Source organism: Chenopodium quinoa, unplaced genomic scaffold (assembly GCF_001683475.1).
Source record: "Chenopodium quinoa cultivar QQ74 unplaced genomic scaffold, ASM168347v1, whole genome shotgun sequence".
Lineage (NCBI taxonomy): Eukaryota > Viridiplantae > Streptophyta > Magnoliopsida > Caryophyllales > Amaranthaceae > Chenopodium > Chenopodium quinoa.
In genome coordinates, this window is record NW_018742963.1 from 1,466,459 (window position 1) to 1,535,910 (window position 69,452).

At 32.4% G+C, this 69,452-nt stretch overlaps 5 protein-coding genes and 1 long non-coding RNA gene across 6 annotated transcripts; 4 read left to right on the plus strand and 2 right to left on the minus strand.

The window, feature by feature from the left end:
* Positions 1–4,450: 4,450 nt before the first annotated feature.
* LOC110728836 lies at positions 4,451–8,997 on the plus strand. Its single transcript, XR_002512780.1, has 2 exons — positions 4,451–6,797; positions 7,150–8,997. It is a non-coding gene; the product is annotated as an uncharacterized LOC110728836 (long non-coding RNA).
* An 8-nt stretch (positions 8,998–9,005) lies between these two features.
* LOC110728882 lies at positions 9,006–9,871 on the minus strand. The gene is made up of 2 exons (XM_021908551.1): positions 9,733–9,871; positions 9,006–9,595 (listed from the first exon to the last, which is right to left on the minus strand). Exons 1-2 carry the CDS (start codon positions 9,869–9,871, stop codon positions 9,006–9,008), a joined length of 729 nt encoding a protein of 242 aa, XP_021764243.1.
* A 7,719-nt stretch (positions 9,872–17,590) lies between these two features.
* LOC110728837 (GDSL esterase/lipase At5g45670-like) lies at positions 17,591–23,867 on the plus strand. The gene is made up of 5 exons (XM_021908503.1): positions 17,591–17,949; positions 18,894–19,018; positions 20,304–20,549; positions 22,217–22,472; positions 23,464–23,867. The coding sequence occupies exons 1-5, from the start codon at positions 17,709–17,711 to the stop codon at positions 23,685–23,687; spliced, it is 1,092 nt and encodes a 363-aa protein (XP_021764195.1). The 5' UTR covers positions 17,591–17,708; the 3' UTR covers positions 23,688–23,867.
* A 6,799-nt stretch (positions 23,868–30,666) lies between these two features.
* On the plus strand, positions 30,667–37,140 carry LOC110728840 (GDSL esterase/lipase At5g45670-like). The gene is made up of 5 exons (XM_021908507.1): positions 30,667–31,148; positions 33,278–33,402; positions 35,576–35,821; positions 36,012–36,249; positions 36,767–37,140. The coding sequence occupies exons 1-5, from the start codon at positions 30,911–30,913 to the stop codon at positions 36,985–36,987; spliced, it is 1,068 nt and encodes a 355-aa protein (XP_021764199.1). The 5' UTR covers positions 30,667–30,910; the 3' UTR covers positions 36,988–37,140.
* A 7,242-nt stretch (positions 37,141–44,382) lies between these two features.
* LOC110728841 lies at positions 44,383–45,830 on the minus strand. The gene is made up of 2 exons (XM_021908508.1): positions 44,925–45,830; positions 44,383–44,757 (listed from the first exon to the last, which is right to left on the minus strand). Exons 1-2 carry the CDS (start codon positions 45,556–45,558, stop codon positions 44,717–44,719), a joined length of 675 nt encoding a protein of 224 aa, XP_021764200.1. The 5' UTR covers positions 45,559–45,830; the 3' UTR covers positions 44,383–44,716.
* A 3,602-nt stretch (positions 45,831–49,432) lies between these two features.
* On the plus strand, positions 49,433–55,267 carry LOC110728838 (GDSL esterase/lipase At4g18970-like). Its single transcript, XM_021908504.1, has 5 exons — positions 49,433–49,770; positions 50,846–50,970; positions 53,851–54,084; positions 54,506–54,740; positions 54,837–55,267. The coding sequence occupies exons 1-5, from the start codon at positions 49,527–49,529 to the stop codon at positions 55,109–55,111; spliced, it is 1,113 nt and encodes a 370-aa protein (XP_021764196.1). The 5' UTR covers positions 49,433–49,526; the 3' UTR covers positions 55,112–55,267.
* The last annotated feature ends 14,185 nt before the right edge of the window (positions 55,268–69,452 follow it).

Genomic DNA, 69,452 nt, shown 5'->3' on the forward strand with positions numbered 1-69,452 from the left:
CTTGATTAGCCTCTCTACCTATAGCAATGTCAAATTGTAAGTTCCTAATCACGATCAATTTGCAATTGAAGACTTACATTTCCGTCACAAATGAATATATGGAGAGTTGGGAGGGATAGGATCCACCAACAAACGAAGAATAGTTTCCGAGTCAACCATGACTTGTACTTAGTAGCGATGCCCCCCATTCCAGGCTATGGTAAGGCCTCGCATAACAGCTAGTGGTTCGTTCTTCCTTGGTGCTCAAGCAAATGCCACAGTTAGTCACAAAGCTTTCGTATAGCTCCCCTCTATAACCTCGTATTAAGGCCCCCGCACGTGCTGGATCTGGATCACCTCTTAAAGTTTCGTCTGTATTAAGTCTCACCCAATTCTCACGTGGAGCTTGCTAGCGAACCATCACTTTAGTCCGCTTTCTCTATTGTGAAATAGATCCCATGATATTATTCTCATAAGGCTGCAGATATCCCCAACTCTAGCCATTATGAAGCAGCCTTGATAAATTGGAATCCTAACCTCTGTTTCAAAACATCTCTCGTTTCGCCAACGCCAAAGCCACCAACATGTTGTTGCAAAAACCAATGACCAATTATTGTCACCCTTAGCATTCGTTTCACCCAAGTTGTCCATGATCCAAGCTTGAAAGGGAGTGCTATTCCAAGCTCCATCTCCTAGGACACCAATTTTGCGCCACACCATTCGTGCTGCTGGGCATTCTCATACGTAGTATATGGTTTATATCTTCTTCAGCATAGACACATATAAAACATCGAGGATCTATAAGCCAAATGTCTTAAAAAACGATTAGAATTAGTCATGAGTTTATCCTTGTAAGCAAGCCATAAAAAAAGCCTTATCCGTTGTGGGGTTTGGAGTTTCCAAATGTTACCCCAGGGCACATTAGAAGTATTCTCATCCATTAAATTTGTCCTAATAATGCCGAGAGCAGACTTAATAGAAAATCTTATATGTGGAGAGCCATTCCACACATTGTTATCAACCGCATCTTCCTCTTCTATGATCAGTTCATGGGCTTGAATTTCCTTAAGGGCTGAGACAAGGAGATAATATGCGAAATACTCTAACTTCCAACTAGTATGGCCTTCCCACATATCACTTAAAGTACATTTTAATGAAGCTTGAGGAGGGGGAGCAGTAACTAAATCAATGAGAAGAGTTTTAGTAGCCCACCTTTGATACCAAAATGATGTCGCCCTTCCATTTCCTACAGCAATGCCAATCCCTTTCCGTAGGATGTCAATATTTTCTACTATGCCTCTCCAAGCATTGGACGCATCTGGTTTATGCTTGAACATTTCCACGTCGCAACGACCCTTGCATTATTTATGACAAATTACCCGAGCCCAAAGAGAATTTGGTTCAACTAAAACTCACCATCCGAGCTTCGAAAGGAATGCGGCGTTGACTTGCCTCATCGACCGTAGTCCTAGACTACCTTCTTCCTTCGAAGAAGCTACTGTGTTCCAGGCTACTAAGTGCATTCTTCGCTTTTCATCCGTACTTCCCCAAAGAAAGCCTCATGCTTTGCTATCAATTCTATCACAGATACCTCGTGGGATACAGATAGCTTGCATAGCGTAATATGGAATTGAAGAAAGAGAGGACTGAAAAAGCATAGCCTTCCTTGCCATTGATAGAACCTTCGATCTCCAACCTATGAGTTTATCATTCACCCTAACCAATAAAATTTGGTAATTTTCCTTGGTTACCTTACCATTAATTGTAGGTACACCAAGGTATTTACCAAAATCATCTATAGATTCCATACCAAGCTCTGCGCATGTATCATCTCTGACATCATAATTCGTGTTATTAGAGAAATAGACACGACTATTCTCTACACTTACCTTGCTTCCAAATGCCAAGAAAAACATATCCAAACAAAGCTTCACACTACAAGAAATAGGTTGATTTTCGACAGACTTTATCCGTTCAAAATAGGTGTTTCTGATGGAATTCTGTAGGAAACAGATTGTCGTAAACACTTTTGTCAGAAATTACGATGTTTTCGACGGATTTCAGTCAATAACACTTTTTCCAACGGATAAAAAAATCGTCCGACGAACAACCGTCCGACGGAAAATATCTATCGGATGAATACTCTTCCGACAAATATTCTATCGGAAAAGCGTAAAAAAAAATTAAAAAAAAAAACCACACCACAACCATTACTCAGCTCCACCTCCAACCTCTACCCACATCAGCCTGACCCTCCCCTCACTACGCCACCCTACATCAGCCTGCCCCCCACCACCACCCACTACGCTACCCCCACTCCTGTAAACCTAGAACCGCCACCACCACCCTAACCCTAACTCTAACCCGATTCAGACCCACCACCATCGCCACAACCACCAGCCTTACCCTAACCCGATTCAGACCCACAACTCACACCCTAACACTAACTCGATTTTACCACTACCCTAATCATAACTCGATTTAGACCCACCACCACCATCTTAGGCTAACCCGATTTAGACCCACCACCGCCACCCATACCCTAAACCGATTTCTCCACCACCAACCTACCCCTAACCTGATTTCTTCATCAACAACCTACCCAGACCCTAATCCCCACCAAATTAATTCTAGCCGCCACCCACCACCACCATAAAAAATCGGAAAAAAAAAACAAGAAATAAAAAAAAATCTAAATTAAAAAAAAAAAAAAAAGATTCATACCTTAATTCCACCATACAAACCCTTGAAATTGTGTTTATAAGGCCAAATTTGGTAGAGTTTTCATGGTCGAATTTGACCAGAAAAACCTTTGAATTTGATCGTAAAAAGGGAAGGCCAAGAAGATAGGAGAAGAAAAAGAGAGAGAGAAAGATAAAAGAAGAAGAGAAAGGGAGGACGAAGAAGGGAGGAAATTAGAGGAGAAGAGAGAGAAAGAGAGGACAGAGAAGGGTGGAGAAGAGAGGAAATTGGGAGAAAAAGGGAGGACCGAGAAAGAGAGAGAAGGAACGAGAGAAAAAAAGATAATGGAGAAATGAAGGGGGCAGCTGAAATAGTCGGGCTTTGGGTTTATCTTCTTTTTTAAAAAAAAAAACGAAAAAAGAGAATTCCGTAGGATTGATTAAATTCTGTCGGAAATTTCCGATGGAATTTAATTCCATAGGAAATTTCCGATAGAATTAAATTCCGTCAAAATATATGTACTTTCCGTCGAGATATTTCCGAAGGCTTTTATCCGTAGGAAATTTCCGATGAAATATTCGGTCGAAAATTAATTTTCTACGGATTTTCCATTGAAATTGTTTGAAATCCATCGGAAATTTCCAACGGATTTTTATTCCGTAGAAAATTTTGTAATTTGCAACGAATTTACTTTTCTTTCGGAATAATTCCGTCGAAAATCAGCCTATTCCGTAGGTCCTCCCACGCCAGCCCTCGCTGGAATCCAACTACCAAGCCTACATTTTCTATCAATAAGATGTGTAAGTCGCTCCATACATATGACATAAATATATGGAGACAAAGGGTCCTGTTGGCGAATTTTTCACGATGGAGAGAAGTACTCCGGTTGCTCACCATTCCACAAAATACTCAATTTGGTCAAGCTAATACACATCATTATGAGATCAATAACATGTTGAGGCATCCGGAGTTCAAGCAAAGATTCTCAAATAAATGACCATCGTAGTCTATCATAAGCTTTCTCCAAGTCAATCTTGACAACCATAATACCCTTTCGAGCTTGCTTTCTTCTCATTGTCTGAAGCATGTCTTGGACAATAATCATGTTATCTGTAATTCGCCTCTTCGGAACAAAGCTACATTGAGTTGGAGAGATGGGAGTAGGCAACAACGACTTTAGTCTGTTTACAAGCACTTTAGTCATAATTTTGCAAGTGATGTTGCATAGCCTAATGGGCCTAAATTGGTTTGCCTTTTGAGGAGCTTCTACCTTCGGTATCAAGACTAGGAAGGCTTCAGTAAAGTCTTTAGGAAAGGCACAACCCTCCAAAATATCAAGCGTCGCTCTAATAACACTCGGATACACCAAACTCCAAAATTTTTGGTAGAATAGTGGCTGAAACCCGTCTGGCCTAAGCGCCTTGTACGGGTCCGTTTGCATATATGCAGCCTGGATCTCACAACTCGCAAAAGGTCTAGTCAACGTTTCCCAATCATCCTTTTTGATATGAGGAAAATAATCCAACAATGCGCTAGAAGAATTATGCACACTTGAAATATTTCAAGTATCCTCAGCGAACATCCCCTGTAATAATCAATCACTAATTTTTTTCACCTTACTCGGATCCATTTCCCACATACCATCCAAATTATAGAGAGTTTTGATACGACTTCTCCGCCTTTTGATAATTTTTGATAAGTGAGAATAGCGGGTATTACGGTCTCCATCACAAATGGCTGCCATCGTTGATTTTTGAAACCATGAAAGCTCTTCCTGCTGCAGCACTTCATTCAGCTGCGCTTTTTTAAATTTTCTTCTAGCTTTAAAATATGCATAGGATCCTCATTAGATAAAGCCTTCTGAATACCTTCAATGTGCACCCATAGCTCTGATTTTTTCCGAATTATGTTATGGAATTTTTCTTTATTCCAGACAGCGAGCTCCTTGGCAAAAGTCTTCAAATAGGGGATTAAAGGCTCACTGTTCTTCTAGCTTGAAGACACAAAATTCATAAGTAAATCGTGTTAATCCACGCCGCTCAAAATCTAAAGGGTTTAATTCCATAGGAATTGGTGTAAACACATTAGTATTAATCAACACCGGGAAATGACCGGAGGTGATCTTTGGAAGATTACGCACCGCGCCTTTTTCAAATCGTAATCTCCAATATTCTCCAAATATCTCCACAATTCTTTTCTAAAAGTTGAATTGGGGCTTGCATAAATGGCAGAAAACATCCAGGGTTCCTCCTCCTTTTTCTTGATTTCCACAGTAATATATCGAGTGTGATTGTCTAGAATCGTGACTTGAACAATTTTCTCTCTCCGAAGTAGCCAAATTCCACCACGAAATCCTTGAGCATCTACTCTCAATTGGCCTGGAAAACCAATTCTGTCACATAATTTTTGCGCTTGATCTCCACTTATATGAGTTTCAACCAAAAGCTAAAATCATTGGGTCATATATCTAATTAGCTCGCAAATTGTGACTAATTTATTTCCTACCCTTTGAACATTCCAAACCATGATTTTTTAATGACATATTAAACATTGAGAAGTTTGGGTACCGGTCATAAATATTCAAAGGAATATTAGGTACAAAATTCATGAACGCTTCTCTCAACGCTCTCATCGATCCCGCTATGCCTATTGGGAGTCCTATTGTCACCAACATTTCTGGAAGATTGTGTTGCGGTGGCAGACACGTGCTCACTTGGAGTTCGACTCTGTTCAATACGGGGTGAATTTTGGCCACTGTTGGACCATCAATCGGGTAGTCCATTAATGCTTCATATGAAGGGGGAACTCGAGTTACCAGTGAGTTCGAAACTTGACGAGGATTCATATTCAGTAGCAATGGTATTTTTAGAAATCTTTCATAGAGCTTAAGGGGTACGAGAAACAATCGAATACTCTACTCCTTTTTCGCTTAGATTATCTGAGTGTGGAAAACCAAAAGATTGCTCCAAATCTTTTGACTTAGGCTTCGTGATTTCCGGCTCAATATTTTCCTTATTAAATTTGGTAACCATAATTTGCGCGTGACTCAGAGAGGCAGAGATTCTGGAATTAGCTTCCACTTTATCTTTTCCTTCCTTATTTCCATCAAAATTCTTCTTCAAAAGGTCCGAGGCCCTAGTAATATTCTATTCCAAAGAGATACCCAAATTAAATGGTGATTTACCTCCTAATTCAGCCTCTATCTCATTACTTTCGTTATTTCCTAAATAAATTTCCTTCTGTCCATCAGCACTATCCTCGCCTAAATTTATGGCACCCTTGACAATATTGTCACTTTCATTGACTAAACTTTCCTTAATAATAGTCGTATGATTTAGATCCAATATTTCATCCTCTGTTTCCATATCTTGATCCAAGTTTAAAATTTCGAACCTTGACCCATGGTTAGCACCCTCTTTGTTCACCTCGTTACCAACACAACTACTCTCACCTGTTTTTTGGTTAACTTCCTTTCCATTCTTTTTCCTCGTAGTGACTGGGCCTTCCCCTTTAGACTTTGGTTCATTTGAGTCTTTATTTGGAGCATCTCCTTTGTTTCCAGAAACATATTTCCTTGTGGTTCATTGGACAAGCATCCATGATCCAAACTGATCATTTTCCTTCGGCCTTGACTTAGGTAGTTGCGGCTGCACTAGAGCATCTACTCTTCGTAGAGTTCTTCCTCCATCTTCATCTAGAACAATATCCAGAAAGAAATCACTCTCCTTAATTATGACCAAGATGACCACATTTAAAACATATTTGCTTCAAAGCTTCATATTGGATGCGCTAAGCAGTGGCGAAGCCACGTTAGGACAAGGGGGATAGCTGTCCCCCCATTTAAAAAAAAAAAATCAGCTTTATTTAAAAAAATAAAAAAAAAGAATGTTGAAACAAAGCAAACACGTGACTTGTGAGAAAACAAAACAAAACACAAAACACCAAACCCACAAAGTTTCTAGGCTTGTCCCCCACTAAAGCCAAGAGTTCTCGATTTTCTATTCCGACCTCTGGCAGTCGAGACCAGACCTCCGGCGAGGCGGCAACAAGACCTCCGACGGGCAATGACCAGACCTTTGGTAGTTCGGTTGTTCCTGCTTCCTTCACTTTCCCAAAATCCCCAATTCAATTTTAAAGTAAGTTCTAACCATAAACCCCTAATTTAATTAAAATCAGAATTATTTTTTTTTTAATTGTTTATGTTATTTTCTATTGAGTTGTCTAATTGTCTTGTTCCATTAATCTATTGTTGATTTGTTCAATGTCAAGTACTTGAGTAGTTGAGTTATTATGTGAAATTTTTTGAAATTTTAAGTTAATTGCGTATTTGTGTTTCTCTGTTTTGTGTCTAATTTTTGTTGTTTAATTGGGTTAGAAATTTGGAGTGTTAAAAATTTGAATACTTGGTTGAATAATTGTGTTTTAATAGTTATGGTAATTGATAAATTGAATAGGTGATTAATTAGTTTATTTTGTCCAATTTATTAGGACATGTCACAACTCAATCTTCGACAATTTATGTCTAAAAGAATAAAATCCCTAGATATACCCCCTTCATTTAGTTCTCCCCAAACTCAGGAAGATGATATGGAAATTGGTGGTTCAAATGCTAGTAATGTAGTACCAGAGGCGGAGGCGGAGGCAAAGGATGAAGATTTGGTATATGATGTGGACTTCTTCATCATGATCCCGGAAAAAGAATGAATATCATGGATTATCCCCCTAATCAAAGAAATGAGGTAAGAAGAGGTTACATTCTCAAACAACCTTGTCAACCAAAAACCCATGATTTTCCTAAAAGACAAGTGTTTGGATTGCGTCGTTTTAGTGTCAATTGGTTATTAAAGCTTTGTCTCTTAAAGATGCAATTTTGTCTTTACTTGTGGAACACTCATTAAGTCCATCTATGACAAGAGGACAAGGGTATGATGGGGCTAGCAACATGAAGGGTGAAGTAAATAGTCTTAAGACTTTGATTATGAATGATACTCCAAGAGCCTACTACAATCATTGTTTTGCTCACCAACTTCAACTAACATTAGTAGCTGTTGCTAAAAAAATGATTGTTGTGGTTGGCCTTTTGAGGTACTTTCAAACTTGTTGAATGTGATTGGAGTGTCAAGTAAGAGAAGAGAAATGATTCATGAAACTCAAGCTCAAGAGGTTGCTCAAGCATTGGATTTGGAGGAAATTGCTCAAGAGGCCCAGGGACACTCGTTGGGGATCTCATTACAAGTCCCTTATAAATATCATCCGCTTGTTTCCTACAATTATTAAGGTGCTTGTGCGCATTGGGAAGCATGGTGCATCAGAAGATAAGTTCAAAGCTCAAATTGTTTTAGGACAATTAGAGTAATTTGATTTTATTTTTGTGGCGCACTGGATGATGTTGTCCATTTTTGGGTATACTAATGATTTGTGTGTTGCTTTGCAAAGAAAGGAGCAAGATATTGTACATGCCATGGAACTTGTTAAATTAACAAAAAATGTGTTACAAAAAATGAGGGAGTAAGGGTGGGAGACTCTCTTAAACAAGGCTATTTTATTCTGCACTAAACATGGCATTGATGTTTCTAATATGGATGCTCCTTATGTTCCTCAAGGAAGATCAAGGCGTTTTGTTGAAGAAGCAACAAATCTACATTATTATCAAGTTGGAATTTTTTTAGGAGTGATTGATTTGCATCTTCAAGAGCTTGATAATCGATTTAACGAGAGAAGAATGGAGTTACTTACATGCAGGGCTTGCCTAAGTCCTAAAGATAACTTCTCATCTTTTGACAAAGAAAAGGTACCCAAACTTGCTTCTTTTTATCCCGAAGAATTTTCAACTTTTGATTTGATGACTCTTGAAAATCAACTTGATGTATTCATGGAAAATATGCTAAATGATGAAAGATTTCATAATTTGCATGATCTTACCTCTCTTTCCATGATGCTTGTTAAAACTAAGAGGCATAAGAGTTATCCTCTTATAAATTGGCTTATCAAGTTGATGTTGCTTCTTCCCGTTGCTACGACAAGTGTTGAAAGAGTGTTTTCCGCAATGACTTATGTTAAGAGTAAGTTGCGAAATAGAATGGGTGATCAACTTATGAATGATTGTTTGGTAGCTTTTATTGAGAAGGAAGTGTTCCTACAAGTTACTGATGAAGACATCATTGATCACTTTCATGAAGACTCGAAGAATGCAATTGTAACTTTAATTTAAAGTTTATGTAATCTTTTTTTTTTTCATTTTTTTTGGATTGTATGACTATGTTGTTTGGATTTTTGAGTTGTAAAACTTTGACTATTAAATTATCTATGAGCTTAAGTAATTATTTTTTTTTCCAACAATTTTGTTAAATCATGCGTTGTCCATTTGTCCCCCCATGTTCAAATTTCTGGCTCCGCCATTGGCGCCAAACTTTGCCATTTAGCTTAAATTTTGAAAGCAATGATTTTGTGAAATCAACTTCAATACTGAATCTAACGAATTGACACCTACTCATAGATTCAATATTTTTATCAATACTAATAACTCTACCAAATTTGGACCCAATCTTATGCAGGAATTGCTTGACAAAGTATTCAACCGATAGATGAGGAATGTGAACCCATGCCGTTAAAAATTTGATAGGGGCATCATCGGCTACAAAATTAGGTATCCATTTCCTGATTGTGAGGTAGCTATCACCAATAATCCAAGGCCCTTGAGTCAGCACATGATGGTGGTCTTCCATATTCGTGAATCGAACAATATAGTAGTCAAATCCCACATCAATTAGGGATATATCCCCTTTCAAGCTCCATTTGATCCTTAAACGCTTAATAAAAACCTTATAGTTGAGTTTCTTATCAAATAGTTTGATGATAAGGGTATTTTGCCAAGGCCTCCTTAATCTCTTTTTCTCCTCTTTGGTAAGGAGAAAATTAGGGCAAACTTCATCATCTGAGTCACAATCCAATAGAATATCATCATATTAGAATATCATTCTTCCTCTACCTGATCCTTATTGTGGCTAGCATTAGCCATTCTTCCTCCATTTCAAACCATATGGCTATATGTGACATGATGCACTTGCGGACGAGGTTGCACAATTGGTTGAGATTCAACCATCATCTCCTCTAGCTCAGAGATCATTTCAACATCCATACTATACTCCTTCGACTTCCCTTCTGGGGAATTCTCTGGGGTTCTCTTGATTTTTTTATTTGAACGACGCATTAGATTAGTATCTTCCGTATAGAGTTCTTTCGCTCTCCATTAGCTTTTGCCTTGCCTTAGACTATATGACTTGTATGATAAATTTGGATTACTTTAATGGAAAAAATAAGATTATTTTTTATGAATAAAATAAAGTTACTCATACAAATGAATAAAAATTGTTTTTATAAAACAATGTAGCCACACTCAAGACTTACCGTTTTTATGTAAGCATTAAGGATGACGACATTTAATAGATATATGTTTATCTTATTCATTTCACTTAAGTCGAAAATAGAACTAAGTAGATTAGGAGATGATAGTATTAGAGATATTAAGAGATTTCATTTATCTCCTCTCCTCGTATGTTGATTATTATATGATATTGACGAAATCATATATTTTTGTTGTTTAAGAATTAAGAAGGTTTTGACCTGGTGATAAAGATTGAGAGCTTATATATGACAATATATGTCACAAATTCAAATTATCTCTCCCTAATTTTTAACTTTTAATGTCCTCGTGGGGCATTTGTATACACAAAAATTGTTATTATTGACATATATACCATAATGATTTCCTATATATTTTACTAACTATATTATGCTTTAATACTCCTTTTTAATACTATAACCAGTTAGTGCCCAAGCGATGTTCGGATTTCAAAATTAATACTTAGTTATATAAATTGTAAGTTAGTCAATATAAATTGGTTATCAATTGTTAAAAAATTACTCATGATATAAAATTTTAATTGTATGGTGTAAATTGATATGTCATAAACGCCTTTGGAAAATATAAAATAGATTAATTATTTCTTGAATAAAATAAATATGACTTACAAAAATGTGGGTTTAGGAGGACCAATTACCTTAAAAAAAATCCACTTTACCAATGGTATGTATATGATTAAGAAAAACTTTTGCGTGAGACTAGACTTACTGTGAGTTCAATATATTTGACAATAATATCCTAATATCTGTAAATTATATTCTAATATATGACATTAATATTCTAATATCTGACAACTACAAATCTTCCAGTATTCTATGCCCAACTAAAAGATAGACTATGTGGCAAAGTAGATTTAAGAGGTGGTGCTTCACTCTATCCATCATTTCTAAGAATTGTTTAAAATTACTACCCCTATTATGAGCATGTTAATGTCATTCTTATGTAAGTTTAATTAAGAATGTTATTTAACCTAAATGATATCATATAACTTGGGTTCATAGAACATCACCAATTAAAACTGACATATAGGAAAGCACCAAACTTTATTGTGATTGGGTGCATAGAACAGCAATATCACCATTCTTAAATTGATTTTGTCCAATGACATACTACTATAGATATTTTTAGATCCCCACATGTCCAGCACCTTCAAAAATAACCTTCATAATGATATCGCTCTCAATACCACACCCAAGGTATATTATACTTCCTATAATAACTTAATAAATACGCATATATCTTAAAGAAAAAGGAGTACATACTGCGTACTATTTATTGGTTTTTTATTTTTATTTTTTTATTTTTTTATTTATTATTTTTTTTTTTAAAGTGAAATATGTCAAGCTTATATATATTCTGAGATATAAACAAGCAAAGGGATCTTTCAAAAAAAGAAAAAAAAAACAAGCAAAGGGACATACATGTACCCATCTAGGACTATTTCAACGCAATTTAATCATGCAATCAACGGTGCCTTAGCTTGCAATGTACAACCGTTTTTTTTTTTTGTTTTTTTTGTATTTTTTTATTTTTTTTTTTATTTTTTACTTATATAACTAAATTCTTGTTCATCATCACCACCATAAACATGTCCAATAATTCAGCCTTGATACATAATAAATTGTTTTACATGCCTTACAACAAATGTTGTGTTTTACTTATTTAATTTAACCATGCATGAGTCAAATTCTTTATCGATTCCATTGTTTTTAGCTCTTTTAATTCGAATGAGCAAATGTTACATAAGACATTTTGCTCATATCAACCATAGCAAATTTATTTTAGTTCGAATAATCAAATTTGACCTTGTTAAGTACAATAGGTTGTATGACGCATGAGCTGCTATATTGATAAGATCAACGTGGAAAAAGAAGCCAGCTTTATCCAGCGAAATCCAATTACAGCTCAATTAAAGTGCACATTTAGTTGCCAATTATAGACGATAAATCATCATCAATTTCATGCATACCATGTTACTCTATAGTTTATAGTCGGCTGATGCAATAAATACGACTGAATGGATCCAACTATTAGATATATGGAGGATAGGAGATTACTTATTACAAACAACTTTACACACAAGCTTTGAAATCAAGAAATCAAGACCCTACCCAAAAAAAATGTAGTTGTAGAATACTTTCTTTGCTTCGAAAGTCCACAGTTATACCTTTTTTTGTCGAGTTTTTAATTTTGTAAGTTATTATGACAAATAATAATTGTATGATGGGCTATATATGCAGAATGTGGACTTTGTTGAATTTTGTGAAATTGAGGACAACAATATATACTTCGTTTCAATTTTATTAAATGTGTTGATCATTCTCTTAAAATTTGTCATATTTTTCTGTCATTTGAGTTGTTCTTTTAAATTTATCTTATATTATAATGATATACTCAAAATTTATCAACTGTAACGTTTCAAAATTGAAACTATTCATATTATTTGACCGTCTTTTATCAATTTGATCTGATTGTCTTGATACACTTTTTAAACATCAAATTTTATACGAAGTACATAATTTTTACGAATAAAGAGAATTAAAGAAATTAATAATATATAATGTGCATCAATAAGCATGAAACTTTAGAAATTGCATTTAAAAAGTAATGGAGGAAGTATAAGGGTTTAAGTGTTCAACACTATACTCTCGATTTCACCAAATTCGATTTCACCAATTTTCTCACTCTTTTATTACCTCACCCCCGATCAAAGGCTTTTATACCTTTTAATAACACTACTATATAATTACAAATATTAATAGTCAAAGTTGTACATTAACATATGTGTTGATCAAGGTGTTGTGATTATTATGAAATAGAAAGAGTAAATTCTATTATAACAGAGAAAACAAAAAGAGAACAGACGTAGAACCAGTCAAAGCTAGAATAATCTTTATGGGAGGCCTAAGTTATAACAAAGTCATTCTACCTATGAATAGTGGCCAACAATTTCATTTAAGGTGCTAGGGTAGTAGCTTTTTGACTCGTAATTGAGTCTTTGTGTACATATAAGACTATAAGAGAGGGTGGAGGCTACTAATTGATGGGTTGACTACTTGTGTACTAACTTGCTTGTGATAATCAACTGAGGTCATGCGGACCAAAACAAACTTTTAAGCTACTTTTCCTTTCTAATATCATTAATCAATCTACTTAAGGTACTCTCTCACAATTTTAGATTCTATAACCTTTTTCCATTTTCAAACACCTTTTCTTTTATCTCGTCAACATTATTGAGGTTCAGAGACACATTAAATATCTAACCACGCACTAAGCCTATATAATTAGCATTTAACCTATATGTATGTACCTTTTCCTCAAAAAAAAAAAAAAAAAAAAAAAAAGAAAAAAAAAAAGAGTTGTTCAACCCTAATTTATATTAAGATGAATATTGTTTGAGTAGTCTGTCCAAATTGATGCATATGGATCATTACAAAACAAGAAAAAAAAAAGACAACATAAACTTGTAAATTACTGTTCTATATATCTTCAAAAATATATAGAACATAAACTTGTAAATTATTGTTCTATATATCTTCAAAAATACAATATAAACTTGTAAATTACTGTTCTATGTAAAAATGACACATAATGCATGATCAAACACAAAATCACCTTCAAGTGTAATAAGTAATTTTAGTAGCTTGTGAAGGATTTTATTAGATCAAACACTTTCTAATCAACAAATCCAATACTTTTGGGAGGGGGAGGAATTCGTACGGGGAGAAGACTATGTATTTTTATGATGATGTTTTGGAAATCGAATGGTACGCCTAATATAACAAACCTATATTCTCAATCAACCCTATTCAATGTCTGAAAGAGAAAATGGAATCTAAGGTAAATGCCATATGAAATTAATTTGTCGTTCAATGCCAATTTTACATGTTTATCTTCATTGGATAATTAGGGTGATGCTTCATATGAATTTATTGTGTCTACGAGTTTGACTCAAATTACAAGCGGATACAAGGTTTATAAAATCTTATACAGCTGTTTTATAAGGCTAATACTCGTAAACAAATTTATGTATGGAATATCTATATATTTATTTCATAATGACAAATAATGTTTCATTCGATATATATAAATTTACGAGTATAATACAAGTATAACGACAAATTTACGAGTATAATAAAAGTGGTACGTAGTTTATGTTTCATTTAGTTTACAAGATATAGTAAAAAAAAAAAAAAGGTTTTATTTATTTTACATAAATACTACTGTATTAACTAGGTAGATCATTCAAATTTGACAAAATACGAGTGACTACATCCTACACATTGTACAAGATAATCATTTTTGTATTTGTTTATCCATGTCTAACTTATCATCCATTTCCAATCCAATAAGTTTTATTTTTCCGATCCCTTTGATCATTATATTTTTGTCACTTAACTAATAATCATTCCTCAATATAGGTTTTTGTTTAATTTTTATTTTTTTTTAAATTAAAGCAAAGGAAAATAGGGATGTCTTAGTAATGTGACTAATGTCTGGCCACGTTTAGTATTTTAACATCCCATACAATTTCCATGTATAATTGAGTAAAAATATAGTGGCTTTTGTATTTTAAATAATTTCATTATTTTATTAATTATTCAAAAAAAATAGCTACTGTTAATTATATTTGACTAAAGCGTAATATTAGAGTTTTACCAAAGAAGAAATAGTCAAAGGAGCAGGCAATTTTGGTGACAAAACTGGCTATACGGTGTAATGGAGAGGACCATTGTGAGGAGCAGACAATATTGGTTGACTTTGTCTCTAACTTTTAAGGGTTGAAGATGGTGGCACAGTTGTTGAATTAAGTTTACGTTATTAATTCATTAGTAATTGTTTTTCCTTTTTTTTTTTTTTTTTTTTTTAATGAAGAAACTATTTAATTATTTTAGATAAAAGGTATGCGTGGAAGTTAGGTTTGTCTTCTTTAAAAATTGTATCCTAACTTAATTATTAAATAAACATAAGTAGAAAATTTACTATATAGGAAAAAAAAAAAAAAAAAAAAAAATCTGTATTTAGGTGTATAATTGTATATCAAATCCGTGTGATAGCCTAATGTTAGCGTCTCTAAATACATGTTGTAACCAAAAGGATTTAAAATGGAGCAAGAGTTTTCAAATATCTTCTATGATTACGTGAATCTTTTTATCACACATTATATGTAACCTATCCTCTTCAATGAATGTATGTTTAACGACATGTTCCTAGCAATGCAAGGCTAATAAAAGATTGTAAGATCTATTATCTATTTTAATTGTGTGTATGTTGTTCTAGATTTTCTAGGATGCGCTCATGAAATGCAATTGTTGTAGATGGTTGATACCTACTCCTTGGAGAATTGTCAATTGTGATGAGGCTTTCTCCACCCCAAATTTTAAACTTCATCAGTTCTCCAAATATTTCAATAAGTTTATGCATCTTGATGCACATTTTCAACTTTAATTAACTATTTATAATTATGCAAGATAAGGGTAAAAATTGCTATAAGGTATATATATCGAGACAAATTTAATAAAACCTTAAGTAACTATGTTGATATGTAAATCACAATATTTGATTAGAGAGGAGTGTATAACTAGAGATAAAAGAGGACGCCTACAGATCCAACACTAGTCTCTACGATGATTTTTGTTAACATTAAGGCTACGAATATATTCACATAAGATCAAAATTCATAACAACTTTTATCATTATACACAATTAAAATTTGATGAAAGGTGAAAACAGCAGGCCATTTATTGGGATTACTCGCAAACTAAGCAAAAGAACAAGTACCCGAATGTTACATGTTATCCACTGTAATGCAAGTACTAACAACATGCTAAGATGATTGTTAAAGCGGAAAAGACGACACTCAATACAACAATTATAATGTGTCCTCTGCAACAATATTATTACCAAGGTTGTAGAGGAACAATCTGCGCTTGGTCTGTGGTTTAAGCTCAAGAGTATGTATTTGATGAAACCTTTAACAAACATATTGCGCTTATAACAATAACTATGAATTTGCGAATGCAAGAAGCAAAAACTATGAAAATCCAAATCACCACAATTTTCATCATTTGTAACTAATCAACCTAGTTTATTATAATTCTTGATTGTTGATAAGGACAAACTTTGGGAGGCATCCTAATAGATTTGGGTTCAATAATATGGTGGCGGGGGTCGTGCAAGGTTGTGGATAGTAATACAAGAGACTAGGTGTTAGGGATAGGGAGAGAGTCAAGGAGGAGAGAATAGCCCACGCATAAGCCCAAGTGAGGTTCCATTCCAAAACCATATGGCGCTAGAAGGAGTAGCTCAATTAGGTTATAAACTAGTGGTTCTTTATTTGATTTTTCTATGTGGGACAACAACTCACACTTGTAACCTAACAATATTCCCCTCAAGTGTGAGTTCAGAATACTCCCCCTTAAGTGGAAACCATGCACCCAAACTCTCAGAGCACTCCTAGTGAGAAGCTTGTATGGAGGAAAATAGGGTCTAGACAAAAACCTCTGAAGAGATTGCCAGTAGATAGGTCTTGGCCTCACAGACCCTGCACAACGGCGTCTAAGAAACGGGTACGAGAGGCCCAGCCGAACCATCGGCTCTGATACCATTGTTAGGGATCGAGGGAGAGTCAAGGAGAGAATAGCCCACACATAAGCCCAAGTGAGGTTCCATTACTAAACCATATGGCGATACAAGGAGTAGCTCACTTAGGTTATAAAATAATGGTTCTTTATTTAATTTTTATATGTGGGACAATAACTCACACTTAACACTAAGCACCATTCGCCTATGGGTAGGAACCAGATTCGAGCCGAGGGAATTTTTTTTATTTTTTTTAAAGGTTGTGCTATCATATAGAATTGAGTAATTCACCCCGTGACTCAAAGTACTTCCACGAACTTGGAGAATATACGAGTATACAAATTAATTTTAGGAATGGGAATGTATGTAACTCTTAATAATATTATCATTACTTAATCACATTAGCTAATACTGCGTAATATATTTACCAATTTTATGTTGTATATTTACATATATGTAATAAAAAATCGTTTTTATTGATTAAAACTTATTTAGGCTGAAATCTATGCAGCTATTAGTCAAAACACCAATCTCTTCTATCATCTGTGCAACAACGTTTACGTGACGTTCAGTAGTGAGTCAATACGATCCATCGAATGGTATAAAACTTGCTGCAGCAAGCATGGTGCTATTCCATGCAGTACTAATAATTGTATGTACCATGCAGTAAATTTAACCACTAGTTTTACGTTGAAATGTTAAAATTTGTCAACGCATGGGTATTCCAATCTTCATCAAATAATTACCAAGCCAATATTATTTCATGCAGTTCTGATCATATCTTATAATTCAGTAATATGTACATTTTTTTTATAGTTGTCACACCACTCACACCTTTGTCCGCGTAAATTTAATGCACCTAATAACTAACTTCATTAACTTTATTTCTTCTTTCTTCTTCTATATATACTTTACTCCTTTGTTTCATTTTTGTCACACAATATTATTATTCACCACATTTCTTCTACATTACTCTATCATAATATATAGTTTTTCCCAATTGTATAACACTTTTGTTTTGTCAATTGGGGAAATTTTAGCTATGGAGTCGAAGAAATTGTGGTCATTTTGCTTAGTAATATTTGTTACAAATTTTATGGGAAGGGTAAACGGAGACCCTCAAGTGCCTTGTTACTTTGTATTTGGAGATTCATTGGTTGATAATGGCAATAACAATAATATTGCTTCTTTGGCTAGAGCTAATTACATGCCTTATGGTATTGATTTTCCCGCTGGACCGACCGGAAGGTTTAGTAACGGAAAAACTACGGTTGACGTTATTGGTAAGCTTTTGATTTCCTAATCGAGTTAGATTTTACTACACTCTTTAAATTTACTAAATGTGGGTAAACAAATAACCACTATGTTAATAAAAATTTCCCCGTCAAAAATTTTGGCTATTCATAAAAGTGTCAAAGTTTGAATTATATTCTAAAATGCATAACCGATTCTGCTTATTAATTAATTTACTTTGTCAATGTCTTTTTTTGACCTATTGTGGTTAAAATCATGAGATTGTTGATCAAGGCTTTTGACAACCAATATTAAGTGAGATTTTAATAGTCTTAAATGTAATGCACCCTTGATTTTTGTCTACATTGAAATTAAATCAAGCATTGAAGAATTTATGTACAACTAAATATGTATTATTTTGCGGTTGTATGATTTCTCAATATAAGTTTAGAGTGAGTGATAACTATTAAGTGGGCCTTTCAATTTAATAACTTGTTTTTAGCACAAGCAAGGGTTCCACAGCCTTACGGATGCTTGACTAATTAATACTACTCCGTAACATCTTAGGTGTCATTTTCTAACACTTTAACACTTTAGATTATAAATTTATATATTCATTAGCAAATAAATTTCGGTATATAATTTATGCAAACTTGTCTCCTAATTGGGCTATGATTTTATAATAAAATAAAAGATAAAAGTAGAAAGGGCTATATCTTTAATAAATAATAAAAGAAGACAAATCGAATAATTAAGCATTAATAATAAATATTAATTACATCTTTCAAAAAAAAAAAAATATTAATAACATCGATTGAGACGTAATTTGTAATAAATTTTTTAAATAATATTCCACAATGAACTCCATATCATTTTAGAAAATACGAAGATATGATTTATTAATTAATGTAAAAGTTCAAAATTAAGCAATTATCGTTTGGATTTAAAACATACTTCGTATTAATTAGTGTGAGAATGATGATTATTGATGCAGCTGAACAATTGGGATTTGATGATTATCCTCAACCATATGCCCAAGCTAATGGTCAGGATGTATTGAGAGGAGTTAATTATGCATCTGCTGCTGCTGGGATTAGAGACGAAACAGGCCAGCAATTGGTATGTCTCTCATTTGGATGTTTTGTCATTAGATTTAAATATTACGAGTAATAATTTCGAAAAAAAATTTAATTTAAGTACTACGAAGTAAGAACTATACTTTTTATTAAGTTATGACGATTATATTACTAGCTTAAATTACACTATTATTAGATATTTTATTATGTTCGAATAGCACTTCGATCTGTGTATGATTTACACTTTTATCATATGAAGATTTATTTTTATTTGTTATCTAATACTCATTCCTCATTATGTTTCTATTTACCTTTTTTTTTGAGAGATTTATAAGAAAATGAACAAATAATAAGAGGTGAAGGTACTAGACTACTAGTAAGTTAAAGAGGAACATTATTGATTAGCAAGAAAACTTGTGACCTTATCATATTGCACTTTTATAAAAAAAAAACACACTTATTCCCTTAATGTTAGGGCATTGAGAAGATTGTAAACTGTCGGCAATGTAATTGAATATACTTGTCTGTCCAATCCTCATTAAAAGTTGTGGATAATATATAATAATTTGAAAATATTGTCAATTTTCTTAAAAAAATGTCTATACTACTTAATAGGAATTTTAGTAGGAATTTTCAGTGATTTTGTATTGAGGATTTATTTATAATTTAATGTTATAGTAATCATTTAATCAATCACTGAAATTCAAGAGCCGTAAATATATTCAATAATCATATTCACGGAGATTACTACGTACATCTATCCAGTATCCACTTATTTAGTAGACAGTCTATCCACGTGAAATTCATAATTAATAAAATTTCTATATGAAATAATTAATTTAATATAATGTGAAATTTTAATATCAATCCTCAACTCCTATGTATAAATAATTATGGCATATAATAATTTTCACTACTCTTGAAATTAATTCTTCACACAATGGTAGATCTAAAAAAATATTAATATTAAATGACAATGTGTACAAATTTATGTATTGTCCATATGATATTTATAAATACTAGTCATACTTATATAAAATATATATATATATATATATATATATATATATATATATATATATATATATATATATATATATATATATATTTTGGTGCAAAGCTAGTCGTACTTATATGAATGTTTCTTTATATTATGTTCAAATTTAGTTGTCACACTTCTGAAAATCTATGTTAAATACACTATTAATGTCACAATGAACGTCGTGTATATATATATATATATATATATATATATCACGACCACTACTTCGAATCTCGGATAAGTTTACGACAAGTAATGAGTACAATGTGGAATGAAAAAATTGCAGGGAGCAAGGATAAGTTTCAGAGGACAAGTAGCAAATTACCAGAACACAGTATCACAAGTCGTACAAATACTAGGAGATGAAGATCAGGCAGCCAGTTATCTGAGCAGATGCATTTACTCAGTGGGACTTGGTAGCAACGATTATCTAAACAACTATTTCATGCCTAATTACTATCAAACTAGCCGCCAATATAACCCTCAACAGTATGCTGATGTTCTTATTCAAGAGTACTCTCAGCATATTAGGGTTAGTACTCTTCTTTTATTTCCCTTTTCTTTTTCCATTTTATTTTTTTAGTTATTTATGTTTTAGATAATAATAATAATAATTAATTGTTGATGTTTAAAAAATCGGGTTGAAAATGACAACATATCTTTTCTCATGTGGGGGTCGTGAGTGGTAGATGTGCCCTTATATTTATGATCATGTAAAATTTTCCTACTATTTATTTGTATTTTCTGCGATCTCTGATTACAAATTACAATCAAACTTCTTTAACTCTAACTATTTTAATTGTGAGTAAGAAGGAGGGGGAAAAAAAAAACCAAAGAGAAGAAGTAATTTGAATTTTTTTTTTTTTAAATTTTTTGCTAAAGCTTTGAAAAGGGAATTTTTATACGATAAGTCTAATATACTTCATGCACCTTTGTTTGCTTAATTTTAGAGGGTAGGCCTATCAATTATTGGCGTGACTTTTTTCACCAAAAATCATGACGTGACATGATAAATTAAATGCAAATCTTTTTATTGGACTGGAAATTAAATGCATGCAAATCTACTTGAATGAATTAACAATGACGGGCACTACCAAAAAAAAAAAAGAAAAGAAAAGGCTAGATAATATGAATGTCACGTGATCCTTACTTATAGTTTTGATTTGATATGAACTAACAAATTTCTGATTAAGACTTTATTCGCTTTAAAAACTTTTTTTTAATATTATCCTCCCTCTTTGGGGTTTATTAAAAATAAACTTTTTTTTTTATAATTTTATGAAAATTAAATTCAAATAAATCTATTATATAATTGTAGAGTCAATTTTGCAACACTTCAACATAATCCTCTAAATTCCCAATACTCAAATTCTATGCATTTCACTTAAAAAAATAATAATAATAAAAATCCTACCTATTCCAATAATTTTTTTTTTATTTTTTTTTTATCGGACTTCAATAACTACCAACATTTCACTTTATGTTATTTTCTTTCGCATATAATATATCCCGTGTATTAGCACGGATATGCTCTAGTTTAAGTAATTTAACACAAGTTAAGGCAAAGTTGAGATGAAATTAGATGGAAGTTGGATTGACACACTCATAAATTTTGATACACTTAAAAATAATTAAGATGATACTTATAATTTAAGATAAAAATTAGTTTTATTAAATTAATTGGGCCTAAAGCTAAGTCTGTTCCAAATTTAAATGGGCCCCAATGTATTATGAAGTTTATGTTTTTTATCTGTTTGTGTTCAATAACAAAACCACAAAATTGAGTGAGTTGATCTTGTATGCAGTCAATACTATTAAAAAATAATAACCAAATAAATGTACCTAATTTGTCAATTGTCATGACTATTAATACATACCTAGATTTTTAATATTGTTCTCTCTTTTATTTTTATTTAATTTTATATTTTTTATTTTTTTGCTTTAGAAAATATAATTGAACTACAATTTTAGGGTATGGATGCAAGTAGATTAGTTAGTTTGATACTAAAAAATGGGACCAAATCTTTTTTGCATCATTGCTCTTGTAACTCTCTCTACATATAATAAAGTGTACGAAGTATATGATTAGAAAAGAGGTAGATATAGAGTAAATAATAACTAGTTTGCTAGGCTTGTTTTGAAGTTTTAGTTTTTTTGTGTAGCTTAATTATTAAAGTTAAACTATGGAATTGATTGCAGTCATTATACAACTATGGGGCAAGGAAGTTTGCATTGATAGGAATAGGACAAATTGGGTGCAGCCCAAATGAGTTGGCCCAAAGAAGCCAAGATGGAAGTACCTGTGATGAAACTATTAACTCGGCTAATCGGATCTTCAATAATGGGCTTAGATCATTGGTCCAACAACTCAACAATGAACTCTCTGATGCTCGATTGGTGTACATCAATGTTTATGACATGTTCCAAAACTTGATTGACAACCCTTCTGCTTATGGTACGTTTTTATTACCTTCTTTAAATTCACACTCTCTTGTCGCCTTGTCGCTTTTTAGTTGCAGTACTGTAATACTGTTTTTAATAAGTCGTTCTTCTTTAGTTGATCAAAGTCACAAATGATACGGTTTAGTTTGAGATCAAGTCTCGTCTATATTGTTTTTATAACTCTCTTTATATACTCCGTAAGTGATTAATTTTAAAAATCTATCTATTTTTACCTTAAAATTGATCTCACAAAGTCACAATAACTCCTCTTATCTATGTTATAATCAAAATGGTCGATGTCAGTGAATGTGTTTATAAAATAAGTAGCCAAGGAAAATTAAATTAATTGTTGGACAGAATAATTTATTCTTTCTTTTTAAAAAAGAATATAATGTTAAATTATATGCCTTGTCCAATCTTACTATTTGATTCACATTGTAGATGAAAAATTTGAAATAAGTTATACTACGGCCTGTACACTTCACCTTAAAAAAATAATATTAAGTAAAAATAATTTCAGTTCAATAAAAATAATTTCAGTTCAGTAAAAATAAGTTCAGTTCAGTTAAGTTAAAATAAGTTTAGTTCAGTAAAATTCAATAACTGTAAAGAAGAAATATAATAGAAAATCAGTTAAAAATAATTTTAGTTTAGCAAAAATAATTTCAGTTTAGTAAAATTAATTTAAGTACAGTAAAAATAATTTAAGTTCAGCAAAAATAATTTCAGTTTAATAAAAATAATTTCAGTTCAGCAAAAATAAGGTGAAGTGAACGGGGCCTATGTACATAATTTTAGAACAGTCGAAAGTATTATTTCTATAGTTTTTTTTTTTATTTTTTATTTTTTGTATATATATATATAAAATCATTTTAGGACAGGTTTCTACATGAAAAATATTAATTTCGAGCTATTAAAAGATTAAATTTGCAATAGATCAAATTACTCCCATTAACCCATTATAATATATATTGATCAAACATTATTTAATTTTGATAATGCAGGGTTTAGAGTAACAAATGCAGGGTGTTGTGGAGTAGGAAGGAACAATGGACAAATTACATGTTTGCCCTTACAAACACCATGCCCCAACAGAAATGAATATGTATTTTGGGATGCATTTCATCCAGGGGAGGCTGCTAATGTCATTATTGGAAGAAGGTCATACAGGGCACAAACATCATCTGATGCTTACCCCTTTGACATCGAGAGGCTAGCACAAATTTAGTTAATTATATCTACTAATTATAATTATAATTATAATTAATCAAGCACAATGTGTTATTATCAACAAAATTAAACAATATATTTGTACTTAGAGGAGGCTAAATTATATGTTTGAATTTTCAAATGGCTGAGGAGTACAAGGGTTCCTCGATTATTCATCGAAGAAAAGTTTTCGTTATTATATTTTTTGTGTTTTTATTTCTTTCAATTTGTTATTTATATAATCATATAGATTATTAAAATTTGTATTTCTTAAGTTTTGTACAATACAAAACTTATTGGTTAGAATCATGTAATTTATATGATTGAGCTTAATGTATCATGAAATGAAGGATTTTAAGTAAGTTTACTTTTTGGAGAAATTATATATCAAGTGCATATTGATACAATCTACTTTACCTTTCTTTTGTTATAAGGTCTCTGTTTTTGTTGACGTAATCAGAGGTTAAAAATTCAATTTTTTTTATCTTTAAAGCTTGGTTTTGAACCCTGGTAAAAAATAAGCTCACGTTCAATTATTATATTATTTTGAAACTTGAGAGCAATAATTAAAAATTTTGATGTCTAAAATAAGACACAAGAGCTATCTTAACATTCACTAGGTTGATAAGGCAAATGATGTGAAGAAGGCTGATTTATCACAATCTAAAGTTTTTATTATACCATTTTGCCAAATTCTAGGTTATTCAGTGCACCTATATTCAAGGATTGTATATATTATTATATTGTAATGATGATTTATATAACTAAATATAATCACGGCCAATAAATCACATTGGTTTAAAAGCTAGCAATTTAGTGACACGTTGACATAACATTAATCATTGATGACAAATTGCTATTGGTATAAAAGTTAACAAATTGCGACATTTAACCCTACTTTTTTTTTTTTAAGTAGTAACTTATCAATCTTATTATGACCTTACATGCCCCTTTCATGCCCCACTAAGATTATTGACAATAATTACAAAAACTTTGTATAAACAAACAAAATTCTAAAAATAAGGATATAAAAAAGAATTCCTATGATATAATGTCTAAAGTAGTTGAAATTGCATTGGCTTGTAATAAATTGTAAGTTAATGAAATGGAATCAATTGTATAGGTATAAATTTTATATTTTAAAAAATAAAAACTACGAGTAATCCCGAATCACCTAATCAAAGTTTATTTATAGTCTTGAATTTTCCTATATTTCTCTAATTTCCTATTTTTCTTTAAAAATAAAAATTAATTTAACATTTTTTTTTAAGAAAAGAAAAACCATATGTTAAAGTTCCAAATTAAGAAAATTCATGTGTACGTTACGTGCTTACAGGTTAATCGTCCATCACTCATCTCGCTAGTATACCAATATGTCGTCACTTGCTAATTTTTATAAAAATATATCGCCGATGATAACTTTTATTCCAATATCCCACAAAATTGATGCTAACTTTTATGCCATTGATTGGCTTAGCTTATACAAATACAAATTATAATTAGTTTACAATTTTTATAGAGATTATTGAAAAACAAAACAAACTAATTGATCTAAAATATTAATTGGTTTACCATATTTAATCTCATTAATTTGTACCACTCCCTTTGACACTAAATTTATTGGTCCATCCGATGACTTTTACTGTATTTTTTTAATCGATCTTATGTTTAATTAAATAATATTAAAAGGTAAATTTGCCAAAATGGAAATCACATTTCTCTTCTTTCCCTTTTTTTTTTTTTTTTTTTTTTTTAATTTTTTTTTTTTTAATTTTTTTTTTTCATTTGCAACGAACACCATTTACCGTAACAATCTCCATTTGACATCCTCGATTGCTTCCCCTTCCTTATCCCTAACATCTTTAGAATGATCATTACAGTTTTGAGCATTCTAACCACAATTAATATGCTAAAATCAAACATTACTAACTCTTTTTAATTGCTATTTTTTTTTCACACAATCTCATTGCCTTGGATATTATATATGTTAGGGTTAGTGAGTGCGCAACGGAAATAAATTAAAGAGGTAGAAATTGTGTAGTATAATTAAGAGAAAATAAAGGCAAGACAAATAGTAAAGGAGTGATGCGGTGTCGAAACGCACACAAATTAATAATAATTACCCTAAAACTACTAATTTGTAATTAGCGGAAGTAGGGGTCGATCCCACGAAGAATGTGCTTGCAAATAACTATGAATAAGATCCAAAACACTTAACTAAGACTCAAAACAATAAAAGAAATGATTGGGGGGAGTTTAAGGATAAGGAACAACTAACAACTAAATCTAACTAGGAACTTTCACTAACAGGAACAAGAACAGAAAAGGAACTTGAGATACTCAGCAACTATACATAGAAATCCACCATGCAAACGTATAATCCCGAACATAATACTTAACCCTTTAGAAAAGCTTGACTTATAGAATAAGTTCCTCTGTTTCCACTTATTAATGGTTAGATCCCGTACGACTTTCACTAACGAACCCTAACCAACAGATAACCCCTATACTACGAGCAAGGAATTTAACCTGATGACAGCTTAGGAACTAGGAAAACATCAAGCCAAGACAACCACAACACTCCGGAACTTACGTGATTTAGCCTCGATCGAGAATTACTTTTCAATCAATAGAGTGGAACTTCCTCTTCTACAATTGTTTGCTACTTCATTAATGTTCCCAAGCAATTACGGACTTAGTAGTATTAATAAGCAAAAGAAATCAGACCCAAACAAATAGTTGTACACCTACTTATAAGAAATCATCATTCGTATGAACAAAACAATAATTCAAGAATACTCTAAACCATTAATCATTAAAACCAACAATACTCGTCCCAAATACTTAATACATGGCTTCAAACTATTAGTTACTGAGCATAACAAGCTAAGGTCTCATAACAAAAAGATAAGAAAAGAAAACGAAACAAGAACCCATCAAGTTCCTCATATTCGGATCTGAGTTCCTCTCAGGCAGCTCCAAGTTCCTCCGCTGCAATGTATCACGAACAGTGACGAACGACTCCTAACCCTTGAGGGGTTTTGGAGTGAAGTCTCCCTTCTCTAGCGTCTCTTATTCTCTAAAATTTCGTGGCTTTAAATAGGCTAAGAGATGAGATGGAATCTTTCAAAGATAAGGAAAGTAATAAGATAAGATTGTGAAAATATATCTCTTTACATATCTTAACCAATTGATAAGATCTTCTCTTGAATCAAATGTATATTTTCCAACCGCTGTAGATCTTGTAAATTATTCCCCAAGACTTCCCAAATTTGTGGATTTAATGAACCTAGACGAACAAAACGTGCCCAACAAGCTTTTTTTTTTTTTTTTTTTTTATCTCCGTCAGTTTCTCAAGTTCCTCCGCAGGAACTTCCATTCGCATTTCACATTGGCTGCTTTATTTGGTTCATTTTTTTATCTTCCAAAACGACTCAATAACCTATAAAAACACACAAAAGATAAATAAGCCGCAAAATATGAAAAACCTAAATAAAGACACTAAAATGCCAAAGGAACTAACCTAAAGTCTAAGGAGCATATATATAAAATAGTGTCGGAAATGACACTCATCAAGGAGACACATGATATTTATCGTGGGAAATTTTGTCAAAAAAACTCACGACAACGAGCATCATAAATAATCTGCTATATGGAAAATAGGAGAGTACAAATACCCTGAAATGGAAGAATTGAGTACTAAGTAGTAAAGAAGATGCGGATTGTACACAGAAAGGGTAGAAAGGTAGGAAGACTTGTGCATAGTTACGACTTCTCTTGTGCATGTATACGTTGATTGAAAGTTCATTACTAATATTTATAGATGGAGATTGAAAAAAATGGCTTGAAAATTTTAGAACACCCTTCATCATTCTTGTAGAAAATTCCAAGATTTTCTTCAATCACATCTTTTAGTTGCTTCCAAGTTTAAGAATTCTCTATAACGTTTAAATAGATAATTATAAAGAAGTCATGAGAAAATACTAACCTTTCTTGATTTCTCTGGAAGTTTCTAGAATTTGTACAAAAACTCTACCAAAACAATGGGCCTAAAATTTCAACCACAACCCCAAACCCCAAAATAAATCCCAAATTCAATTCCCCTAGTTTTAGCAAAACGAGCTTCCCTAAGCGTACTGCCGTCCAGTGGCGGATACAGGATTTCCGAGATAGTGTGTCACCATCAATTATTGATCATTTGTGAAAGTACAATTTTTTTTTCCATGTCTTGTTCATAATTAATTTCAATCCAAAAATTATATATATATATATATATATATATATATTTCACCAAATTGATTTCAATCCAAAAATAGGACACAAAAATTCATACCACAACCAAATACAGTACTTAAGAATTCAATTTTACAAGTCGAAAATAGTACAAATAACATGTTATAAACAAATGGTACAATAAAATTATTATATTGAATTAACTTTATGATTTTTTAGTTAATTGATAAGCTTTATGGGGAAATATTAAAATTGGTTGTACAAATATAAGATATAAAAAGGGAAAAAAATGATTAAAAAATTATACAAAAAAAAGTGAGATAACTTAAGAGACCAGTTATTAAATATAACTGGTCTCTTTAATGAAAAAAGAAAGTAGCCCAAAAAAATTGCGAAATGCAGCAGCATCAAAGAGACCTCTTATATAAATAACAGGTCTCTTTAATATTTAAAAAAAACCACAGCTAGCAGCATTAAAGAGATCTCCTATCATAATAAGAGGTCTCTTTGATATTGTTTGTTGTTAGCATCAAAGAGACCACCTATCTATAATAAGAGGTCTGTTTGATATTTTATTTTTTAAAAAAATACTGTGTCACCGGACCCACTATGACTAAAGGTGGGTCCGCCCCTGCTACCGTCGGGGTGCCGGTGATCTAAGTGGGTTAGTCCTCCTTCTCGATCGCCAGCAAACCCCACCCACCACATCAAGACCCACCAGTAAGATCGAGAAAGGCCGATTCGAGCTTTTCTTTGTTTCTTTCTCATTTTATTTAGCGGTTGTGGTTGCTAGTGGTGGTGCTCCGATCACTTCCTAGTTGGCCGTCCTTTCTTCTGCGTCTCAAGCGGCTGTCGGCATAGCTTAGCCAGTTCTTGGACCCCTTTTATTAGCCCTTTCCGCAGTAAGCACTGTGCAGCGGGTGGTGGTTCGATCTTGGTGAACCGACGACCATTCATTGGAGTCGTCATTAACTTTCCAGTGGTTTTGATCTTCTGGTATTATTAAAGGACTGATTTAAGTTTTTATTAAGTAAGGGTTTGGCCACACCTCATTTTACGAACCTTCACTCGAGGTTTGCGTGTGGTTCAATTTTTTTTATTTATTTTTTATTTTTTTATTTTTTTTACAACGGTCCAAAAAAGAGGCTAGCTCCAAACAGACTCGTGACTACAAACAAAGTATTTACCCGAAGATCGAAACCACGGGAAATAGACACAAACAGAAAATCGAAACCACACGTGTGGCAGGCCCTCATTTTGGTGTGCACTGTGTGGCAGACCCTCATTTTGGTGTGCATCGTGTGGCAGGCCCTCATTTTGAAACCACACGGTGTCTACACCAGAAAAGTATTTACCCCTGCCACACGGTGTGACCTACTGCACAAAAATGAGGTGTGGCCACACGCAAACCCCTGCCACACGGTGTGGCCTGCTGCACCAAAAAGTCTCGTGTCTGTTGGGAGCTAGCCTTCTTTTAGTACGTAAAATGAGGCATTTTCAATAATTCTTTATCAATTTTGATTTCAAATCGGACTCGAAGCCCAAATGACCCCATGACATCTAAAGAGCAATTCAAACTTTTGGCACAAAAATCGAGAATTTTTTTTGAAAATATGAAATTTGACGATTTTCTAACAAGGTGTTGAAATCTAATTTTTGTCTTTTTATAGGTGTATTTTAAGTGTTTAAATAAAAAGAAAAATTTAAAGAATTGGTTAAATAACATTGGGTTTTTAGGGGTGGTAAAATCCAATAAATCCTAATTTAATTTATGAAAATGGTAAATTAAATGCCTATGTGAACTTATCAGAAAAGTATGACAAATTCTGGGACAAAAATTTTGTACTCTTTGTATTTTGAGTTTTTAAAAGTGAGATGTAAATTAAATCAAGTAATAGGAAACATTTTAAAAACAGTAACTCCTATTTAATTAATTAAGTAAATACCATTTATTAAAAAACTTAAAAGGAGATTGTAAGAATCCAAAAGTAGGTAAGATTAATTTGAATACATATCTTAAAAATAAAAAAATTAAAAAAAAAAACATAAATTTTTTGGTGCAGCAGGCCACACCGTGTGGCAGGGTTACCCGAGTTGTTTTGTTAGGGGTTACCCGAGTTTTTCAGTCAAGGGTTACTCGAGTTACTCGGTCAGGGGTTACTTGAAGAGTTCGGACAGGGGTTACTCGAGGGGTTCACTCGGTCAAGGGTTACTTGAGGGGTTACTCGATCAAGGGTTACTCGAGGGGTTACTCAGTCGTGGGTTACTCGAGTTACTCGGTCAGAGATTATTTAAGGAGTTCGGTTAGGGGTTACTCGAGTTATTCGGTCAGGGGTTACTTAAGGAGTTCGGTCAAGGGTTACTTGAGGGTTCAGTCAGGGGCTACTTGGTCAGGGGTTACTCGAGGGGCTACTCGGTCAGGAGTAACTCAAGTAACCCCTGACCGAGTAACTTGAGTAACCCCGGCAACTCGAGTAACCCCTAACTAAATAACTCGAGTAACCCTGACCGAGAAACTCGAGTAACCCCTAACCTAATAACTTGAGTAACCCTGCCGCACAGTACAACAGGCCGAATACAAAAAAATATGCTTAAAAATAGATTAGCTAGATATTATAATAATGTTGAGCTTATTTAACATTTGCTTGTTTTATATTTAATTTTTTATTGGAAAACTTACTAACTATTCGATAATCATCTAAGGCAATGCAAATATAGAAAGAGGAGGATATACCATGAAAAAAATTAAGCCCTTCAAACGTATGGTTATGCATGGCTTTAGAATATATAAAACCATCATGATATTTACAATAATAATAATAATACTAGCCTCTAATGGTTTCAATGCTTCTATATCCACTCATCTACACAATTAATATAAGCCATCCGATCACTAAGCACATATTATGCTTAAAACAAAATTTCATATCCTAATTAAATTTTACTCCATTTTATCATCATTAGTTTATTTCATTACTTGATTCTCTCCATTGCATTCGCCTCCTAGAGATGTGGAGATTTTCATCTTTCATTGTTCTCATATTGATTTCTATCACAAAGTTAGGGGTTCATGCACATCCTCTAGTACCATGTTTCTTCATCTTTGGTGACTCATTATCGGATCCCGGCAACAACAATCGTCTCAAGACCAAGGCCAAAGCCAACTATCGTCCTTATGGCATTGATATCCCGGGTAGAAAACCCACCGGAAGGTTTTCCAACGGACTAACTGCCGTCGATGTAATTGGTTTGTGTTTCCTATGTTTTAGAATTATTTTGGGATCATTGATAAGATTGAGTTAACTATATTTAGTCATTTTCTTTCTTAACTCTAGATTTCTTCCTCTTGAAATCTGACTAAAGTTGAAAAACTAAAGTTACGGTTTCACTACAATGCATGTTTTATTTATAGCGTATGCTTAAGGTTCATTCTATGCATATCAAAAAAAAAAAAAATGGAAATACTTTGATTCACGTTAATGGAATAGATAAATCAATGCTAAGCTGGTAGGTGTACATCCATGAAAAATTGGGCTTAGTAAAAAAAATCAATAAATTACTCAAACTTTCCAATTTTAAAATAATGTTACATGTTGGAGTGATCTTGGATAAAGTAAAAGAATACTAATAAAATTTAAGAACGAATAAAATAAATAAATAAAAACCATGAAATGTTTAAGAGGACTTTTAATTATTATTTTATTTTATTTTATTTTTTTGTTTTTTTTGGGTTTGCAAGTTCTTCTTTTTCATAAGAATTATTAATATTATTTTTTCGGATTAAATGATGAATGGATAGGATAATATTGTATTTGTACTGTATACCATCAATTCGCGATTATAGGTTTTGGTGTTACATTATGGTATTGCAAATTTGTGCATGAAACACTATAAGTAATTCTCGTAGCAAAAAAAACAAAAAAAGGTTTGCATGTGTATCATACGAAGTATACAAGAATTCAATTGTTATACTTTTAAGAAAAATATTTTAGCTTTGATGTCATCTATGGTTGTTTGCATTAGAGCTGATCAAGTATGGCCTGGCCCGATTTTTTTTAGGCGGGTTTGAAAATGCGTTTTTATGCATATTTAGTTGATTTTTTTAGGCTCGTCCCGAAAAGCCCGCAAGGCCCGACCATTTTGGGCGGGTTTGGACACAAAAATTCCGGCCCGAAAAGTGGGCAAATATTTTAGCTCCGACCCGACCCGCCCTATAATCACCTCTAGTTTGCATGCATTATATTAAAAATATATTAGCTTCTACTCCAATGCATTAAATGAAGTAACAAAATGAGAATGAGTATGAGAACAATCTTGCCTATGTATGATATGTGTCATAAATAAACATTATTCTACAAAAACATAAAATGACCCGATCCTAATGTAAGTCAAATCCAAAATCACTAACTCAAACCTAACACATTGACTTATCTTGATTGGTCGAGCCACTTTTCATGCTTCATATAAACAAAAAGATATTCTATAATAAGAACGTATTACTTTTTTACGATGTGAACAATTTTTGAAGGTTTAATCACTAATCTTCTTTGAAATTATTTCAAAATGTCTTTCTTATTTGGCTTAAAAAAATTATAAATCCTACTTTGGCTTGTTTTGGTGTTGGTTAATATACATCATTGTATTGTTTTTAGGTGAAACCACTCAATTTTATAATTATAAATGATTAGCAAATATAAACATTTTAAAATCAATATCTTATTTAAAAATTCAAAGGATGAATTCCAATCCAATCAAATGATTTAGCAATTATTGCTATAAGTTAATGAATATTAAATTGATCGAATTGTACTATTTTATACCAATAAAAAATAAAATAATTTGTAATTCTTATCACTTTCTAAATAGAAATAGAGTGTTACATGAACTGCATTTTATTTTGATGGTTTATTAATGACGGAATATATATACTACCTCCGTTTTTAAAAGTTCGACTCACTTACTATTTATGTGATCAAAATAAAATACTTTGACCATATTTTATGATTTATACAATCAAAATAAATTAACAAGTTTGATCTTATTAGATTCCCCATATGATAAAATTTTCAACTATCAACTTTTTAAAAATTTTACTTATACATAGCCGAAATTATTAATGGTCAAAGATGTTCATTGGAGATCGTGCAAATGCAAAGTGAGTCGAACTTTCAGGAACGGAGAGAGTATAACATTTTTACCCATTTATCCCTATAATATAAGCATCGTTTTAATTCAAAGAGTATACCACAATTACAGATAAAGTTCTTGATATATAGCTACTTTTAATTATACTTGTATATTGTAATAATATGAGTGAGCTTGATTAAATATTCTATATATGCATTTAATCTTGTTACATATTTTAATTTCTTGCAGCCGAGCGATTAGGATTTCATCGTCGCATTCCACCTTTTAGCTCAACAAAAGGCCATGATATACTCAAGGGTGTTAATTATGCATCTGGTGCAGCTGGTATACGTCCGGAAACTGGTCAACATTTGGTACTTTCTAATTATTTCTTTTCATTGTAAGAATTATATGATTACAATGTGTCGTCGTGGACTCATAGATGTTATCTAGTTTAGTTAATATAATCTCTTTTATAGATTGGGGGATAGGATATTAATATTAAATATTACCGATTTTGCATGGACTTTTACTAATAATTGGACAAAGTATAGCAGTGTGATAAAGAGTACGGGTTGAGATCAATTATGACTACACCTTGACTTTTTTGTATCTCTACCCTTGTTAAAATGAAAAAGTTACAGTATATGTTAACATGTAATGGAAATTTAAACGATGTGTTGGTGCAAAACTTCAAACAAGTCAATGATACCCTTGCTAGTATAACTTAGGGGTATATCCTTAATAACTATCGACTTTTGAGTTGGAGTACCAGCAATTTATAATTACCAAGACAAAGTACAAGTACGAAACATTTTAGAGAAACAAACAGACTTATGATTTTATTAAATCTGAGGAGAAAAGTTTACCTCCATGATTAATCCTAACTGAAATAACTAATTGCTTCAAGGCGTCAAAGCATACTAGTGCTATTGCTAAACTAAACTAGGCTGCTAAGCCTAGAAACTAAGAACTTAAGGCCGAGAAAGTTAAAGTAATAAATTGTAAATGTAAATGTTTGATCTAATGTCCTTGAATTTTGTTGCTTCGTTGTGCTTTTATAGAGATCTTAGGTGATGATTCTAATAATATAGTGTTTTGACTTTTGACTATCACAATTTTTTAAAATGTACGGCTGAGATTATTTGTTTTTTTAAATTTTTTTTTAATTAGTAATTTTAATTAAAAATTAATTTTTTAATTATTTTAAATATATTTTTATCTTCCAGAAATTAATTTCTAATATTTTATAAATTCTGGAAATAAAAAATATATAAAAAATAATTAACAAATGGATTTTAATTCAAATCACTAATTAAAAATAAATGAAAAAACAAATAATCTCAGTCGTCCATCTCAAAAATTTGTGGTAGTCAAAAGTCATAAGACTATTATCTCTTAATAATTTCAGATCTTAGGCAATAGTTATATAATCATGGGTTGGCAGTTTTCATTGCGACTATTATCTCTTCTTTGCCGCTTCTAGGGGTGTTCGTGGTGCGGTTTGGGTCCAAAACCGCACCAAATCGCAAAATTGCGGTTTGTAATTTTTTCAAACCGCACCGCAAAATGCGGTTTGGTGCGGTGCGGTGCAGTTTGCGGTTTAACCATATTTTTTTAAAATTATAATTATTTTTTTAAAACCAAACTTTTATTTTATTTTGTAATTATTAATTTATAATTCAAATATTAAACTCTTTTTTTTAACCATTAATTAGCTAATAGTCAAAGATTAGCTCATATAGTTTAGGTCTTTTATATTTTTTTAATAAAATATAGTAATAAAGCCACAAACCGCATTAATGTGCTGGTTGGTCTATATATTTTTGGAAACTGCACCAAACCGCAAACCTGCACTGCAATTTTCAAATTGCAAACCGCACCAAATTACAAAATTGCGATTGGGTTAACGGTTTGATGCGGTCTAAACCGCACTTTGTATAACCCTAGATGCTCCGCACTTCTATCCTCTTTTTGAATCCATTTGACTAGCTAAATTTGTTGATTCCACTGTTCTAGGACTCCTTGACTTCTATCTTTTATGCAAATGGGTCGTTGGGCTTATATATATATATTGGTCGTTGGGCTTGAGATTTGTGTCTGGAACCTAGAAGTCAACAAAGTACAGAAATGAGTCTAACACAAAGTTAATATTTTGTTTTATTTTTTTATCGTTTGACAAAAGATGACTTTAATACGGAGTACTTAACATTGTTCAATTATAATACCGTACGCAAATTTTTATATGTGGCTGGCCACACGATGTGGTCAGTCATCATAGGGCTTACTTTGTTAGTGTAATAGGGGTTATTTGGACAGTGTTAAAGGGGTTACTCTGTCAGTATTATAGGGGTTACTCAGTCAGTATTACATGAATTACCTGTCAATATTATAGAGGTTACTTTATTATTTTATAAGTGGTCACCGCACACAGTGTCGCTAGCCACACACAAGACGAGTTGTTCTTAATTAATTTTTTTTTTATATTTTTATTTTTATTTTAAGAAAGAGTTTTACTTTCTAATATATACAACTTTCCTTGGTTAGGGTGATATAGTTAGCTTCGACAAGCAGCTTAGAAATCATAAAAGGCTCATCTCAAGATTGAATACCAAGTTAAATGGATCAACCCAAGCCCAGGCCCATTTAAAAAAATGCTTGTTCACAACCATCATAGGCAGCAATGACTACATCAACAACTACTTCATGCCAGAACATTACTCAACTGGTCGAAATTACACCTATGATAGTTATGCTCATTCTCTCATTAGTTTATACCGACGAAATCTACAGGTACGTAAGATGTATTGGTCAAAGGTATATATTAATCAACAATAAAAAAATAAAGTCAAAACGATGGGACTGTTTCGTAACAGAAGAAGCATAAGTTTGAGTTGCAAAAACTAACACCATATTATTCAATTTATTGAAATGGTTGTATTATTCTTTTAATTTATTAACTAATATTGTTTTGATATTGAAGACGTTGTATAGAAATGGAGCAAGGAAAGTTGCGGTGTTTGGGCTAGGACTCGTAGGATGCACCTTGGGTCAAGTAATTCAAAATCGGCCACATAGTCTTTGTGTTGATAAAGTCAACATCGCTGTTTTATTGATGAATGACAAACTAAAGACGCTTGTAGCCGAGCTCAACCGCAAATACCGTGATGCTAAATTTACATACATAAATCTCCAAGGAATGGTCATCGGTCCACAAAATGGTTTGTCTCTAACTGAACTCAATTATAGCATTAAATTCTATTAGCCATGTTTAGTTTTACGTGAAAAGTTTGTCAAAAATCAACCTTAAAAATTGATCGATTTTTTGTGAGAAACCACTTCTAAATATACAAATTATAAGGCTAGACTTGAGTTTATAATTAATTTTTTTTACGAAAGACCAACTATAGCCAAATTCCAACCTTTGACTCGCAATTTTCAGCATTGACTTCTCTTTACCAACATATTCTTGCGGCCATGTTTGCTTCACCGCCGTTACTCTTAGTTGCAACAAAGGGGTATTATTATTTGTGAGACATAAAATATTCCTTTGTTGCAACTTAAAATTAACGGAGGTAGTATTTCGTTGTTTCTAGCTTTTACAATACCATCTACATCATAATTACCTTTTGTGACATTTTTAATGAAATAAGTAAACAATACATCTATATATCAAGTCTCACAAAATTAACTTATAGCTTATAATATAATTGAAATTTTCATATGTACAACTTGTAGGAATCACGGTGTTAAATCGCCCATGTTGCCAATTAAGGGAAGATTTTCAGTGCAAAGCATCTTCAGCAATATGCAACAATAGGAATACATATTATTTTTGGGATGGGTATCATCCTACTGAAGCTGTGCATAAAATTGTAGGTTCAAGAGCTTTCAAGTCCATAAACCCTATTGAAGCTTATCCCTTTGACATCCTAACCCTAGTTAAACAAAAGCTTTAATTAAAGAGGGTTTTGTAGTTATCTAGTGTTGTTAGCTTCTTTTGTGCTCCTTTTTTCTTAGGGACAATTAGATAGAAGTTTGTTGCTTGAATCGTTCCCAATAATCATTTAAAGATTCGTCGAGCAATTTTTTTATCCAACAAATTTGTTTTCCTATGGACTCTATCATAAATATAGGAAGCAATTTTTCAAATAATGCTCTTTATAGCTGTTCTCACTTTGTGATGGATCACTATAGAGTTTCTAGATGACAAGTATAACAAATCTCTAACAATATCATATATCATGTAGCATGTATTAAAAACCAAAATTATGATGTCCTCAACTTCTATTCCTCTAATTTTTTGAGCAAAACAACAATATTTTTACATGTAAAACCATGGAGCTTAGGAGGCATATTACGAAAAATATATTTCAAAGGTTTTTAAATATTTAATTAAACAACTTTAAGGGGATCAGCAACAAAGAGTGTTGGATAATCAATAGAGAAATATGTCAATTTTCTAACAAAATTCAAATAATGTATGTAGCTTCTCTAACTAAAGATTAGTTACATCAAGCAACAAAACAAAACAAATTATAATCAAGTGATAAAACTGATTACTTTGCCTTACATACAATGTGTGTTGTAGTTATACACAAAGATAAATATTGAAAATAATTGTTATCGTACTCAATTCAATCCCCTTCCTCTTACTTGAGTACCAGCTGCACTTTCAACATCACTGTCTAACCACCGTTCCTGGTCAAAAGATAGCCTTGATTCCATGTATAAGCTACTACTTATTTATCTTCTCACCAGAAGGTCATTCATGCACAAATTTTGCTCGGTTAAGCTTTATTTCCATGAATGATTGCTCTCATGACATACTTATATGTATTATTCTAGATATTTAATTACCATACCAAGACACCCTAATTTATTTATATATTGATAGTAAGCATAGACTTTTCATCAAGGATCTTATACCCATCATCAGTATACAAGGCTTTTATATGTCCTTGAATCATGTGTCAATTAACTTTTGCAATCTGGCTATTATGTTAGCTAGAGCAGATTTCATCATTGTTCTAACTTTAGCATTTTACCTTCTTATTAGCCTACATAATCTGACTGTTATCGTTAGAAAAGCAGTTGGTCAACATGTATATAAAATTACATGTTAGAAAAAAGGTAACAATTAATTACCTTCTATATTGTTAGAATTGGCCTAATTTTGTTTATTCCAAATGTAGCATTAAAGTTTTCAACTAATTTTTTTGACAATGGATTTGATCGCCTTATTGAACATATATGCTTACTCCATGTTGATTGGGGTCCGACCTTTGAAAGCCAGATAAGTGGAACATGGTGTGAATTACAGTGTAAAAGCCCAAAAAAAACGATATCCCTATAATGCGTAACCTTAAAAATGCAAACTTTAAGTTTTCACAAATTCATTCCTTTATTAATCTGATTTCCCAAGGTTCAAATTGAAATGAATGAATTCGAAAGTAATTTGGTTGATTTATGTGGAATATAATCAATTTAGCTCTTTATATCGTGTCTCGAGGTTTTTCTTGATGGGACTCATTTTGAATTCTCATTAGAGAGAGAAGGGATGAATATTGAAGTGAAATTATATAGGGGCATTAATTTTCTTCTTTTGCTGCGTTTTCCTTACCATGATTTAGTTTCTAATCAATTAACGTGAATAATGTCATTTGTAGATAGGACAAATAAGTTAGCAAGGATTATTTTGTTAAAAAAGAAGAAAAAAGGGTACCATTTTGATAGAGTATTTAATACATTCTTAGACTTCAACCATCAGGTTAAACTTTTGGTTGAGCTGGTCTTTTAACATGGTATTAGAGTCAACGTGACACAAAAGTCAGAGTTCAAATCTCATCCTACCTCCACTTTCAAGTGGAATATTAAAGACTCTCGTGTGAGGGGGCATGATAATCATTCAGCTTAGTAAAATTTAGGGGGCTACTATTGAGAATTTTCTACAAGAAATTAGTTTGTCTCTATATAATTTATTTTTTTTACAAAGTATACATTCTTTATACCATAAAACTTCTTACAATTTTTAATAGTATAATAAATTAAACCTCCAACCAATATAATATACCTACCAAATTTATTATTTTGGCCCCATTTTTTTTTAAGAGGATAGTTTTTCTCTCTTGATCACAAATTCACCATACTAAACTCTATTTTCACGATAGAACTTAAACCGTTTAACACCTAATCATTGACCCCTTTCCCTCCAATTGCCTCCTTCTCCATCCTCCCCTCTCATCCATTGAAATCGACTCACTCGATTCATCAAACAGAACTCGACAACTCGCGCTCAACACGTGAAAGGACGAATGACAAGAATGGTAAATATAATTGACAAAGGAAACAAAGAAGATCCCCTGTTTCATTGTTTTCAAAAGTCCAGTTGTTTGTCTTTTGCCTTAACAACATGACAATTTGGCTTCCAATCATTTCAATATCGGTCATCCAACTACCAAACATAAGGTACAAACGTTTTAACTCTGCCTATTATGTTCAATTTCAGTACTTTTTTTTTTGGTCTTAAATTTTGATTAGTAATATCTTCCACAAATCATATGTTATTGGTTTTGTTTGATCGTTATGCATGCATTATGATTCAGTTAACTAAACTAAACTTCTTCTGAGTATTGTCGATTCCATAATGATTAGGATACATGAAGAAAAATAGAGAAGAGATTTGGGGAAAAACAATGCTCATTAGAGGGAGTTAACTTTATAAATTTCCATAATCTATAGATCTTCGGGTAGTCATCATTTTAGAATTTCAATATACTCCGGTTTCATAAGAATTAATTTTCCACACAAAATTTTTATCGAAAAGTACCCTATGAAAAGCTTGTTTTGTGAACATATGCCCGGAAAAAAAATAATTATAAAGTATCCCTCGGTCCATTTTTGTCGTTCGTAGGGCCCATATTTTCGTTTTCTCACCCAGTTAATTTCATTTAAACTATTGCCTCTTCCCTTAACCAATTTCCCCTCCATTTTCTTTCACCTTTCACCATCTCCTTCTAACCTAAGCAAATTATACTGCTCAAATTTTTTTTTCCTTTTAGAGTAATTTACACCAGTTGATTTGTAACAACTCGTTTGTCATTTCAATATTTTTGCATCTACCCATTTACAAAATTTGCATCCCCTTCTACTACATACAACATCATAGAATTAACAAGTATGAAAAAAAAAAACCATTGAATTAGACATTCTACGTATGAAAATTGGAACAAATTAGTTAAAAACTCATTGAATTGAAACACTAAAGACCCAAAATGCAAAACCCTAATTCAATTGAAACCTAAAGCCCCAGAAATGCAAAACCCCATATTCAATAGAAACCCTCATACCTAAATTGAATCCTAATTAAGATAATTTAAGAAAATTAAAAACCCTAAACCCATTACATAGCAAATGAATTACAACAATTACTTAAAAATTTACATGTTAGTTTGGTGAGTAATTGTCTTCATTCTACGATAGGTTTGAATTTAGGGTTCTTGGAATTTTAGTGGTGGTTGGAGGAAAAGAACAATACAAAAATGTAAGTCCTCCAAACGGCAAAGTGGATGGAATCCGTTAAAGGGCAGCGCAAGAAATTTTTTTTGCATTTATGAGATAGATGTCTACAAAAAAAAGAAAAAAAAAAAAAACCCGTCTTGTGTACGGCTGGCTACACCATATGGCCGCTGGTTGTAAAAGAACAAAGTAACCCATACAACATTGACCAAATAACCCCTATAACAATGACAAAATAAGCCCTATAATGACCGAGTAACCCTTATAACACTAACCGAATAACCTCTATAACTAGCTAGCCACACAGTGTGGCTAGCCACATATAAGAAATTGTTAAAAAAAAAAAAAATTGGTTAATCATATTTGACCAATGGGACTTGTCAAAAATTTTATTTTATTTTCCATGTTTTGTGAGAAGTGTAAAAGTGTTTTATATTCATTTGCTTCTATTTGGGCTATGCTAAAGTGTTCTACCAAGAGAGAAGGATAATGTACAAGATTTTCATTGACTCGGATAAGGTTTACGATAAGGTAATGACTAATGAGATTCTATCACTTGGGGGGCGTTAATAGAAAGGGAAGTTCTAATAAGTATATTGACTAAATTAAGGACATGTATCGAGACGTACGTGAAAGCTTATGTGAGTTGTGTTGTAGTGACAAAGATATATATACCAATTAAAATTAGACTACTTTGAAGACCTTCCTAAATTAGACAATTTGCTATCTTGGGATAGTCCTCACCGCCATGGTGAAATCGCAATTTGTAGGCGTTACCGTGATGCTATATGTAGTAGTTATCAAGTGTGTCAATTATCAAGGAATGGAAGAATTGGATTATTAAATAATAAATATCACTCTTCATAACATAAATGAATAAAAATGATTAACAAAAACGAAAGAGTACTTCATTCGTTCTAATATAACCGTCCTATAAGTTAAATTGAGTATTTAGCTTGAACTAGAGCCTAACAATGGAGGTAATAGATGCATATATTGAAGATGCACAATGAGGAGCACACTTCATTCTGTGACTGCATTAATACAAGAAAAGTAGTACCTATAGATGTTAATTCGGGTGTCCATGTCAGACTCGGTGAGATCGAGTCGGTTCTATTTTAAAATTAATCATGTTAAATTATTCTGTTCATACAAGTTGAAATTTGAATTGAATTTTTTTCAGGTTGATTTCAAATTGGATCAATCGAGTTAGATTTTAATACCTTTAGACTTGTACACCCTATATGACTATAAATTGATACATAACATTTTTTTTAATTAAAATATGTTATATCCCACAAGGCCACGATACATATCCATGTCGGTTGGCAAGTTTGAGTTCCAAAAAACATGTAATTTTCACGTTGCTTGGCAACTTGGGTCACCTCATTTTTGTTTCCATTTCCGTGCTAATTTGATTAAGACTTGTATTGATTATAGAAAGGGTCATGCACAGTAATAACCATTAAATCTTCTAATCCAAAATAAATTAATAAACATTGACATATGTCTTTCAAAAAATAAATAAATAAAAATATTAATATGTTATATCCCACAAGGCCACGATACATATCCATGTCGGTTGGCAAGTTTGAGTTCCAAAAAACATGTAATTTTCACGTTGCTTGGCAACTTGGGTCACCTCATTTTTGTTTCCATTTCCGTGCTAATTTGATTGAGACTTGTATTGATTATAGAAAGGGTCATGCACAGTAATAACCATTAAATCTTCTAATCCAAAATAAATTAATAGACATTGATATATGTCTTTCAAAAAAAAAAAAAAAATAAAAAAATGTGGGGTCATAGAGAAATTTTTGCTAACCATTTGTTTCATCACAACAAATTTGGGTATGAGTTGTCAAGAGAAATAATCAACTTCACAAGTTTAAAGGAAGCTTCATCTTAAAATTATACTTCGTATTATAAAAGGAAAATTACACTCTTAGACTTATATTATGTGCGTTTGACTCTCTCTCTCTCTCTTTTTTTTATGCAAGTCAGGAAACTGTCATTAGACTAAAAGATTAGTAAAGAAGACTATCTCTTCTTTTATCAATGTGATCTGAGATACTTACATGTATTGTTAGGAAAGGCTATATATCAACACTATAACTCTGCTACGATATATACTTCAAAGTCCTCCTCATATATATTCAAGCCATTAAAAAGGTCCAAATTGCTGGCTTGATGCTGCGCCATGTAAAACTCGCACCTAGGTGATAGAGTACAAAACATATTCATGAGTCTCAACTATTAGCTTAAGGTTTTAATGAGATTTTCCTTCAACACCAGGTCACATTCGTCGTCAATATATAGAATGAATCCACATTATTCGTCTAAAGAAAATTCCATTCCAAAACCATACAGCCATATATTATTAATGTAAGAGCATACACAATGGTTGCCCACAACCGTTGTGGTTATCACTTATTTTATTAATTTATCTATCTTTCACCTCACCTATAACTAGGGGTGAGCAAAAAATCAGGGTACCCTGAATCAAAATCGGAACCTGTTAGGAACCGGAACCTGTACAAGAGGTTCCGGTTCCGGGTAGCAAAATGGAGAACCTGTTGCAATAGAGTTTAGGTTCTCAAATTTTTTTAAGCCAAAACCTGTAGGATATATACCCTGTAACCTGTTAAAAGTGTCACTTAATTTTAAATTATACACCAATTGTAACTTATTTTTTAAATAATAAATATCAAAATCACAATTATAAATATACGTATTAAATTTGTTAGACAACAGTTTGTTTATTTTACGAGTTGTAAACATTATAAATTAGTGACCAACCAGTTTTTTTATTAAAAAAATCTGCAAAAAGTTAGTAAGTATATTCCATGGCTTTGCGCCACACCGGACTCTTTAGGGCTTGAGTTATGTTTTAGGGATTAGAGGATTCATGGGCTTCAACATTGAGGTTGAGTTTGTTTATTGGCTTTCGAATGCCATGTTGAAGCCGAGTAACTATTTGAGGAGAGGTGGGCTGAGGTTGCGAAACAGAGGAGGAGGGAGACGAGGGAGATGTTGGAGATGAAGGGGATGATGGTGAGGAAGGAGAGGATGGCGAGGCTGGTGAAGAGGTTAAAGAGAGTGATTGTGAGTGCGTGGGGCTAGACGTAGATGATGTGGAGTGACTAGTTGGGGAAGGAGATGGTGGAGTTCGTAGCAGTGATGGAATATGGAGAGGAGCCCACTGATCAATTAGAGTAGGAGAGGAAGTGCATGGCGATTGAGTTAAGGAGACATAGGGGAAGATTGACTCGTTGAATTGAACATGACGAGAGGTATAGATGCGCATAGTGGAAGGATCAAGGCAATAATATGCACTTTGGGAGGGAGAATATCCAATAAATACACACGGTTTAGATTTTAGATCGAGTTTGTGAGAGGTATAGGGTTTAAGCCAGGGGTAACATAAGCACCCAAAGCTACGGAGCTTGGTGTAATTAGGTTTGTGACCGAATAGTTTAAAAAATGGTGAAACATTATTTAAGGTAGGTGTAGGTAGCCGGTTTATTAAATAGGTTGCTGTGGAGGCAGCATGAGACCAAAACTTAAGTGGCATGTTTGCATGAGAGAGGACAAAGAGAAAGGTTTTAACTATATGCCTGTGCCGAAAATCCGTTGTGTTCGGGGGTATGAGGGGGAGTGGTGAGGTGAGAAACACCATCGATTGTGAGAAATTGTCGGAGAGTAAGATATTCTCCTCTATTATCTGAATAAAGTGTTTTGAGAGAGAGTTGAAAATATTTTTCCACAAGAGCTTTATACCCGAGGAAAGTAGATTTTGTATCCAATTTTTGTTTCATGGCATATAGCCAAATATATTTGGAGTAGTGATCAACAAAGATAAGATAGTATTTGTAATTATCATGGGAATAAACTGGTGAGGTCCATAAATCAGTGTAAACATATTCAAGGGGAGCAGTAGATTTAATAGACTAGATAGAGAAAGGAAGCTTGTGACTTTTATTACAAGCACATGAATTACAATCTAAGGTGGAAATATTAGAGACATTTAACTTATTTTCTGAAATAATTTGCTGAAAAACATTCCTAGAAGGATGACCTAGACGATGATGCCAATCAATGGAAGATGAAGTTGTGCTTGTGTAGACTGAAGGATCCGGAGGAGAAGGTGGAAGCTCATATATGTCGTGGCTAGTTGTCCCTTGAAACAACACTTTCGCCGTTGAAAGGTCCTTCAATAAAAAGGAGTTAGTTTGAAATAATACAGAGACATTGTTATCAAGACAAAGTTGAGAGTGAGAAATAATATTTTTGGTGATAGATGGAACAACTAAAACATTGTTGAGTACCAGAGAAGATATAACACAAGAGCCAATATGAGAAATAGAGAGACCCTTACCATTACCAACTAATAACTCCTCGGTTCCATCATAAGGAGCATGGAGGGATAGATTGTTAAGATCATTGGTGACATGGTGAGATGCCCCACTATCCAATAACCATGGAGTGGAGGAGGAAGAGGGCAAGGAGAGGTGAGCATGGTTGGCTTGCGGTTGAGAGGAGGTGGGAGGGGACTGCGCGGAGGAGGAGCGTGGAGGAGGAGGGGAGGCAGTCGGGAATTGATGAGTGAAGAGTGGGCAACAAGCCACAACGTGGCCTTGTTCACGACACCATTGGCATTTACCAAGGAAATAGGTGAGGGGATTTTGCGTGAGATGAAGGAGGGGTGGGAAGGAGACCTGGGGAGGATTGCTTGGAGGGAGTACGATGGTGAGGTTTGGTGTAGACAGCAAATGCAGTTGCGGGAAAAGAGGAGGCAGTGGTTGTTTGATTTGTAAAATCGAGAGCTTCTTGTTGATGAGCTTTTCGTGAAGCTCATCAAAGGAAATTGGTGTGTCTCTGCCATTGACAGAGTCAACAATGGATTTGTATGAGTCATCTAGACCAGCGAGGACACGGTCTATAAAATCCTCGTGATCAACGGATTTCTCTAGAGCAGCTAGATGATCTGCGCATTCCTTAAGGGAGCGCATATAATCAGAGATGGAGGATGTGCCTTTAATAATACGGTGGAACTTGTCACGGAGTTGTTTTATGTGGCCACGGGAAGGAAGAGCATATGTTTGATGGAGTTTCTCCCAAGTTGAGCTGCGGTTTTAGCTTGGGAGACGAGGGGCACGAGATTGTATATAAAAAATAAATAAATATCTATAGTAAATGTATAGTTGTAATGCAAAGATTGCACTTACGTTTACCCTATACTATATTTGATTTTTTTTTTTTTTTTTTTTATACTATATTGGATATTAAGATACATCACATTGTGCATTGAAGATTGACTTCTTTATCATTTTATATATATATATATTTATATGTATTTAGTTCTTTTTCTCAATAATTTCGTTTTGTTATCTTCTAAAAGAGGGGCCAAAATACATGCCAAACTTAATTAATAAGAAAATTTTGTGTCATAAATACGTGCCAAAATTAATTAATAAGAAAATTATGTGTCATAAATTATGGTCCTCAAACACGTGGATATTTTCACAACCAACAATCGTCTACAAACTATTCTTGTAATCTAGTGGAATATTATTAGTTATGAAAATTAGTTAGGGATTATTAAGGACATGTGCTGGAGTTGAGTAACCCCTATAACACTAACAAATCAACCCCTGTTATATTAATAGAGTAATTAATATCTATAACACTAATAGAGTAATTAGTGTTACATGTACACACACGCACACGTACATGCACACACACAACACACACTATATAAATTCACCCTTTAATAAAGAATATTGTTTTACCACTATATAAATTCACCCTCTTTATAAATATGAAAGGATGAGGATGAGAAACAGAGAAAGTATATATAAATTCACCCTTTGAACATAAAATACTTTCGAATTAATATGAAGTTATCCTTTTATATAGTCTCCAATTGTGTAAAACTATTATTAATAAAAAAAATAAAAATAAAATGAATAGGTGAAGCTGTGAAAGTTTGCAATTCAACTTGGTACCCCGATTAATATGGTAGTGAGTGATTGGGATTTTCAATAATAATTTCTATTTCTTTTTTTGTAATAAAATGATGACATTTTTCTATTTCTCTCTTTATTTGCTATTGAATTTAATTGGAGAAGATTTTAATTGTTATGAGTAGAAATCAATTGATTGTTTGAAATTACATATAATTTATTATGGGGTAATTCATTGATTGCATTGATGAATATAAAATTAAGTAATGTGATATATATAAAATCAAAACTTGATTCTTAATAATTTTGAATGTAATTTATTTCATGCTGTTGGTCTTTTTTTTATTTGATGATAGACTTATTTATTTATTTATTTATTATTATTTCTACTCCATATTTAAAGGAAGAGGGATGTTATAATTTTTGTAAGGGGACACCATCACCTCACCCCTTGAGCTTATATAATAGATCGTGATATATATTTAAAATCGAGATTAATTCTTATTTAATTATGAATTTAATTAGAAAGTTAATTATCTTTTGATAATTGTTCCCGCTAATCTAATTTAATAACTACTATATACTAATCCTCAATACAGTACATTAGTTGTGGGGATTGAGAACAATAATTGAGTTCTTTCAATTTGTTTCTGTTTTCTAGAAAAACTTAATCTATTAATTAATCCTACATTCTTATGACCCATAATCGTTAGTGCCAAACGCTTTAGGTATATGTTTCTTTGATAGCACGAAAGGAAGAATAACATTTTTATAGTTTCATTACAATAAAAATCAGTAATTTTAAAAAAGAAACTTAATAGAAAATCAGTTAAAAATAATTTTAGTTCAATAAAAGTAATTTCAGTTCATCAAAAATAAAGTAAAGCAAATAGGACGTAAGTGCCTAGAAACTATTGTCTTTGATTTTACATAGAGCTTTTCAACATAGAGTGTGAATAGAAATCACGAAGTATTGCAAAAATTATGAATTTCCTTTTGATTGACTGTGTTTAGAGTTTTGGTCAAATTTCTATCTTGTTACTAATTTAATTCTAAGCCCAAATTTAGATTAGGTAATTATAGTCATCAATGTTTCTATAATATCAATCTTTATCCATCAATGTTACAATCTATTAGTAGTTTATCCATGTTAGTTAAATCATTTTCATTGATACATATTTTGTTAGGATGCCTAATTGTTCTTTTTTTCATGTCATAGATTGTTTACTTGCATTAATTGCTTGTCTTTGTGTATTACAGAACTAGCCGTACCATAGACAAAAATGGGGATTGTATGTATACACAAAATACTGAAAGATTTACTTGCATATACTTTAGTCTACTAATTTGACAAGCTGATCCATACAAGATATGGATTTAACGATTGGGTTAATCATCATCAGGTAAAATTCCTCCGTCAACTTTAAACTTTGTTTAAAATCTTATAGCTACTAGGTATTATTATCAAATGTTGAATATGTATATGAGAGTGAGGGATGGCTCAAGTGGTTAGAACTCCCCTCCCGATTCCAGGTGATCCTAAGATCGATTCTCATTACCCGTCCTGTGGCTCTCTAAACAAAACAAAAGAAAAAAAAATGTTGAATATGTATATTGTTAAAAGTCCTTCAACAAGGAATAGTTTTCGTTTTTGCTTGACTTATGGTTTAATGGCAAAACAAACATTTTATATATGAAAAATAATTTTGAAAAGTTAAGCAAAAGAAAACCTATGATTTTTAACCGGAAGAATAACATAGAAGAAACCAGCCAAATTAAAAGCCTTTAAAATTAGAAAAGGGGTCGTGGCTGGACCTCTAAGACAATAAAGCGTTGGGCCCTAAATCAAGGCCCACAACAAGAGCAGAGATGATTAGTGCATAATTTAATGGTTTCATTAGCACATAGGTCCTATACGTCAATATTTCTCCATTTAATTGGGTATTCAATTGTTAATATTTGCATCAATTGACATACGTGTTACATGCTGTAATCAAAACATTTCTTCTTTGGATTTTGAATAAGAAAATAGAGAGAAAATGAATAACATAAGAGAATATTTGAGAGGGAATTTGTTGTATTATTTAATAATCTTACAATCCTTATTACAACCCTATATACAGATAATTATATATAGCTCCATTAATACACTTTTGTTAATTAATACTTTGACTATTAATATATGTAATGCTACTTAATTAAAAATTATTAAAAATTATGATTTGAAATTATATGTTTGAACTAACTCAACAACTATTAAAATAGTGAAATTTATTTATATACATTAGTGGTAAAATATAGTAGTAAAAGTTAGTATAAGAATATTATAAAAGGCCAATTGATGCAAATATCATTGAAAAGCGTAGGAAATATGACATTAGGATCTTTAGAGCTTAAGTGCAGCCAACAAACCTTATAAAATAACGGAGTGTTTGGATTGAAGGTAATGGAGGGAAAGAAAAGAAAGGGAAATGGAGAGATGGGGGTATCTTTCATTTGAATAACAAATAAGGAAGTAAGGAAATTGGAAGGGAGAGAAATGGAGGGATTAAATTGTAGGAAATTAATCCCTCCAACAATAAAGAGATTTGGAAGGAAAACTCACTATTCTTCCCTCCCCTTATTTTCCTTCCCCCTTTTTTTTATCCAAACACACTGTAATTACGAGTACTATGTCATGGGTTTAGAGGGTATTTATTGATTAATTTAATTATTTACATAGACATGATTATTAAATTAGTAATATTTTCTGCAAGAGATGTTACTTTTCTATGATGCTAAGTTTAAACTGAAAAAAGTCACATGTGAAGACTAATAAATTGTTGCTTTCCATCCATATCATTTTATACAAAGACAAATAACAAATTATTCAAGGCCTTACACTGTCACTATAAAATATGGCAAGATTGGCAACGCACTCCATAATACAACTTCATATATATATAGTGCTTTACATTTTCTAATCTCCATCATTCTCTTGCTTATTGAATTTTTCTTTTCAGTAATTAGCCACAATGACGAGAGGAGCAGTAGCACTTCTTGCGCTACTCCTCATGGCTTCTTCTACGACAACGTTCGTTCGTTGCGAACCGCAGGTCCCTTGTTACTTCGTATTTGGAGACTCTTTGTCCGACCCTGGCAACAACAATGACCTTGTTACCAAGGCCAAAGCCAATTACCCGCCTTACGGTATCGATTTTCCGGGGGGTGTACCCACGGGAAGGTTCTCTAATGGCCGAAACTTTGTTGATAGAATCAGTAAGTATGGCTTATTGTTATGTTCATGCATTACTTACTAATCTCTTAACGCTATTACTATATAATCTTCTACTACATAATTTGCCTTCCATATTAGTGGAGGTATACTATGATAGTGTCCATTTGGAAAGGTTGTTTCCATCATACTTTACAATTAATAATATCTTATCCCTCTTTTTCCAACGCATGTTCAGTTGGCATTTGATTTAAAGATTAGATTAGATAACATAAACGGACATATATCAAAGTGAAGAGTTAGATAATAATGAACCGTATCTAGCTATGTTTATACATGATTCGTGGTACCTTTCTCATGCACTAGAAATATGGAGTATCATCCGCTCAAATTATCAATGAAATTAAAACACTTTTAAATAAGTTTGATCTAATGACCAACAATAGTTAAGTACGGAGTAATTATTAAGGGTATCGGTCAAGTGACGCACTACTTCTTTATTAAATACCAATGTTTGACTTTTTTTTATTCTTTGATCAACTTGCACTTTAAAATAAACTTTTTTAGAAATAAAAAAATCTTAATTAGTATGAACAATCTCGCATATTGATAGGGCTTGTTTGATAAACAACTTTTTAATGGCTTATGGTTGTGTTCAAACAACCATAATATATATATATATATGTTTGGTTATTTGGCTTTTTTGGTTGTTGGCTTTTGGCATTTTTGTATAAAATATCAAACAGACAACAAATAATTTAACCAAACATATTTATTAAGAGTCAACATAAAAGCCAATACAAGCAGCTGGACAAATTAACCAAGAGAAATAGTCATCAATCAGCAGCCAATTGTCAAACAAGGTCATAACCTTATACAGTTATACTCACTTTGTTTTCCTAAGTGTTACTCACTTGCATTTTACGTGGTGTCCAATTCACTACTTTGATTATTAATTTCTTTGATTGGGCTTCACTAAAAATTATAGAAAGTTGATATATTGAAAATTTAACAATATAAATCTAATAAGTTTCACATAATCGAACATAACATTTGACAAGTGCTTTATTCCACCATGCAACAAAGCTTGATGTATATATATATGTATGTTAATTGCAGCTGAACTTTTGGGATTCGACGAGTATATTCCACCATACAGCACAGCTAAGGGACGACAAATACTCAAGGGTGTGAACTATGCCTCTGGAGCGGCCGGAATTCGCTCTGAAACTGGACAACATCTAGTATGCAACTATCTCTCTTAATTTCGGTTCATTACACTTTTACATTTTTTCGTGTTCTTCTAAATTCTTTACGCAATTTATTCGATCTATGTATGGCATTGATTTTTACACTCACTCTCATTTGGCCTACCGCAACTTATTTACATACAATATCTATTACAATAGCCTACACTACAGCAACTTATACGTTAATGTAAAGGAGCTTATGCAGTTAGATACTTATGCTCTTACATTTTTTTTGTTTTTTTGAAAGACTTATGCTCTTACATTGTTGGATGATTAATAGTCAAAATTTTCCCTACTCACCTTTTCACGTACTCCCTTATTACCTTAGTACATGTAAAGAACTTATACAAATTATAAAAATATAGATGTAAACAAATACTCCATATTACTTTCATTTTCTATCTTTTAATTGCTTATTTATATATGTAAGCAGAACTACAAAATTTTGGACGTGTTTATTAATTTAAATATAATACTAAAGTTGATCTTTAAGGCTTGTCAAAAAAAAAAAAAAAAAAAAAAAACAGGTCTTTTAGGATTCACTTTTATATACTTCTATATAATTTTTTTTATAATATACTTCATATTATTATTATTATTATTATTATTATTATTATTATTATTATTATTATTATTATTATTATTATTATTATTATTATATAATTTTTATAATATACTTCATAATATACTTCTATATAATTTTTTATATTATACTTCATAATATACTTCTATATAACTTTTTATAATATACTTTATAATATACTTCATAATATTATTATTATTATTACTAAGGGAGTATTACACAGTTAAATCAGATTAACGAAGATTACATATTATTACAAAACTCTTCTCATCAGGATTTCACTAAAACATTTCTCATAAATAGTGAAATTTTGCTTAAGACAATACTGAAAATTTTTACTTGTAAATGGCTATCGTATTGACTTTCCGGATAACCAAGAGAAACATATGACAATCGTAGCTAGATAATGTTACGATAGCACGAAATGAAGTTTGTGTGATTGTTAAAGTTTCATTTTCTACCTCATGTTCTCATGAAAGATAACCCCACAAGTTAATTGTCGTCACTTGAAGAATATCTGCTTCTATATTCTGTTAGCGTAACATGAATTGAACTGACGTATGTTTCAAGTATACTAAGCATTGAACTAGATTTGCGCGTGAAAAAAAGTAAAAAAACAGTGTCGTTTACAGAAGAATATTTGTACGTACCAATTATCTTTTGAAGGATAAACTTGTCAAAATGTGAACTTAAGTTCTGATTATAATACAGGAAAAAACAAAAATAAATAAGTGATAATTAGGTTAACTTAATCTCAATGTATAAATATTAAGTTTTTCATTATTCTATATGGTATTGGCATTTTTACAATATCATCATGTTATTACGGAGAATATGGACTTAGTAGAAAAAATAAATCCTCCTTTTTTTCTTCTTTCTTATCACCTTTTTTTTTTCTACTCACTTTACTTTATTTTATTTTTACTTACTTTATGTACGATCTTCAATTCTTACTTTCACCTATCTTCTTACAGCATTCTATTTCTTACTTTATCTGATATAGTAGTATTATATTAATGCATTCACCTTTTTAATACCCCTTTGCTTTTTTAAGCAACACACATCCCTTATCATAAACATTCTACTAATTTTAATTATCTCTTTAACCTTCATTACTATCATCAATCGATCATTTAAATTATTTATTTTTCATCCTGAAATCTTTTTTTTTTTATTTTTTTGACAGAATTCATCATGACATCTACTTATAAATTCAAATCCTAATATTTAATTCTCCCACAAGTTACACTACTTTTACACCTTGTATATTATTTCTAGAACTCTGCGCGAAACTAGTGAGTTGTTTTAAAAAAAAAGTGCACTTTCTTAAATTGAGTATTTACTGTAAATCTATAATTGAGTAGAACATACAAGCTAAGAATGGAGGGATTATTATTATTAGGAATGCGATGATATTTTCTACTTGGTACAACTTGTGGGTTGTAATCCGCAAGGTAGAATACGAAAGAATTGCATTTTACTTTAAACATAAGATGAATCAAATGATACCATCATCTACTAGCTAGCTCTTTTTTCCATCCTTTTCATTTCCACTTTCATCCCTTGTTTTTGTGATTTTGAGTACAAAGCTAGGAAACTGACGTTCAACCTCACCATATTATGGTATGAGGAATGACGTTAAGTGATAGGTTTAACAACTTTTTGTTAGAAGTCGTCTTCAATAATGAAATTTAGTTCTGAACTAGAATCATAAAATTAATTTAGGTTATCTTATTTAATTTTACTTTTAATCAAAATTTACGGTCATGTATTCAATTCATTGAAAAATAAATTACATAACCACATATATATAGTGCAAAACTAAGCTAAAAGTAAGGAAGAAGATCCCATGTTGGTTTATACAAATTAACCCAGCAAACCTACCATTATGATATATTAACACAAACTAATCATTTAACATATTCTTATACATTAGGAGTGAACTAACCATTAACAATTAGAAACAAATATTTCAACTAAGTGTCCTTCGCCCTATTATCTCTGGACTTTCCTACTATTTAAGGTATAATCTAAAGGTATTGGCATATTTCAAAAAGACCTTAGCTAGGTCTCTTCGAGTTGTGTAAGTACTAATGGATGCTAAGATTTTAGAATATTGTGATTGTCAATTAGCTTAATTAGTTGATAAAGGGACATAATGGTACCTAATTTACGATTTAGAAATGATTCATCGTTTAATTTACATACATTATGTAGCTCACCAAGTCACTAGATGTAAATGGCTCAACTAAATTCAATTTTTCTTTCTTTCTTTTTTATTTTTTCTTCAGGGTGATAGAATAAGCATGGATCAACAGCTACTGAACCATGGACTGACAGTAGCAAAAATTCCTTGGTATGGCTTTTCAGCATTGCAGAATCTAGGAAAATGTCTGTATACTGTCAACATAGGCAACAACGATTACATCAACAACTACTTTAACTCGAATTACAGTTCGAGCTCGATCTATAACCCCGAAGAATATGCTCAAGCACTAATCAATAAATATGGTTGGCAACTCAAGGTTAGGAACTCAGGATTGTGTTTTACTCTTCTTTGCACTTTGTAGTTTCTAGTTTCTTACTACAAAAATTTATTTACTCGCACCCTATACGCTAATTGACTAGTCATTAAAACACTATCATAAAAGTTCATCTGTTTCATAATTATTGCAACATGTAAAGTTTTATACTTCCTAAAACATAACTTTGATTACGAAGTATTAGTTCTATAATGTTCAATTTACTTTAAAAGTAAGAATATAAAAGTTTGATATTTTGAAAATACATAGAGTATCATCATACAAAAATGAAACAAGATTTCACGTGATTATGTTGCTGATAGATACATCATAAAGGAACTTATTGGTTCTCTGTATGTATTTTGGTACAATGTACAAACATGGACTAATTGATTAATGTATATATGTAATTTTGGACATACAGTCTCTATATTTATTGGGAGCAAGGAAGATCGCGGTGTTTGGACTTGGTCTAGTTGGGTGCACTCTAGGAGAAATATACACCTTTGGCACATCAGATGGATCATTATGCGTAGATAAAATCAATGAAGCTGTTCAATTATTCAACGAAAAGCTCATTACTTTGGTGGATGATCTTACTATGGAGCTTCCTGGAGCACAATTCACTTACATTGGTGCTTCATCAAGTACCGACACAGGTATGTGTACACAAGAAATTTACAATCTTGAAACGTTCATGTAATTCAATTCAATTTGTTATCTTGAGAATGTATGTTTTTGTGGGTTTCAATCAGGTTCTGCTGTAGCGGATACGACTTGTTGCAAACTAAGGGATGACTATCAGTGTATAGAATTTGACACAGTATGTGAAGGCCGCGACAATTACATATTCTGGGATGGTTTTCATCCTACTGAAGTCGTGAATGTACTCTCTGGAGAAACTGCATACAGTGGTATAGATTCCAAGTATATACATCCGGTGGATATTAAAACTCTAGTGTCTTGTGATCGAGAATTCATGCTCAAGAAAGTGCAAAACCGTATTTCTACTCGTATAAGCAGTGCATAATTAGTACTGTCTAAGCTTATATTTCCCTTATTATTCCTTGTGTTTCCTGTAAAATAATGACCCAAGAACATTGTTGCATATGCTAGTTTATTTGTAAGGTACGAAGTTTATTACGTGTAATAAAAAATCTCGTTGTTGTTTGTGGTGTGCTTGAAATTGGGTAAACTTGGTATTCCGTAGTATTCATGCAATTCAATTTTAACAATGATTTAACGTATTTAATATATAGCGTTTTCAAAATTTTGGAACACTGTCATTCAATATATTGGTTTCAAACAAAAAATATTGAATGATAGCCTTCCGAATTGTTGGATTGAATTGAATTGATTTGAACCAAGTTAAAGATGAATTTCCATGTCCACCAATCCACAATACACTATGAACTATGCTACTTCATATGCGTACAAGATCGGGTCAATAATGAACCAAGTGCCGCATTGAAATTTATTAAGTGTAAGTGTGAGTATAGCTTAGTGTGCCTCATTTCAAAAGTTAAAGCAAAGAGCTTTCAATATATAATCTAAATGGGCTACTTAATCTACGTATTGCTAATTATAATTAGGATGAAACCTCCTTTAGACATTGCTAGTGGACTTGTCTCTCTTGTCCTTCCTAGTGGGCTAAGAACGGCAACCTATTTTTGGGCAACAGTTGTATTTTTGGGCTATTACAAATTACTTTTAGAAATACTATATTAACTTTTTTAAAAACCCAAATATTGTTCAAGAAAGCCCAATATCTTTCGATTGGACATGATTTAATTTCCATTCAGTTATGGTGGCCCAAAATGCTATTTTGCCGGAGGCTGACAATGGTGGCAGTGTCCGTGGAATTGAGGCTGCATCACCGTGGGATGATTTCGAGTGATGACTGCACACGGTCAGAGTTAGGGCATATATTAGGCAGCTTTAGGGTTTGGGTTCGGGTTTGGCTAATAATGTTTATCTAGGTTTATTTACATCCAAAATAAATTTTATTAGGGTCTAAAGGTTTAAATAAATACTAAGGAGTACATTGCTGGTTAATAATGTTGATAAAGTAATCCTTCCTTGAATTTGTATTGTAGAACGTAGAATAGTGTTAATATAAACGGGATTCAAATTTATTATTGTCAAATAATAAATTAATAATTAATATAAATGAGAAGCTCCATGATGAAACATGTGGACAATGAGGATCACGATTGAAGGCAAAATTTGGAATTTCAACGCTATAATTTGTTGAGGCATTATTTGTTCAGCTTTGATAAAGCATAACCATTAGTGGTAGATAATATCAAAGGAAACATAAATATGGAAATTGAGTCGTTTATTTCGTGTAGGAAAATAGGTCACCATTGAATAATGAGTCCTCTATTAATGCTTTAATGAAGGTTGAAACTTCAAATAATCACACATCATGGAAGATAAACGTCGATGTTAGAGTTCAATTCCTTAATAACATGCATGCATAAGTCTAGTGGTAGACTCAATAGTCCAAGAAATCAAATAAACGATAAAGTTAATGCAAAATAGTTGTATGGTAAGGTGCTACTTAAACCCTACCTTTTGAAAAGTATGAGTATATGATTATGAATAATGTTTGACAGTTATGCCTTTTAAAATGTTTATTTCCATATTTATCCTATCTTATACTCAGTGGCGGTTTCATGTTTTTTTCCTTATGGGTTCGGAGTCCAAACACGTATAATGAAATCAAGTACTCCCTCCGTCCCATAATATAGTTCCTATTTGTGTTTTTTCACGGTATTTAAGAAATAGGAAGAGAAAGTACATGAAGTACATTAATAAAAGTGAAAAGTACAATTATAGACAAAAGTTAGAGAGAGAAAGTGGAAAAAGTACAAGGCATGTGCAAAATTCAAGGGTAATTTAAGAAGTACAATGAATTATAATGATCTTTACATACTATACAAAAATAGATATAGGAATAACATTTTGAATCTCCAAAATAGGAAAACAGGAACATAATGAAAAAGAGAACATAATGTAAAATACTAGTTAAAATTAATAATTTGGGTGTGCACATGTTAATTTAACAAAGACAAAAAAAAAACAATTTTAATTACAGTTGAGCTCATCGAGTCTTCATATTTTAGTGTTCGAAGGAAAAAAAAATAATTTTGGGTATTGGGATTATCACCTTATCAACCACCAAGTAAGGAAGCAGATTTAATTTGAAAAAAAAAATACCAAAATAAAGGGTGCAAGGGGTTTCGAACCACGACCATTGCTTAAAAATAGTTGCCCTCATTAATGTAATTGCCTCTTTATCCATAATCGTATGTGTACACTGTGCGAATATTTACAAGCTACAAATTTACATATTTTCTCTTACTAATATTGGCAATAACTAAAGTTGTGACATAAGACTAAACCGAAAAAACTCCCCGAATATAGCTGATTATGACGCGCACATCGCGGGTGTTATGGTGTACTGTATTCTATTGACCTGATTTTCTTTTATCTGAACATATATCTTATATGAATTTATTAGACTTTATTAAATTTTATTTTAGTTGTAATTTGTACTTGAGTAACTCTAATCAGAACTACTTATTTTTCCTGAAGTGAAGTATTGAATTTATTTGAGTTAAACTAATTTTAGGTCCCGTTCACTTTACCTTATTTTTCCTAATCTGAAATTATTTTTGCTAAACTGAAATTATTTTTACTGAACCGAAATTATTTTTACTGACCTGAAATTAATTTTACTAATCTGAAATTATTTTTGCTGAACTAAAATTAATAAATTTTTACTGATTTTTTATTATATTTCTTCTTTTTAGTTACTGAATTTTACTGAACTGAATTTATTTTTACAGGACTAAAATTATTTTTACTGCTGAACTTATTTTTATAGAACTGAAATTATTTTTACTAGATTGAAATTATTTTTACCTAATATATTCTTTTTAAGGTGAAGTGAAGCAGGGTCTTACCTGAACTTATTACACCTAAAGTAAGTGAAAAAAAGGTGAACAGACCCCGTACAAAATTTAAATTATTCCACCACTTTTCTACCTTTATTTTTTTGGCATTAAAGTAATTTTAAAGGGAAGATTAAAACAAAGAAATGGGTTATATTAGAGCTGTCAATTCGGGTAAACAGGTCGGGTTTGGGGCGGGTAAGTGTGGGTCGGGTCAACTCGGGTCGGGTCATTTCGGGTTAATGTCGTAACTTATACGGGTCGGGTTCGGGTTGGGTCATGCTTGAGTCGGGTAACACCGGATCATGCATCTTATCGGGTTTGGGTCGGGTTAATAACAAGTCGGGTTACATTCGGGTCGGGTGAATAATAAGTCGGGTTTAATTCGGGTTTTCACGGGTTAAAACGGGTTAGGGTCGTTCTCATATTCGGGTCGGGTTCGGTTCAAATTAATAATTTGCGGGTTATAATTAGGTTGGGTCATTCTCGGGTTCAAGTCAGGTTCGGTTCAAGTCAATTATTTGTGGTTACAATCAGGTTGGGTCATTTACAAGTCGGGTCATGTTCGGGTTCAAGTCGGGTTTGGTTCAAGTCAAAAAATTGCAGGTTATAATCAGGTTGGATCATTTCCAAGTCAGGTCATGTCCGGGTTCGGGTCTCAAATATTGGGTTAATCTGGGTATCGGCTTGATTTCAGGTCAGGTCATATCAGGTTCGGGTTCATTTTTTGGGTTGGTTTCAGTTCATGTAATGACATTCACGTTTAATCATTATCAATTACTTCATTTATTGTAAGAGAAATAATTTTAGATAAGTTTAAATTCGAGGTAATAAGTTTTAATAAGTTTAGATAAGATCTACATAACAAGTTCATATTAATTCCAATAAGATAGGTTTAGTTTAGATTTTTAAAAGATAAGTTCAAACCCTATTCTAATCTATTCACATTAATTCCACTCATTTTAGGGATAACAATTTCAGATAAGTTCATATTCAAGATGACATGTTTAGATAAAATACAATAAGTTCATATAAATTCGGATAAAATTGGTTTAGTTTAGATTAAGTTAAAATACAATAATTTTTTGGAAATATTGCTTTAAATAATACGACCTTTAGCCCGTCCGCTAAAAACAAGTCCATCTTTTGATTATTCCAGAATAATACCACCTTTGGGGGGTGTCCGCTTTAAACAGGTTGTAACCTGTTGCTAACTTGATTAATAGGTTATATGGACACGTTTCATCATTTTATTGGTCTGAATATATATATATATATATATATATATATATATATATATATATATATATATATATATATATATATATATATATATATATATATATATATATATATATATATATATATTAATGTTGTTAACTTTTTAAAATTATTGTTATATTGGTTAAAAAAAAATTTTTTTTTTTTAAAAAAACCCATCCCTAACCGTAAACCAACCCCACCACCACCACTGCCACTGCCGGCATCCCAACCCCAACCAACCCAAATTCATCCCCTTCTTCTCCAGTGATGTTTGTATGTGTTTTTGTGGATTTGACTATGTTCTATTCCGGTGTAGAAGGCGGCTAATGGACCAAAACAACAACGGCCACCAAAATCGTCTTCGAAATCGTCGTCGTCGACACAAGACGCCATTGAAATTGAGGTCGCTGAAGTTTTATATGGACTGATGAAGCAATCTCAAGCCCCATCAAAGCAAGACGGTGGGATGATAATTGATTTAGCTAAAATGGGGGTTTTGCGGGTGAATTGCGAGGCTTCGAAGAACTTGTTGCTAATTGGTGGTGTTGCGACGGCCGTTGATGGTTGCGTTAGGCTCTGCTGGCCGGAGCTCTGCTTTGGTTGTGCGATTTTTTGAGTGGGAGAGGCGGCTGATAGTGAGGGCAGGTGGGCCTGTTGGAGATGTTGTGGATTGTTGTGCGGGTTGGTGGAGGGAAGGTGCAGGTCGCAGGGGCTGCTAGTGGCTCTGTTTCGGTGTGTTGTGGAGATGACAGGGGTGAGAAAAGCAGGGGTAGCTGATGTGCGGGGTGGCTGTGTGTAGGATAAGAATGTTGTGGTGGGGGAGCGGTGGTAAGGGATGAGGGTGATGGGTGGCAGGGGCAGGGGCAGGAGGAGGGGGCTGATTTTTTTTTTGTTTTTTTTTTTATTTTGTTTTTTGATTTAATTGTTAATAAAATCATAATTAAAGTTGTTATTAATTACATTGTTAAATGAATTTATTAAAAAGAAAAAAAAAATAACCGATTACTCAGGTTGTAGGTAAAATAACCTGTTTAAGCGGACACCCCCCAAAGGTGGTATTATTCTGGGATAATCAAAAGGTGGACTTGTTTTTAGCGGACGGGCTACAGGTCGTATTATTTAAAGCAATTTTTCCTATTTTTTTTTTCTAAACTTATTTAAAGCAATGAACTTGCACCTAAAAAGTAGTAGTATTCGTATATCGTAATTACTAAATTTAAATAAAGAATGCACATGCATCCAAAAAGTAGTGGTATTCATAGGTCTTTTGAGACATATAAATTGTAATACATTTGATAATAGAGAATTTTATTGAAAATATTTGAATAAGCTTAAATAGGAAAATAACATAGAATTAGGGAAAAAAAAAAGAAGAAGATATGACGTAATCCTAGATTACTAGTTAATTTCGGTTCAATAACAAGTCGGGTTGATTTCAGGTCGGGTTAGTGACAGATCGGGTTGAATTTTGGGTCGGATTAGTAATAGGTCGGGTTAAATTCGGGTCGGGTGAGTAATAGGTCGGATTAAATTCTGGTCAGGTTAGGAATAGGTCGGGTTGAATTCAGGTTGGGTTAAACTCGAGTTTTGACGGGTTAAAACGGGTTTGGGTCAATTTCGGTTCAGGTCGTGTGGGTTCAAGTCAATATTTTACGGGTTATATTCGAGTCGGGTCATCTCCAGGTCGGTTCATGTTCGGGTTCGGGTCTCAAATACTCGGGTTAACTCGGGTCTAGGGTTGGTTTCAGGTCGGGTCATATCGGGTTCTGGTCATCATTTTTCCGGGCTTAGAAGGGACGGTTAATAATCGGGTTCGGGTCGGTATTTCGGATCGGGTCAGCTTTTGACAGCTCTAGGTTATATTAGGATTGGTTGCCATGGCATATTAGATACATTGATTTGAAAATGATAATTCAGCGCAACTGGGAGATTAATTATATTCGTTGTTTTTGTCTTAAAATTAAGGCACTTCTCGTACACACTAAGATACTTTTAGGTATGATAGATACTTTCTCCATTTCTATTTAGTTGACACGTTCAATTAAGGCACACATATTAAGGATCAGAGAGGATAGAGAATAAGAGAAAATGATAAAGTAAGTGAGGTACACTAATAATTATCAGGTATAAAACTTACACAAAAAGGAAACATGTCAACTAAAAATAAACTTCCTAAAAAGGTATACGTGTTAACTAAATAAAATGGAGGTAAGTATTAAGGTTATAGTCGCATGAACTTATTCCCTAAAAGAAAAAGAGAAAAGATGAATAATAATGTTTTGTGTTCTTATTAAAGTATTGAATTAATAAAAGAATATGAAGAAGAGTATAATACCCATCATTTATTACCAAAGGTCACAAATACTGAAAGAAGAAGAATTATTGCTGAACTAAAGAATAATAATACCTCATATAAATCAATCATGGGTTTCAACCATGAACTTCAGGTCACAAGTAAAAAAAAAACACGCACAGTTTTAAATCACATTCATCCTTCCTTTCTAATGGTATTTATTTTGTGTTGCGTATAGGGAGTCATTCCCTTACCAAATAGGAACCAAATATAATGGAATGAGGTCCAATGAATGATATAAATCATGACTATTATAAATAGAGTAGGTATTGGGTGCAGACTGCACCAAGCATAATTACGTGCGGAAGGCTTGACTGATATATTTTATTCGTTGGCTGATAAGTGTCATTTATGACATATTTTAGGGTGTTTTTCTCCCTTAGTTTTAGTTTATTTCGGTGTTTCTTTGTTATTTCTAGTACGTTTAGTCTTGTTTTAGTTAATATTGTCTTATTTTATGTTTTTAGGCCTTAGTTGTGAATAATATGTTGTTTGCTTGGTTTCTAGCTTGATTTGCATGTTTTTCTATGTGATCTTTCACTCTTTTCTCTCTTAGTCTATTTTTGTAGGTGCTTGGCGCTTTTTTTCGATGTTTATGATCTGAGAGAAGGCCGAAAATTTCACTAGAAGAATAGAAGCTTTGAAGCAAAGAGAGGTTAAGAGACAAGCACGAGAAGCTTTATGCTATTTTCTCAAGCACCAAAAAAAGGCAGCAAGCAGCCCAGGCCACCGCGGGCGCGACTTCTCCCTTTTTCTAGCCCTTGCAAGTTCCTGTAGAAGGCCTGGAGAAGCTTCCACCGCGGGCGCGATCTTCTCGGTGTTTTTCGATCTTAATTTCCGAATTTCCTTCTTTCTCTTCTTGTATTATAAGAGAACGATTTCTTTAGACTTCCTTAGGGAGGTTTTTACATTTTCTCTCTCCTCTAATTAGGATTAGGCTTAGATTAGGAGTTTCTATCTCTAGTTTAGGAGTAGTTTTAGAGAGAGAAAGCTTGGGATTTCAATGGAGATTTGAGAGCTTGAAGAAGATTTTATGTGGATTTTCTTCTCAATTATTCTATGAGCTTTTCTGTCTTTCTCTCACCTTTATTGCTTTGTTTAATTCTTGTTTTTGCTTAATTCTTTTTTTATTAGAGTAGATAATTAGTTTACTTATTTTATTCTTGCTTTAATTCTTGTTTTACCTTGATTTCCATGTTATTCTTCATTATGATTGCTTAGATTTTTTTCTAGGGAAATGGATGACGGTTATGATTGATGAATTGAATGATTGATTGTGATTAGTTTGCAATTGATTCTTGATTATTGTGTGTGGAAGATGCTTAAATTGATTAGAATCTTTTAAGCTAATTGATTCTAGGTTTTTAATGTGCTTCCAACCAATTGTGCGGAAGTGAGTTGATTGAGAGTCTAGATTCTTCCATACCTTTGCTAGGCTAGTTGCGCGGGAGTAAATTAGCTTAGTAGGATAATTAACATGTTTAACTGTGCAGGAGTGAGTTGAGTGTGTTGATTCTTCCTAATTGAGATCATGATCTTTTAATTGCATTTTGTTGTTGAATTCATTAATGTAATTGGATTCCACTTTCCCTAGTTTTTATTGATTGCTTTAAGTAGTGTTTTAGTTGGTTCTCTCTCTATCTCACAACCTTCCTACTAGTTTAATTAGTTTAAATTAATACACTTAGTTCTTGTGGTTCGACCCTAGCTTGCCACTATCTTGTGTAAACTTGGTAGAGTAAGATTAGGAATATAAATTGTTGATTTGATTTAGGATAGTGGACCACGTTCTATTATCTGGCGATCATTGGCTAATATTTTTCATGTGTTGGCTGATATATTTTATTTGTTGGCTGATATTGTTTTTGTGTTGGCTGATATATTCCTTTTGTTGGCTGATATGTATATTTTGTTGGCTTATATGTTTTATTTTGTTAGCTTATATGTTTATTTTGTTGGCTTATATGTTGCTTTTGTTGGCTGATTTCATTCTTTTATTGGCTAATATGTTTCATTTCTTGTCTGAATATATATATATATATATATATATATATATATATAGGATCATGTGAGAACACTTTATAACCATTGGATCAAACAAGATCCAACGCTCCACATCTATCCCTGTCAAAATAATGGCATTATTGTAAATTTTAGATTTTGTTGAAACCCTAGAAATCACGAATTCTTCATCAAATGGATTCAACCGAAGCTTTTGTTACATATGAACGAATGATGTAAGTATCAATTTATTGGTTTTGGGCATTTTACTTTGTTTTTATGTGATTTTTGGTAGTTTATATCATGTGATGATAGTACGAAGCAATTTTATGAGATCTTGATATAATTTTTGTTCATTTTCTGGTTTCTTAATGTTTTATACTCGTTCAATTGCCAAAATGTTTAGCATGAATCTTTAACTTTTCTGTGTTGGTGGTTGTCCTAAGCAGTATTACATGAAGAAGTTCACGACATACATAGTGGACCTGATGAAGAAGGAGAAGCTTTTTGCATCACAAGGAGGTCCGATCATCATGGCTCAGGAACATTCAAATTAAATATTGTTTAAGCAAGTCCTGAAATGGATGTTGCACTGCATAGCAAAATGTGGAAGTGTTAGAAGTAGCAAGTAAAGTAGAACTTAGTTCAAAAGCTATATTTTTCTGTTCTTACAAAGCATTTGTATATTTGAGAAGTTAAGTGATATAGGATTATAGAGCACTTCTGGTAGTGAGTTGGTTCTGTTCTACAATAATCCTTTTATATATAGTGCAGTCTTGCATTTGAGCACTTTTTGCTTTTGTTTTATAAGTGCTTTGTGGCTCTATTGGTTTTGTTGTCCTTCTTGTAATGTCAATTCATACAACTACAGTATTCATGTAATACTTGGTATTATTTTTCTTTTTTTCTTATAGCTAGAAAATGAATATGGTTATTATGAACAATCATATGGAGATGGAGGGAAGAAATATGCCTTGTGGGCTGCCAATATGGCCCTTTCTCAGAACATAGGTGTGCCTTGGATAATGTGCCAGTAGTGGGATACACCTGATCCTGTGGTGAGAATATTTGGATATGCAGGTTCATTTTCCATGTGTGAATTCTGTTATTTCTTTACTTCCCATGTATTTTGCTCGGAAAGGTTTATTATCTAAACCTTCACATGTGACATAGCTGCAAACATATAACTACTTCTTGAACTATTTTGCTGATCTTGTCCAGTTGTGTTTCATGTCTGTCCATCTGTGTCTGCTTATTATGTTGTGTTATAGTGTCTTGATCTAATCATCCCTTTGGGCATTGTGGGTGGTTCTGTTGAGCCCCAAGTTGATTTCCTCTTCCATTACATCCTATATACATGGCTTATTATTGGATTTCTTGATTGTTTTTATTGATAACTGAAACTCCAGGATCTATCACTACTTTCTTTCAGAAATAATAATATGAAAGGTGTGGCTTCAGTTGAGGTGTTTCTGACTTTCGATATCTTCTTGTCCCTATACTTCCCAAAAAACAAAAAAGGAATAAGCAGAGAGATGTCTCACCCTTATTTTATTTTATTTTATGCATAACCATTACTATTATTTTTTTATTTTTTATTAACTGATTATGTAAATGTTGCGAGTAAAACACTTCTCCTTTTTGGGAGAATTATATAGGTCAACTTGTGTAAAGGATGTTTCTTGCTTGTGGTAGAAATTGTACGCTTTAATACCATTACATTAAGGTTACACAGGTTTCCCATTCATATGCTTGCGGTTTTTTGTCTTGTTTAATGAATTTTTTTAGGAACTTAACATAAATCAATCATTAATGAGACATAGTTTATGTGACCATGCTAATTATTTGCAGATAAATTCTTGTAATGGATTCTACTGTGACGAAAAGACACAAAAGGTACATATAATTTCCTTTTTACCTGAGACATGTTGGTTACTTGGTTACATGATGATGTTATGATTGAATTGCTAGGATCTGAATTTTGATTATGCTAGAATTATATGTCCAGTTGTGGTTATGATTTTTATCTTGAAATAATCATCATAACTCCTCAAAATACACCAAAATGTAAAAAAGTTCATGATGAGACAAAGGCCAAAGAGTAATAAATTGGTTGCTGATTTCCCAAATGATCAAAGAAATGTTTGCTTATTTTACAAATAAGTAACTAATTATTTGCTCATTTGACAAATGAGCAAACTAATGTTTGCTCATTTCACAAATGAGCAAACTAATGTTTGCTCATTTCACAAATGAGCAAAGAAATGTTTGCTCATTTCACAAATGAGCAAAGAAATGCTTTTTGATTTAATAAATGATTAAAGAAATGTTTGCTCATTTGACAAATGAGCAACTAATTACTTGCTCATTAGACAAATGAACAACTAAGTTTTTGCTCATTTGTTAAATTAACAAATAAGTATTTGCTCATTTGACAAATGAGCAACTAACTATTTGCTCATTTACTAAATGAGCAAATTAAAAAATTGATTGCCCATTTCCCAAATTAAATGATCATGGTTGCTCATTTCACAAATGAGCAAGGAAATTAATTGCTTATTTGGACAAATGAGCAACTAAGCTTTCGCTCATTTGTTAAATTAGCAACTATGTATTTGCTCATTTGTCAAATGATCAGATATTTTTGGCTCATTTTGTCAAAAATTAATATTTATTCTTTACTAATTTGTAAAAAATGAGCAAATAATTTGTCAAAATGAGCAATTAATTTTTTGCTCATTTGTCAAATGAGCAAACTATTAATGATCATTTGTCAAATGAGCAAATGATTCTTGCTCATTTTGTCAAATTAATGCTCATTTGTGAGTGTGTTTGAATGTTTTAAATACGTTAGCCTGCTAGCTCAAGGGTAGAGCATTGTACAAATGCACAAAATATGTGGGTTCGAATCTCACGTAGGTTCATTTATGTAATGTGGAGACACAAGTTTGTATGAGAGTTTAATTGTAACAAAGTTTATATAATTATAAATCATTTCAAACCATTTTTTTCTCATATAATTTAGTACGAATTTGATTTTTTTTTATAATTAATTTTGTTTATAGAGATCAGATAACCTATGTAGGAATTGAACATACATCCCCTATGCATTTGCATAGTGCTCTACCATTTGAGCTAATAGGTTTATCATATGTTTTAAATCATTTTCTATGTAACTTGTCACCAACATATACATAATTACAGCGTTAGGAAAAACAGAGATGAATATATAGCAAATATCTTTTGGGGGACACACACAGGTTTTCCAAAACACAGTATGTAAGAAATATCAAATTCAAGTTACTAACAAAAGAGGTAATAGACAGACAAAGAGAATATTGAAGGATCTTATTTTGCCATTGTATTCTAGACAAACTTACTTAATAGTTTCCTGAAGTGCACTTGGAAGTCTAGGCTCTTCCTTATATGCAGGAATTATCAAAGATATATACTTCTCAGCGGGATCAAATATAGAAGAGGAAATGTATTATAACTTGGTTAAGTTGAAAAGGTAGCAAATCTCAAAAACATACAATTTAGCATTGTCAGAAAAGAAGTGATTCCAAATGTGTTTCCAACAGTTCTTTAACATACATTTAAACATGCCAACTTGTAGCCAATAACTCAAAGAGTTCCTCTTTGCACATAAAGCATGACTTATAAGTGCAAGTTTAGAAACAGAAAGTTTGATGCGCCTAAGAATATATGAGTAACATTTTCCAATTAGAGTTTTGCTCAATAACAAGTCAATAACACAGTAAAATATAAAACATAATAAGAGAAGAAGGGGAGCAGTAGAAGGGTGGCAGCAGTTAGGGAGCAGTAGCAGGGGGGCAAAATAAGGGATTGAATAGCAGAAGGTGGATTATGTTCTACACTACAAAGTATGACATGTAAGAACTCCCAATTTTACTACTAATCATAAAAAAACACTATATTTGTGCAACAAAAAGTGAACAAATAATCAACTTTGCTGCTTATAATAGAACATGTATGATATATTGGCTGAATATGATATATTTGATTTTTGCCATTTCTCACCATTTTCCTTACACCATACCATTACCACCACCACCACCACCACCACCACCAAACTCTCTCTCCTTCCTCTGCCCCTGCACCCTACCACCACCACTAGCATCACCACAACCTGTCTCACTCTCACTCCCCTGCCACCGCCGCTGTCCCCTGCACCCTACCATCACTAGCTTATTTTCCTCATTTGCTCATTTTTATATTTGCTCATTTTTTTTTGTATTTGCTCATTTTAATTATGTTTGATCATTACATTTTTTCTATATTATTTCACATATTTAGGAAATGAGCAAATAATTAAATGCTCATTTATCAAATGAGCAAATAACTCAGTGCTCATTTGTGAAATGAGCAAATAAGTATTTAGGAAGCACAACCCCAACAAAACAAACTATCCTAGCAACAACAACAAGATAAAATAATGATACTCAAATTTAAAATAAAAACACAACAATATGGTCAAGAAGTCATAACTTAAAGAAACTGTACATGTACAATTTCACCATAGACCAAATCATTAAAAGCTTACCATATAGTACCAAGTCACAAGATTTCTAACAAGCATTTTATCAAACACCTTGTATGCAATATCAGGATATTCATAAGTATCATTAAAATGCACCAATAACCCATTTTAAACCAAGTTTTAATTGCAACACAATTACAGAATTCATAACAAAAATTAATCAACTCAAAAATTAACAAAATTTTTACAAATTAAGAATATTCAATAGAAAATTTCACGAAAATTAGCTTTAATTAACGTAAAAGTAACATTTTTACGTTAATTATCAGCCCCATCTCCACCATTTCCAGCAGCCCCAGCGACCTACAACTCCCCAAAATCACCCAGCCTTTGCGGCACCACCTCCAACCACCATCCACAACGCGTCTAACAGCCACAAATCGCACCAATTTCGATTCAATTATCAAATTTTGAGGGGTTTTGTGCTTCATCTTTGTCATCATCATCGTCATCTTCGTCAGAGTTGTTGTTGGTTGATATACTTTAGCTCTGTATTAACCTATCTCGCCGCACGAAATATTTGGTGTGGACTGCCGCACCCAATAGTTTGTGTTATAAATAAAAAATGAAGCAAATAAAATTAAAAAGCTTAAATGTTTATAATCACACGATAGTAAATTAAAACTCCATTGTTTCACAAGGTGAACTATTAATTACTGAAGTTATAATTACAATATAAAAAAAATAAAATTAATATCATTGCTCCCCGATTCAGTGAGTTACTCTAATCTGAAGCCCAACCAATCAATATATATATACTCGGTACAAGGTGCACTCAATATTATTTCACTCATTTGACGATTAAATATGAACACAACAATCATCAAATTGAGAAAAATTATCTTTGGGGACACGTCGTACTCGGTAGTTTTTTGATTTTACCACCTTTTTTTTGTTTTTGTTTATTTTAAATAACTACCCATTAAATTTACGGCGAAAGAAGGGGAATTAAATTTTGGCATACCAAAATTTTATTGGATCATTAATTCTTAAATATTTGGGAAAAATCAATTACCACTATAAATTTCAGTTTTCTGTCAAAAAAAGAAAAAGAAAAAGAAAAGAAACTATAAATTTCAGTTTGCTACTTCTATAAGGTCGTACTTGACGTTCTAGTGACAGCAACGTACACTCCATTTGATGAACTTAATGGATATACCTATAATTTAATATCAACATTCATAATCTCACAAAAATATCCTAAAATGCTGCTACGTAGTCCGTGGTAGCGTAT

Coding starts and splice junctions, on each gene's coding strand:
- LOC110728841 (XM_021908508.1), bottom strand. CDS start 45,558: ATGCGCTCCCTTAAGGAATGCGCAGATCATCTAGCTGCTCTAGAGAAA. Junction 44,758..44,924: donor GGAGTTATTAGTTGGTAATG/GTAAGGGTCTCT, acceptor TTTTTATTGAAG/GACCTTTCAACGGCGAAAGT.
- LOC110728840 (XM_021908507.1), top strand. CDS start 30,911: ATGTGGAGATTTTCATCTTTCATTGTTCTCATATTGATTTCTATCACA. Junction 31,149..33,277: donor AACTGCCGTCGATGTAATTG/GTTTGTGTTTCC, acceptor AATTTCTTGCAG/CCGAGCGATTAGGATTTCAT. Junction 35,822..36,011: donor TATACCGACGAAATCTACAG/GTACGTAAGATG, acceptor TTGATATTGAAG/ACGTTGTATAGAAATGGAGC.
- LOC110728882 (XM_021908551.1), bottom strand. CDS start 9,871: ATGCGTCGTTCAAATAAAAAAATCAAGAGAACCCCAGAGAATTCCCCA. Junction 9,596..9,732: donor TCAACCAATTGTGCAACCTC/GTCCGCAAGTGC, acceptor ATTGTGACTCAG/ATGATGAAGTTTGCCCTAAT.
- LOC110728838 (XM_021908504.1), top strand. CDS start 49,527: ATGACGAGAGGAGCAGTAGCACTTCTTGCGCTACTCCTCATGGCTTCT. Junction 50,971..53,850: donor CTGAAACTGGACAACATCTA/GTATGCAACTAT, acceptor TTTTTTCTTCAG/GGTGATAGAATAAGCATGGA. Junction 54,741..54,836: donor TTCATCAAGTACCGACACAG/GTATGTGTACAC, acceptor GGTTTCAATCAG/GTTCTGCTGTAGCGGATACG.
- LOC110728837 (XM_021908503.1), top strand. CDS start 17,709: ATGGAGTCGAAGAAATTGTGGTCATTTTGCTTAGTAATATTTGTTACA. Junction 20,550..22,216: donor AGTACTCTCAGCATATTAGG/GTTAGTACTCTT, acceptor AATTGATTGCAG/TCATTATACAACTATGGGGC. Junction 22,473..23,463: donor TGACAACCCTTCTGCTTATG/GTACGTTTTTAT, acceptor TTGATAATGCAG/GGTTTAGAGTAACAAATGCA.